Source organism: Myripristis murdjan, chromosome 5 (genome assembly GCF_902150065.1).
Source record: "Myripristis murdjan chromosome 5, fMyrMur1.1, whole genome shotgun sequence".
Lineage (NCBI taxonomy): Eukaryota > Metazoa > Chordata > Actinopteri > Holocentriformes > Holocentridae > Myripristis > Myripristis murdjan.
In genome coordinates, this window is record NC_043984.1 from 28,367,733 (window position 1) to 28,438,409 (window position 70,677).

Here is a 70,677-nt window from a genome sequence, read left to right on the forward strand (position 1 = left end):
TTGAATTTTAATGCAACTTTTGATGCCTAGATATAAGACATAAGATATAAAATGGATTTATTTATTTATTTTTGGAAGGGGGGAGGGGAGGGGGATTCTTGCAGTCACCTTTACACATCAAATCATATTATCCCTCATCATAACTGTATGTCACATAATTGCGTAAGAAGCGGTCGCAGATAATGGCATTAACAGCAATCAAATTACAGTCTCTAAACTCAAATAAATCAGATTACGTGGCTGAGTTGGAATAATCCCGTGGAAACCGAGCCGCATCATTTCTCCGTCCTTCCCCGCAGCCCCTTGAGGTTTAAGTTATGTGCGTGCGGGGCGTGCGTGCACGCGGCACTGCCTCTCGGCCTGGATGTGGCCGCGGCTGTGGCTCTCCCGGCCGGGTTTGTTCTGCGAGGCATTCCTCACATGCTCACAGTATTCAGCAGCGCTCAGGCGGGGGAATGGATGGGGGCGGAGGGAGGAGTCAGCGCTATGAAAACGCAAAGAGGAGCATATGTTGGTGATAGAAACTCCCTGGTGCAACAGCTTTCACTCTGTCGGTGGTGGCAACAGGGGGGAGGTGTGAAGAAGACCCGGATCCCTCATGTAAGCCTCGTTTTCTCTTACCCGTTAGCCAGAGATGCTTTATGGTCACCGGCTGTATGCCTCATAATAAGTTTTCTGTACATGAGTATCGCGCACAGGGAGGCAGATCATGGCCCAGTTTACTGCCGTTTCCTCATTTTGACCACGTTTACAGAAAATGTGCCCGCAGTTGGCGGTGTAACTTTGCATAAAAATGATCCACTATAAATACCATGTGTTATGTTAAAGCTGGCTGCATTGTGAAGCTCTGCATGCCATTTCCCATGGCAGTAATCTATTCAGCGCCTGCAGCCTATTTAGTTGTGCAAACTTGAAAAGTTAGACATGCATGTAATCTCGGTCTCCTCCCTGTGTCTATGTGACCTGAGAAGTTTTGAGTGTTTGATCTACTGAGGCCTCAATTTGAGCATGCAAAGAATGTAATTTGTTGTTATGCAGTCCCCCAAGTCTGTAAAATCTTCAAACATCCTTTCCATTTTCTCTATTTGTTTGGGGGATATCCATCTTAAATGTTCATACTTGTGAGATCAGTAGTAGGCCTGTATTCTTTTTTTTTTTTTTTTTTTTTTGCTGCTAAACACTACTATTCATGTGTATTTACAAAGTGAACCACTTGTGTTTTTGATAAGGTAAGTGCCCTCTCTTCCTCTCTCTCTAAACATGACATTAAAAGCAGTTGTAATAAAGTATACAGGTAGAAGCACAGCTCTGTTTCTGGAGATCTGCTGTAGCTCAACAACAAATGTCTGTTTACATTAGGTCAAAGCCAAACTCAAGGTTGGCTGCGCCCCAATGCCGTGGCTTTTTGCTACGCAGCTCTTAACTCCTCCGCCAGTTGCCATGCAACTCAAAGTTCAAATCAAGAGGAATTACCTCAGCCACCTTTGCTCTTTCACAGTGAAATCATCAATGAGGGGTACAAGAGCTTCCTGCCATGCTCTTTGGTGCTTTCCCACAGAGGAGATACCCCTTGTTTAATATTCTAGATGAGCTTGTTTCTCCCTTTCTGTTCTGTTTTCCCTTTCACCTCTATACAAAATATTCAAGCTGTGTAACAACCTAAGTGGTGAAGCACACACCGTCCTTTGTGTTGGGCTTTTTTTAAAAATGTGTTTTTATTGTAGTTGAGGGCTGGTGAAATTTCCTGTCTGCTTGTGTTGATATGATGTTACGTTGATATGGTGTGGCTGCGTGTGTGTTGGTCCTGGCAGCAGCAGATGCATGATAATGAAAACAGGGGCAGTAGGAGTGTCATATGCTGCATAGTAAGCACCCATCTCATTAGCCCAACACAAAAGGAGTGAGGGTAGTGATGAGAGCTACGGGCCTTGATTTCCATAACCATTTATTTCATGGAAGTGTTTGTGTCATTGCTGCTCAGTTTCTGGTTTATTCGCCACAACACTGTCTGTCAAAAAAATAACAACATATTACATCTTTATACCATGCTGAACTGATGTTAACTGTATCTTGTGTGGTTCTAGGATGTGGCTGACTCTTCTTTATAGTTGCACCGGGGGAGCAGCTGTGCTGTATGCTCTGTACCGGTGGGTGATCCCCTCCATTGTGCAGTATCATGCAGGACTGACGCTGATATGGTATGAGACCATTGTTCAGCGGATGCTGAACACACTGACCCAGTCAACGCAGCCTCAGGTGCGCCTTCAGTATGCACCCACTCACCTCCCCAAAGATCAGACCTGACACAGGCATTATCAGTTTGTGATCCCTGTTTTCCAATGAGAATATTTTGTCTGATGTAGTTTGTAAGTAGAGGAACATGCATTTTGGCAGTGAAGGGGTTAAGGCTGACAAAAGACAATGAATGAATGCATTAAATAAACCACATTTCTTTATAACACTTAATGAAAAAAATGTCTGTAACACTTGCTATGAAATACATGCAAGCACATCTAAAGCATGTAGCACATAATACAATAGAAGTAGCTGTAATAAACTGCTGGTAAACTATCAACAAGTACTCAGATGCTATGTATATGAACTGTTATAAATGTCTAAGGTATAAAACCATTCATAATGTCTTATCAGTGCTTGACTGTAATGATATGAACAAGTAAAAAATGCAGGTTCATTTAAAAAATACAGGGCCAAAAACAATGTAAGCTACTGAGTGTGTGTTCTCAGTTTGTTTAAACAATAATTTTGCTGGCAAATATGAGCTTCCATGCACGTTGCAGCTTGAGTTTTAACCCCTAATCAGATCTGTTTGTATCTGGGATTGTTGAGGGTTATATCAACACATCAGGTGCTGCAGGTAGTCAAGGGCAGTTCAGGAGGGGATTGAGAATGGTCTCAGAGGAGGGCTGAGGTTATTGGTGGGCCAAAACTTACGCACCATCACCCAGTTTGTCACATGACACATTTTGCTGACCTAGAAATCTGAGCCCTCACACACAAGTGGAGCAGGCTCAAGTAAGGCAAGACGCACAGAGCAGTCATTCTCAAACTATTTTTTTGTTTGTTTTGGACCCCCCAAGTTGACTTGGATTAAGCTGTGGACCCACATTCAAGTGAAATAAATCTGTCTTTTGTGAAGTAGTGAATTGTCTAGATGTCATACTTGAACACTGACAAATAGATTCAAAGTGTGACTTAAAAGCATAATGTTAGAATAATCACTCATACATTTTTTTGCATCCCAACAATTTCTAGCGAATTACATTTTTTTTTTTTTTTTTGTGAAATAAAACTATTCTTCCTTTTGCTGAGGATCCCCTGGAAACCCCTCAAGTACCCCTGGGGGCCTTGGGACTCTACTTCAAACAACACTGGCCTAGAGATTAGAGAAGCAGACTGGAAGGTTGCTGGTTTAAATCCCTGGATAAACTGGGAAAACCTGGCCAGTGCAATGACACTTTGTACACAGAGAAACATCCCAAACCGTATTCCACTTTCAAAATGTCACAGTAATGTGTGTCAAATGCCAGTGTTAAAATGAGTGTGAAAATAAAAAAAAAGGATAAAGTAAAATGCTCTTAATTTTTTTTCCGCTCCCCTCAGCGGATTCTGGGTGCAGTACAGAAGAATGCCACTAGAGGAGACCCTCGCAGTGTGGTCAAAGCCATCGACCAGTACTGCAGAAACAAGGAATGGGCCATGAATGTGGGGGATGAGAAAGGTATCGAGTCACTCTGTGTGTTTTTATATCTAAAAGGAATAGGATTACTTTCCTTAAACAGGTTTAATCTGTTCCTGTCCTTACTTCCTTGTTTATTTCTTTTCTTTCTTTCTTTCTTTTTTTTTTTTTTTGAATGTCTGCGCTGTTTTCCACAGGGTGCATTCTGGACTCAGTGGTCTCTGAGGTGAACCCCTCCACTGTCCTGGAGCTGGGAACCTACTGTGGCTACTCCACGGTGCGCATCGCCAGCCTGCTGCCCCCTAATGCCAAGCTCTTCACTCTTGAATTCAACCCCCATAATGCTGTGATTGCTCGCCAAGTCATTGCTTGGGCAGGAGTGGAGGACAAGGTAAAGCCCAGCGTGATCAGATGAACTTTAACAACAGTGAAAATGAATTAAATGTTACATAGGATGAGATATTTTATTGTCCACTTAAGGAAATGTTTCTTCATAATTGTCATCAAAAATCATGCATACATAACAATCCATTCTTACACACTGTACTATTAAAGCACTATTAATAAAGAACCTGAACCAGTACATTGAGCCTGCCCTCAGTTTATATTGTGCAAATCTTACAAAGCCTCAGGTGGTAACAGCACATTTTTTCCCCAGGTGCAACTAATTGAGGGGGCATCAGGGGATTGGATCCCCAAAATGAAGGAGCATTATGGTGTGAAAACCTTTGACTTGGTTTTCCTTGACCACTGGAAGGATCGCTACCTTCCTGACACAAAGCTGCTGGAGGCAAGTCTGACATGCTTATCTCATACTAACCAAACTTTGCACTTTTAAAAGCCAAATACCTTGCATGACACCCACTCTCCTTTTCATCAGGAGTGCGGCCTCCTCAGGAAAGGCAGCGTCCTGCTGGCAGACAACGTCATCTTCCCTGGAGCTCCCGAGTACCTGGAATACATCCGAGGCAACCAGCGCTATGAAAGCTGCTTCTTCAAATCCCACCTGGAGTACACCAAAGCACTGGACGGCTTGGAGAAGTCCGTCTTCTTAGGGTAGTTTAACAGTCGCTGTCTCTTGTGACACTGGTACTGCTCATAGTGGTGAAGCATTGTGTTATCGCTTGATAGCTGATGCCAGATTGCTTGATGTCAGAGGCTAATGTGTATTGGCTAAACCTGTTTTTTTTTTTTTTTTTTTTTTTTTTTTTAGTGTTACATGAACCTGAAATTAAAAATAACATAATAGGAACAAATCATTTGCATTGTGTGCACTTTGTTACTTGGAAACACAAGATGATGGGATTAATTTGCATTACTGTAGAGTACTTTTGCCATGGTGAATCCTGTGAGGCAGATGTGATGAGATTTCTAAACTGGGACAGTAGGCGGCAGTAGTGGTCCTCTTTTCACACTTGTAAAACTGACGGGCGCTGAGCTGCACGCTGGATAACATTTCATAACTATTTGCTTTTCATCGTACTAAATCTACTCTCAGTTAAATACTTCATCATGATGGGTTGTTGAGAAAAGTGCCATTTGTCAGCGAGGAAAGCAATATCACCGGCAATATCACTAGAACCAGAATAGCTGGGTGTTTGGATGTTTGAATAAGTGAACCTAGAGCTGGAAAGAAATGTCCTGTTTTCCCAGAGCAGGGACTAAAATCAATAATGTATCAAAAAAAAGGGAATCCAGCTGCTTTTGCCTGGTGCAGAAACCTATTTTCTGTCCTCCTATTCTGCAACATTAAAAGGTATGAATGTGTGTGTGACAGTGAGCATGTATGTGCATGTGCATGTGAGTGTATGTATGAATCAAATCACTGCTTATCTAATCTCTCAAAGTGACAGAGTTCCATCATACGGAGGGGGAGGGTTCTGCGCTCCGTTCAGCACTATGAAAAAAATATGGGCTAGTCCACCTAGGGCTTTCTTCACAGACGCCCACATGATAATCCCAATCTGTGGCCATTAGTGCGCTGAGAGACAGAGCGAGAAGAGGTTTCAACAGAGAAAGAGAGGCAGAGAGAGAGAGAGTAAGGGAGTGAGGGGGTCAGCAGAGAGAGAGGGAGAGAGAGAGAGGGGTGGGAGTGCCTGTGACAGAGATGCAAACGGGAAAAAAGAATGAGAGAGAGGGGAGAGAGAGAGAGAGAGAGAGAGAGAGAGAGCTTTTAAGGGATTTGGCAGTGATTTGTAGAATCTCACTGGCATAATGTTGTGCTTTTTTCTACTTTTCCCTGATTCTGCCATGATGCTGCACCCTAAAGCCTCGAAAGTCAGCGTTTTCATTTTGTTTTTTTAAATCAAAACTCCTTTTTTTTTATACCGTTGTTTCATTTCCATTCTAGTTATTTTGAGAAAGCACAAAGGCTGTCTGAGATGATAGAGGATTTACCTTTGGTGAGGAGACGAGAGCTTTGCCTCTGGATATAATCAAATATTGGTCCATGGATAAAGGCCTGTTTGGAGGAGCTCGTGTGATGGATGAAATTAAGACTGGTCAATGAGGAATGGGCAGGTAAGAAGTCAGCTCGTACTGCATGTTACCGCTGCGATAGTTGTTTATGTTATGCGGCTTAGATTCACATTTTGAAAAATTTATTCAAATTATTTTCACAAACTCAACTTGACAAGTGTCACAATTTATAAATGTTAGACTGCAGTAGTATTTCTGATGTGTAGCTTCAAAAAAGAAAGTTTAACTTCAGCAGTTGCATCTTCTGAGAGAATTTGTAAATATTCAAGGAAATTTGAATTTATGCATGCAAACCATGTTCATTTAATTCATCTTGTTATTTTATAAAACATGGCCTTAATACCTTTTGATCTCATCCATGAATATTAGCCCGTATTGAACAGGATATTGGGTAGCTCCCAAAATCCTGCTGTGAAACATGAGTGTTTAAGCATATTTATCTCTTTTGCCGAAACCCTCCTGTTTTTGCCGAAACCCTCCTGTCACTGCACCTGCTTTTCTCAGTGGCACAGCTGTGGAGACACTTAGCCCGTACAGGTGCCTGGGCATCATCCGACTTCTGATGCCAACACCGACTCCATCTGCAAAAAGGCCAATCAGAAACTGCTTTTCTTGAGAAAGCTGAGAAATGTTGACAGATCGCTCCTGAAATCATGTTTTATTGAGTCAGTTTAACTTTTTTTGCGATGATTTGTTGGTTTGGCAACTTCAGTATGGTTGACAAAAATAGGCAGGGAGAGATTGTTAAATTTTGCCAAAAGACCATCGGCACCAACTTGAATGATCCTGGCCATGTTTATCAAGTTAGAGCCACTCAGAGGGCAAAGGCCACCCTGGTGGAGCCCCACTTTGTGCAGAGTTTTGACTTTCAAGTTTCGGTGCATTTTTCCAAGGAGAGCCAAATAAAACAGATATCAGGTCATTATTCCCTCAGATATTTGATTTTTACACAAGCTGTAGGCCTAGTTGCTATTGCACGTACACAGTTTAACAAAGGACTGATGGACTGGAGAGTTTTTATAGCTCACTGCAACTTTTATTATGATCACATCTACTGTATGCTTATCATATCTGTTTATGTCTTTTATTTATTTTTATGATGTGTATTGGTTGTGCTGATGACTGTTTGCAAACCAATTTGACCCTCGGGGACAATAAAGCCTACTCAATCCAAATTCAATCCAATCTAATCTCTGATAATTTGATTCGAATTTTCATGGGATCTGGCTGCACTACTTGCACAAGTGATGAGGTTGTGGATGACCTGTTATGCATTGTGGACATAATTAACCTCCTCCAGCTTTGGAGCATGAAATGCGACAGTTCACTGGATGTTTTCTGTTTTGCAAAATTTATAGTGTTTCCATCATGCTCTGTGCTCTCAGATGAAGTCCATAATAAAAGCCTGCAATATTCCCTCTGTCCTATCCTAAATTCTGTCCAAAATATTCTCTTAAGCCACAGCTTGACCATTTTTTATCTTCTATATTCATTTTATGTTCTCAGCTCTGAGCTAATGCACAAAAATAGACCCTAGGTTTTACATGGCTGTGCAAGCTCTACTGAAATTTGTGTTGGCAGTTTAAGAATATTGCAGTGTCCTGTCTACATTTAGAAACTTTCCTCCCTTATAAGGAAATTAGTGTAATAGTAATAGTTTGACACATACTGCAGGCTGTAGATATTGTTTTCTTTGTGGGGAAGACAGAGAACATGATGTTGGAAACATTTCAAAATGGTAAAATGACCTCATCTCACTGCTCAGGTTTTGGCATGAAACTATGATGAGACCAGTAACGCCGCTTCTTGGACTGTCTCCAGGTGCCAAAGGTAGAGGGAGAAGCCTGGTGCAGTAGGTACCTCTGCTGACTATCACCATGACATCACAGGCCCACTCGTCCCAGCCCAGCGCCCCGTCTGGATGCAGGTTAAAGGCATGGCCTCGGCTGCTGTGGGTGCTCCTGGCGGGTCTCGGTCCAGGCGCGTGGGCCCAACAGGGCACCCAGCCTCACTCCATCAGAATCGAGGGCGACATCAAACTGGGTGGGCTGTTCCCGGTGCACTCGCGGGGGCCAGTTGGGGTGCCCTGCGGGGAGATCAAGAAGGAGAAGGGGATCCATCGTATGGAGGCCATGCTGTACGCCCTGGACCAGATCAACAGCGACCCCGACCTGCTACCCAACATCACCCTGGGCGCTCGGATCCTGGACACCTGCTCCAGAGACACCTACGCCCTGGAGCAGTCGCTCACCTTCGTCCAGGCCCTGATCCAGAAGGACACGTCAGATGTGCGCTGCTCCAACGGAGAGCCGCCCATTATCCCCAAACCAGAGAGGGTGGTCGGTGTGATCGGGGCGTCTGGCAGCTCTGTGTCCATCATGGTGGCCAACGTGCTCAGACTGTTTGCGGTGAGAAGTCTGTGAAGTGTTTTCTTTTACCAACATCAGTCATCATGCACAGAATGTAGAAAATAATCCTCACTCCTTTTCATAAAGTACACTGATGAGGTGAATCAAGGTAAAAGCTAATCTCTATTTTTGGTTTCTCTTAATAAATCCATACCAAACATAACAGATGAGGAGTAGGTAAAGAGAGACAGACATGTTAGAGAAAGTTTTTTTTTTTTTTTTTTTTTTCTAACCCTAACCCTAACCCTAAACTTTGAGACAATTGAAACATGGATTGTGTTTACTCAGTATCAGGAAGGGGCATGCTCACACACACACACACACACACACACACACACATACACACACACACAAACACACACACACACACACGTAGTACTGATTTTGAGTTTGGCTGAAATCTTGTTGAACTTATCCGTGCTTGCTCAGTTACCTCACTGAAGAACTAGTTCAGGTACTCAGCATTAATATTTAATTTAATTAATTTATTTATTTAAACTTATTTCACCTCAGAGTCACATTGAAGCAGAATCTCATTATCAGTGGAGCGAAAATGTCTGGCAAGAGTCACACTAACAAAAAGCTGAATACACCATGGTCCACGAACAATAATAATAATAATAATAATAAAAAAGGTAAGTTAGTTTCAAAAACATTAATCAAAAACAGTTTCATTCCATCATGGTAATTTAGAATTGGGTTTTTAAAATGCCCAAGTTAACCAGTACAAATAAAAACAAAACAAAACTGGAGGTTATTACAGATTTGTGGGGTTCAGTATTTGATGCAGTAAAATAAATAATAATAATAATTATTATTATTAATAATAATAATAATTTATGAATATTGTTCATTCATATTGTTCATACATTAAGCCATTTGTTAATATTTTTATTGACCATTCACAAAGCATCAGGAATTTTCATTTATAATAATAATGATAATAATAATAATTTTAATGATAAAAATAATCTAAGTGCTTCAGCTAAAAGATAATGAAAAACAGCTTAAACCTAAAAAAGAGAATTAGAGAGTAGATATAAAAGCTAATCCTGATGCTTAGTCCACTCTGCTGCTAATCTGGAGCAGTGTTCTTGGACACCATTAGAGTTTTAGGGCTTCACAGGTATTTCCATCACTGATTTGTGATGTAATGGGCGCCCGCTGGACAGAGAAATTCAAGTGTGGATTTTATAAACTTTGCTGATTGCATCCACACACAGCCTCATTCAGAAACTTGGGCAGATAATATTGGAAATGACCTTTTTTTTTCTTGCCAGGCGACACTAACATTTTATCCAGAGCATGTTCTTTGTGATATGATTTTTAAGTCATTTTTGGAGCAGTAATATAATATCACAGTTACACTTCAGTGACACTGTGAATCCATCATCAATGGTGGCCTTCACAAGCTAATCCTTGTCATTTGTTGAGTGTCTGCTGAATGTGCAGTCGAGTTTTCTCCCAGATGATTGACCCATGATAATTGATTGCGCTGCTCATTGCAGTGATTGGACACTGAGTCTGTGTAAATCCCACATTATGTCATGTCGTCACCGGCATACTTACTGAGGCCCATAGTCAGCGGGAAACCCAGACATAACTATGTAGGACAAGAAAACGTTTCTGGCTTGGCTCAAATTGGCTATCAAATTGATAATACATCATTCATGATATCAGTGATTTCCATGGATGCTACTTGTTGCAGGATTCTTTATGGTGGAGATATTAGAGCCAAGGAAGCCGCTTGCATACGGGGCAGATGTTAACTACAGAATTATAGATCCCATCCTCCACTAAGCCCCTCTCAGCAGCTCAGGACCATGGGCTGAAAATAGAGCATCAGGCCAGAGGGATGACATCGATTCTAGGATATCAGCAACTTGTGGTCTATCTGGTGTGGAGTAGATTTAACTAAATGGTGGGTTTCCTCCCATCGTCCATATGTGCTTCTCCCCAGACTCTCCGGATGCCTCTAAAGTGATGTTCACGGCACACTGAACATCTCCCGGCTCTTTATGTTATTATCTCTTTATGTCCTGCCACTGTAGAAAAGGTTTCAGTGGCCACCACATATGGGTTGATAAAAACAAACCAAAACAAAACAAATCATCATATTAGTTATTATGACAGATATTGTGATTAAGACATAACTCACTATTTTTGCATCATAATTTTCATTTTCATTGAAAGTATTGAAACTATTAAAATCACAATGTGGTTTCTGCTGGGGTCAGTGCCAAACAAACCTGTTTTCTTATATGTGGAAAATATGATTTAAAGGCCAGGGCATCTCTGTAGCTACTTTATTTTTTAAAGACATTTTGTCACATTTTACTTTTGTCAAAAAAAAAAAAAAAAAAAAAAAGCATCTCCACTGATTTGGATATTGCACTTGGCTGTGCTGCAATTTTCCTATATTTTTATTAATTGTTCAGCCGTACATATAACTATATCATTTGAAGTCATTCTTTGCATTTGGTGTGCACAAAATGCACGCCCAGGTAGTGCAATTGGTTTTAATCAGTAGTCTCATCTCCAATGTAATTTAGGGAGTCTGAATTAATACAGTTTTATGATGTAGTAGTGATGATTCAGCCTCTTTAAAAAGCATTCATGATCATTTCTGGAGAAAACCTAGAAAATTTTTCAGGGTAATGCTTATGACTTAGGGTCAAACAATATTTCAGTATCTGAATCACAGATAAATTTAATTTTCCTAAATCTTAGACATCAGAACTCATGAGTGTATTGAAGAAGGATAATAAGTAATAAGCATTAAAAAAAAAAAAAAAAATTCAATGAAAATTCAGCTTCACAAAACAATTCAAAGTGCACGCACATTTATAATTTCCTTCACAAATAGATTATTGATTTGCGTAATGACGGCAGCAAAATTGCTTTGTAATGAGATACCGGCGCTGCTAATATGGCTCATTGATTTCAGAAAGTAAATGGGAGCAGATGCCTTGAGTAGGGCCTAGTTTGGAGATTATATGTTGTCTCGTTAATTACAAAATTTTATAGCTTTTAATGCAGAGTCTGCGCACCACTGGATGACCATGTGGTCCATAACGTGGTGTACGGCAAGTAAGTTTGTGCTCGACTGGACTGGGTTGACGCAGAGCAGCAAATTTAAGCTGCGCGTGGCCATCAGAATTAAATATATTGTATGGCTTACAGCTGAGAAATGCTAACCTTTTTCTAGTCTCTTGATCTCTGTCTCTCTCCCTCTGTGCTTAACGTAATTTGACTAAAACCCCTATAATCCTTCCAGATAATCTGTGAAATGGTTCTCTCGCTCCTCTCTCCTTCTCCCTTCACAACCCCTTGTGTCTACCTTTCTTTCCTCGTCGCTCCAGAGGACCGAACGTTAAGCCAGCAAGACCAGCATTAGCAGGGTCAGAGTTGAGGCTGTCGACATAAACTGTGTCATTAAGGAAGTAGCACACCAGTAAATTAATCTTCTCATCCATTTTTTTTTTTCAAACAAATGCTTTTACAGCAGTGGCTCCTACCATCTGTATTTCACTATGATGTTGGCTATATCCTCAACACAAACCAGATCTGGGTAGATCACACTGCAAAGTTGCCCCAATCCTGAGGATTACAGAGAACATTGGCTGTACAAGAGATGAACATCTATGATAGTGCAATTTTGGTTCTATTAATGTCTGGCAACTTGTCAACTCAAGGTATTATGTGACAGGCTTACATTCATGGGCTTTTTAGTTTTTTTGCTTAGACAATGGAAAGAGTAAGTGGCGCATCGTCCTCATACATGGTTCAGCGCCTCTTTTCATCTTTTCATCTTCCTTTGTGTTCACTTATTGGCCTAATATTCGCCACCAGTCCTATTTTCCGCTTGACCCGACCCTCTTTTCACAAGCGACCCCTCTGTGTGTCTCAGATCCCCCAGATCAGCTACGCTTCCACGGCTCCGGAGCTGAGCGACAAGAGCCGCTATGAGTTCTTCTCCCGTGTGGTGCCTCCCGACTCCTACCAGGCCCAGGCCATGGTGGACATCGTCAAAGCCATGGGCTGGAACTACGTCTCCACCCTGGCCTCTGAGGGCAACTACGGAGAAAGCGGTGTTGACGCCTTCCTCCAGATATCCAGAGAAGCAGGTTCTGTATCTGAGATGTGCTGAGAGTGCTACAAACCATTACAAATATTTCTGATGATCTTATTGGGAATTGTGGTAATCACTGATGGCATGTAGTAATTTGTGTATTTGGCATGTTTGATGGAGACCAGTGGAACATCTTGTTTTGTGTGGTGGTCACTGGGGTTCTATTGGAAACCATCACAAACCAATAGAAACCATTACAACTCATAATGGAAACCATTATAAATCATTGTAAAACTTTAAATACCATTACAACTTATATTGGACACCAAAGTAAACCATCACAAACCCTTGGAAAACAGAGCCCATAATCAGAACCAACACAAACCAGTAGAAACCATTACGGCTCATTATGGAAACCATTACAAATAATCACAAACCATTAGAAATTCTTACACCTTATAATGGAAACCAGTACAAATCCTCACAAAACAGAAACCATTACAACTCATTAGGGAAACCATTATAAACCATCACAAAACCTCAGAAACAAATACAGCTACAAATACAGAGCCATCATTTGAACCATTTGCATCCAGTATTGGCCATAACAGAAACCATAAGAACCACTTGAGATGCAATGGAAAGCATTAAATCCTGAGAGAACCGAGCGTTTTAAAGCTCAAATGTCATTACCAGAATGTAGAGAATGTAGATTTAACAAAAATCATACCCCTAATTACTTTTGAATGATGTCCAGTTCACTTGACAGGTATCAGTCATGATGCCGACTCAACAGTTAGTGCAGCGGTGCAGCTGTAAATTCCTGGTGAAGAGGGATTTCCTGATGTGTTGACTTCTCTCCTGTGTGTTTTGGTGCAGGGGGGCTGTGTATTGCTCAGTCCATAAAGATTCCCAGAGAGCCCCGACCGGGGGAGTTTGAGAAGATCATCAAGAGGCTGATGGAGACCTCCAACGCTCGCGGGGTCATCATCTTTGCCAATGAAGACGACATCAAGTGAGTCGCACGTTGTTGCTTTTGATATCAGAGAACAGGAATCAGTCAGATGTCAAACACGATGCTTTGTGTTTGATTGTATGGTATTCTAATATCCATGAAATTGTAAGTTGAAGTGGCCCTCAAGGACTGTTCAACAACTTAGAGCTCCCATTTGATAAATATTCTCAGCCATTTACGTTTATATAGAAAAGTGAAATAGAAACTGTTATTGATTGTATGATGTCTTTCTCCAGGCGGGTGTTGGAGGCAGCAAAGAGGGCCAACCTCACCGGCCACTTCCTATTTGTTGGCTCTGACAGCTGGGGGGCCAAAAGCTCCCCTATTCTAGACCAGGAGGATGTGGCCGAGGGCGCCGTCACCATCCTGCCCAAAAGAGCTTCCATTGATGGTATGTCAAGTATTTCAAGAGGAATACTGCGTTTAACTTTCACAAGGCAACAGACGGTATCCACAGACAGTATCGCCTGATTTATGTGTGACTTTTGAATCTGAAACAAATGCGACAACTTTTGAGCAAAATAAATGTTGTTTTGATTTTGCGGTGGTGATTTATTTTTTGAGGTATTAATATAACCCTTATGTACACTGTCCTCTCAAATGTTGGGTATAGTGTGCATGAGAAAATTTTAAAAGTAACTCATGCACATTATTAGAGTAGAGACAATATTTCGGGCCACCGTACTCTGCTTTTGCCTCAACTCAACCTTTTCCTCAATCCTATGCCATTGTGCTGCAATTTAACTTCTTAAACTCTGATTTCCCCTTAAATGTATATATTAAAAATATATCAGTAGGGCCACAGTTCAAAGTGGCTCATAAAATTTCCATGTGATTTGAAGTGACCATCCTTTGAAATGCTGCATCTGTTGCACTGACTCAGGGTTTGACCAGTACTTCACCTCGCGATCTCTGGAAAACAACAGGAGAAACATCTGGTTTGCAGAGTTCTGGGAGGATGATTTCAAGTGTAAATTAACACGTCCTGGTGTCAAGTTTGACTCCAGTAGAAGAAAATGTACAGGTAAGTACAGTTTGACCGAAAAACGATTATTATTATTGCCAGGTTTCTGTGATTATTCTGTGATTTGTTACAATGAAAAGACACTTTTGTCTGCTGCCAGGTGAGGAGAGAATCAGTCGAGAGTCCCACTATGAACAAGAGGGGAAAGTGCAGTTTGTGATTGATGCTGTGTATGCCATGGCCCATGCCTTACACAGCATGCATTTGGACCTGTGTCCTGGCTACATGGGTGTCTGTGACAAGATGGACCCTGTGGAGGGAAGGATGCTCCTCCAGTACATTCACTCTGTCAATTTCAATGGTAAGTGTACAACTTTAAGAGCTTTTTCTGCTTGCCATTCTGCTTTTATTGAAAAATCTGTCATTTATGTAATGCCTGGTGATTTAGATAAAACAAGAGTTTAACAGTAGTGATCACATTGAGAGGCAAAGCCTAAGCAGTGGCAGGCAGAGATTTACATGGAAAAAACACCGTTTTCCCCACTTCTGCTTCACCACAGCGTGGGGTTTAAAGAGAAAAGTGTAGAAGCGAGGTCAGTTTGAAGACGGCACTCTGGATAAGCCTTGAGATTTCTCTGCTAATGTACCAAGCCACAGTACACAGCACATTTCTTCAAAGCACTTCCCCTCCCCAGGGCTGCCTCTCTGCTCTCTTCCATACACAACACTCCTCTTTTCATCCACGTCTTTCATAAAAAAGTCACCGTATGGAATGTTCTCTCCTCTTGCTGGGTGACCTTGGCTTGTATGGGAGCTTTGCTGATTGAACGCCTGCAGGGACCTGGGAGGAACATTCAATCATGTTAAGGCAACAGACCAGAGAGCACTGAAAGACTGTATGCATGGAAGATAGAATTGACTAAAGAGCATCCTGCACTCAGCTTTGACATGATTGCATAAGACCAAAGCAAGCAAGCATAAGCTGTGTTCAATGGTGTGTGGGTGTTTCTCCACCACTAAGATGGAGGCGCACGTTTCCAGCATAGAGCGAATTTGTTTTTTTTATCGCTTTTGACTCACTTTTTTGATGGCAAGACAAGTCTGTGTCTTTATCAAAACAGGAAGCGCAGGAACCGGAGTGATGTTCAACGAGAACGGAGATGCTCCAGGTCGATACGATATCTTCCAGTACCAGCTCTCTAACGTGAGCAACCCTGGCTACAGAGTCATTGGCCAGTGGACAAATCACCTCCGACTCAATGTAAATATTGTTATTTTTGGTCCATTTGATGCACAAACTACACTTCAGGCTAACTTTACATGGTGCAACTTGAATGCAACTTCAATTCGGTGCAGTTTCATTGGCTGGAGAGCCACCCAATGAAAATCCTGAGTTGGTTTTGCATCATCATTTGGAATTATTTGGTTCTTCATGGGGTTGGTGACCTAGCAACAGTAAAGGTTTCATTTGCAAACTGACAACTTATTGAATGAAAGCTGCACTTTGCAAAGCTGCCCTTAAATAAAACTTTGAATTATCTTTTGGCAACCATTTCCCACAGATATGTTGCATTTATGCCTCCTGAGATTGCCTTGATGGGAGGGATCTTAAGATGGTTGGTGTTAAGGTGTAGGTTAGGCATAGGGCTAATGTTGTGCTTGTAGAGGTGAAGGCTATTGTTAGGGGTCAGGAAAGGTCTAATACTGTACTAATACAGTGTGTGTATGTGTGCCCATCCCAGTCGGAGGAAATGCAGTGGTCAGGTGGTGACCGTAGGATCCCTGACTCGGTGTGCAGTTTTCCCTGTGAGCCTGGTGAGAGGAAGAAGATGGTAAAAGGCGTTCCCTGCTGCTGGCACTGCGAGCTCTGTGACGGCTACCAGTACCAGCTGGATGAGTTCAACTGCGACACCTGCCCCTTTGACATGAGACCTTTAAAGAACCGCACGGGCTGCCGGCCCACACCCATCATCAAACTGGAGTGGAGCTCCCCCTGGGCCATCATCCCCGTCTTCTTGGCCATCTTGGGCATCCTGGCCACCACTGGAGTCATCGCCACCTTCATCCGCTTCAACGACACACCCATCGTCCGGGCCTCTGGCAGGGAGCTGAGCTACGTGTTGCTGACGGGCATCTTCCTCATCTACCTCATCACCTTCCTCATGATCGCCGAGCCCAGCGTGGTCGTGTGTGCGTTCCGCAGGCTGCTGCTCGGGCTCGGTATGTGCATCGCCTATGCAGCCATGCTCACCAAGACCAACAGGATCTACCGCATCTTCGAACAGGGCAAGAAATCGGTCACGCCCCCCAAGTTCATCAGCCCCACCTCCCAGCTGATCATCACCTTTATACTCATCTCAGTGCAAGTAAGTGTCTCCAGCATACACTAGCTATATCCACTGTAGGCTCTAACTTTGTCATGCATCAGTCTCATGCTAAATGCTCCTATTTCTGCAGGTATTTGGTGTGTTCATCTGGTTTGGCGTGATGCCCCCACATACCATCATAGACTATGAGGAGCAGAAACCACCCAACCCGGAGTTTGCCCGAGGACTCCTGAAGTGTGACATGTCCGATCTGTCCCTCATCTTGTGTCTGAGCTACAGTCTCGTGCTGATGATCACCTGCACGGTGTACGCTATCAAGAGCAGAGGAGTTCCTGAGACCTTCAATGAGGCCAAGCCCATTGGCTTCGCTATGTACACCACATGTATCATCTGGCTGGCTTTTGTGCCCATCTTCTTCGGCACAGCACAATCTACTGAGAAGGTGGGAAATTAGACGTTTTACAGGAGATTCTGTTTGCCAGTCCAAGTTACGCAATGCATAATAATATACAGTTACAATAACAACGACTAACCTAATGGCTCTGATGCTTGAACTGAAATCTGGGTTTGTTGTCTGTCGCTCTGTATTTGCTGGCTGCTGTACTCACAGTACATCATGTATTCACTGTACTGAATGCCAGAGGTTAATTTGGCTTGTGGGCTATTTCTGCTGTCACAAAGCAATAGGACAATCAGGAGAATTTGAAAAATAGAGATATGCTTGCACTAATAGACTTCTATTAGGAATCAGTCAGGCTGAAACAATTGAACCCCGAGGTGCTTTAAAATTCTTTTCACTTCCTCCAAATGGAAATGAAGTGAATTAAGGAAAGGAGGAGGGAAAGGAGGTCAGATGAGCTCAGGGACGGTAGGGGCCCCTCACAGACCAACTCAGCCATCCCATTCAATTAATCACCACTTAGAAAAGACCTAAATATAGCAACAGTAACTTTCATCTGGCCGATCAAAGTAGAGGTGATTTTTTAACAGACCTGTAACAAAGTTTTACATTTGTAGACTGAAAAAAAAAAAAAAATGTGCCGCATAATTGATGCGAAGAAGACCTAGAATATCAAAAGTGTTCTCTGTCATTTAGGGGACAAGTCAAACTTTTTCTCAGACTCGTATAAGTAAGCAAGAAGTGTTGTTGAGTACATTTCGTTGGCCTGCAGTTGCACAAAGTCGTGCGTAGGATTGGTTTCTTCACAGTTTGTATTCAATGTTTTCTCCAGAGAGGTTACCTGCTGGCCAATAAACGAGATATCCCTCTTTTGATGGACTTCGGCTTTCAGTGGACTCCATTGTGTTTGAATATTGAAAAGCCTATTATTGTTACCGAGCCATATAAACTGTATATTTGCTTGCCTGGGGCCAGGCGCATAAATATGGGCCACTTTGAACATGCTCAGATGGTCACCCATTCATTACTGCAGCCCCTTTCATAAATGGAGAGGTCAGTGAGAAGGACCAATAAAATACCATGACAAAGATGATAAAGGAAAATATACTGTGTGGACATCAGTTTGTGAGCCATTAGGATGTGCAGCTGAGGATATGCACTAGGTAGTGTACAATTTATAGTTTATTTATGGCACATACGCATATCTTAAGTTATTTATGACACATGGGTTGATTTATTCATGACAAATACAGTTTGCTTGAATAATGAGTTCATAATTTATTAGAGGCAGACCTCAGTAGAAGTCAGGTCTCATTATTATTGCTGGATTTACAATAGAGGTAGGACATAGACATAGTCAAAGCCCATAAATAGAGCCCTTTTCCTGAGCACATATACCAAGTCATAAATCATTCATCCCAGGCAAAAAACACTGTCTCCCATGCTTCCAAATGAAAGTTATAAAGGCTGCATTCAGGGAACCTGTGAGATTACATATACTGTATTTTCTTGAACCCGTGCATAATGCAAGCAGAAAGTAGTTGACAGCAGCATGAATGCCAGCATACATCATTTATAGACTTTGCAATGACAGATGCTCTCGAAATCATAAATGATAATCAGAAGTAAATTTGGGAACGTAAACAGGTAAATCATTCCATACATCAGTGACTGTGGTCATAAGTGTGTGTGTGTATGTACAGGTATTTGAGGCTATCTCTGTCCTGCTCTGCCTCTGTTGCAGATGTTCATCCAGACCATGACCCTGACAGTGTCCATGAGCATGAGTGCCACCGTGTCCCTCGGCATGCTCTACATCCCCAAGGTCTACACCATCATCTTCCACCCGGAGCAGAACGTCCAGAAACGCAAGCGCAGCTTCAAAGCCGTGGCGCAGGCTGCCACCGTGTCCACGCACCTCTCTCAGAAGTCCAACGACAAACAGAACGGAGAGTCCAAGATCGAGCCGGACAGATCGCAGTGAAACGGCACAGATCCTATGAGGGCAAGTATTCATCATGTAACCTCACAAGCCCACCATGCGATAGTCGATGATCAAAACAATGACACGGCTTTAGTCATTGTCTTTCTCTCCTGTAACCAAGAAACGTGGATCGAACACAAAGCAAAGACTAAACCGTGCTGTTTAAGATTTGGTTTCCTGGATGGCGTTTCTTCTCACATCCAAATTTTGAATGAAGCACAAAAGAATGTGGAAATGCTCAACTGCTCATCAACTATCCTATATATCATCTAAAAAAAGACAAACTTTTAAATAGACAGCTTCTTAGAACAGCAACACACAGGATGTTGGGCCATCTTGACTGGACCGCAAGGAACATTTATGCTTTTCCTCCCTTTTTGATAATTACATCTTATTATACATCTCAAAATGACAAGGAGGCATTGTTAGTTTTAATTCTCCCTAGGACTTTAGGAAACATTAAAGCTCAAGCGGTAGCCTTTGCCCTACAGGAAGATGTATAGCAGAATCCCTTGGGATGAATGAAGAATGAAGCTTGGTTGTTTACTGGATCTGACAGCACTACATGGACTGTGTTGTTTGTGTACATGAATGTTTTTACTGTACTGTTTGTATGGGGTGTTGTGACGCAGAACTCTTTTCTTCTGATTGCTGTGGAAGGAACTAGCTTTTAAAAATGCACCACCATGTCCTGTTACTATTACTGAGAAAATCCTATGGGAAGGTATGACTCTAATCACTAAATTATAATCACTAAACACAATGCAACCATTAAATACCCAAACACTAAAGCAAGGAAGCATTTTATCTGAATCAAATCCTAGCGGTATGTTATGTGTGTGATTATTATGGTACAAAAATGTATTTATTGTGGAAACAGCAAATCTATCGTTGCAAACAGGATGAGAGACATTTCAGACAGGGTATTTGTGTTCTTCCGGCCACTTTTACTTTGCCAGGATGGGGAAGGACCTTGCAAAACAATGTATGGCATTTCCCCATGTCATTTTAAAGAAATGTCAATAAGGATGCTCCAAGGCTAGTTTGTATGGTGACATAACAAAATCACACGTACTGCTATCCTCATCTGTGGGATCATATTTAGAGCTACACTCCATCGCAGCTGCATTTGATCTGATTTCGTGCCATAAAAGAAAAGGTCCATCTCGATTGCAATAAATACTTATTTTTGTCAAATATATTTCATCTAGAAATATATAATTCATAAACCAAGTATGGTCACACACACGTGTTTTGTGTTAAAAGAAAGGGGGAACTGTTGGGAATTAAAAACAGACACAAATTTGCCAATAAATTATTTGCAGTGTACTTTTTGTTACTTGATCATAATGTACAACTCAGGTTTTGCAGGTGTACTACTGAATAAAATATTTTTTCTTGAAGAGTACCTTCTGTCCTGGCACAGCCTTTTCCATACAAATGTATTCACCAGCTACTGTGTGGTGCATTTTTCATTACAAGGTATGAGGGCTGTGGCGGATTCATCTCTCCAACGTAGAAAACTCTGATTATACTGCCCTCTGCAGGAGAGCAGGTCTCAGTGAAACGTTTGTGAGGAGGGAGCACATTCTGGAGCCCAGTGTGAGTGAAGCAATAAAAAAAAAAATAAAAATATTGTTTATTGGACATGCTTTCAATCTGGCACGACTGTCACAAATACAAATATCTACATTTTATCTACATGCAGGTGACTGTTTCAGGAAAAATATGCTCCAGCATGAATGTTGAAACAGATTCAACAATTGTACAAGTGCAAAAAATAACTGATTATTTCTGGATTAAAAGCTTTTGTTACCTGATGTAGTAATGGAAACAACGGGGGACAGAAAACTGTGCACTGATACCCCATTTGTCAAGAAATAAGTCGGTTTGTCTTGCTCTCACATACACACACTGATAGGTATTACCTCAGCTAGAAGAAATAGTTACAGGCTGAGGGTTTACACTAGAATTTCCATAAAAGCTGACTTATATTCAACACACAAAAACAATCACACATAAGTTTACCTGGTCCTAAACCTAAAGGTTCACTCTCATGGAGGTGGTTAATTCCTGCTTTCAATAAACACTGTAAATGAAATGAAACAGGTTTTGAAAGTCTCGTTGTGTTTGATGTGGCAGACCCGCTGGCAGGCTGGTTTCTCGTGTCACAGCCATACGTACAGCCAACTTCACACAGAGCAGTCCGGCCTTCGACGCAGCCTCTCAGCCTTTTTACTCAAGAAAGCTGTCCAATGTGAGGCAGGTCGCGATCTTGGGAGGAGGCCTCATCACCTTTTTCCTTTTAGCCTTCATCAACGGGCGAATCTCTGCTAATGGAGACTGGAGTAGAAAGTCTGGTTAAGGATTTATACCACCCAGTTTACCCTAAAGTTCCAGTGTCCTTAGGTTCTTCTGATAAAATTTCATGATGTTTTCCATGACTATTTGCATGTGCTCTTTCTTTTGATTTAATTTAATTTTTTGCTAAAAGGCAGGTTTGAATGCCCTCAGGCTTATTTTGGCTACCTACAACAATCACATGGCACTGTAAGTAAAAGTTGTTATAGGACCTCAAAACAATTCACCAGTGCAATACTCCTCTGCGTAAATAGATATACTTTTTTCATATGCTCAGTTTCTTAATTCTGTATTTATTGTTGTAGTGTTTTTCTAGGATTACTGCACATATTTATACATAATGCATATAATGCACACTTTTTTACAGCTAGGATTAACACACTAGTAGGATTAATGCACATATCTTTACATAATGCACACACTTTAAAAGAGAAAAAAATAAAAATTCTGATACATATATTTTTCTATTTCTTATCTTTTTTTCTATTACTTATCACTTAATTCTTTTCTTGAGAATCTGAGCAACTGCAGCTGACTGAATTTCCCCTTAGGGATCAATACAGTATTTCTGATTCAGATGACAAAAATATCTTGATAAGCTTTACATAACATTTTGAAACTTGCTATACTTCATTTGCTTTATGTTTTGTTGCTATGAAAAGACAATTTCATAATCAGACTTTTCCATGAGAGGGGAAGGCCTGTGTGGAGCTGAATTCAGTCAGGTTGGTACCACTGTAACAGCTTTTAAACAGATCTGTTTCCAAGGATGATGAGGAAAGGATACAGGCTGGAAGAATTTGGTCCGTCCTCCTAGTCCATCATAACCCGTTCTCACCTGAAACAAGATACATTTTCTTTCACCAAAACACTGAAAGGACAAATGTCAGAACAAAAGATAAAACCCTCTTTGGAAAAGTGTTTTGGAATAACTGCTGTTTCAGAACGGTCCTCCCAGTGGACACAAAAAACATCCTACAGACTAGACTCATTCATTAATAAAGGGTTATAAAGGGCAGGAGATGGTTGTGTTGTACATACAGCACCAGGTTTACTCCTCTGTGGCTCCAACATGCTGCCAAATGTTTTCTTTCGGAAAAGAAGGGAGTTCTTGAAGAAGGGATCCACGGGTCCGTCTTCATCTCGAACCTGAGGAGCAAAATGAAAGGGGTAGGTGATGTATTTGCCTGATTTAGTAAACTTCTTGAGTGACTTAAAGGTAGAATGAGGAGGATTTTCCTCAAAAAAATTATATACTCGAAAATAATCCCCCTAAATCATCACTTATGAGCCACAAGAAGAGTGTGTTGGTGTGTGTGTGTCTGCAGAGACCCTGCCCTCTGGCTTGATTTTCTTGTTTTGCTGAGCTTGGGACTCTTCTGGGTGTGAAGCTCCCAGTCAATCACAGTCAACAGTGTCAGATCAATAGCACAACATCCAATAGGAAGCTACAAAAACCACGGATCGGGAACCACACAAAAAGGAAATAGAATGAGGTGAAACACCAAGTGGACAAAGCTTGTTCCACAACAAGAGTGAAACTGATGATGGCTTTCACCTGCTGGTGAGCAGAGAGGATGAGGATGAGGATGAGAATGAAGAGGGACGCGGTGTTGGGCCAAACTTTTTCCTTGGACAGCAACGAAATGTTTTACATTTTGGGCAGACATTTCATTCCGTTGCCATCCTAGGAAATGGAAATGGTTGGCTCAGCCAGAGAGGAGGAGCTAACTTTGACTGCTGTGTTTACAAACGACGACCCACAAATCCTACTCATTCTGCCTTTAACAATATTCAAAAACCATGCAATACCTTGCTTCCTGATGAGCCGTGTTCATTGTGTTTGGACACCGATGACCTAAAAATAAATAAATAAATAAATAAAGCTTCACACATTTTTCTGACTATAATTTCAACAGCATTTCTACCTAATTCTCTAGTACATAAAATAACCACATTTGACATAGGTCACCAGATCTGAATTCACAGTCATTCAGGCCACCATGACTTCCCAGCAGTGATAAAAGACTGAGTTACGAGGTAGCAGCACAAAGATTTTCTGAACAAGGCAAATAAAACTCACATGGTAGGCTCCAGACGCATTTTCTTGGATGGAACCTGAGCCTGTCTCTTGGCCTCACCATCTGGCGTGGTGATATCATAAGTCATGTTGAGGTCGATGTCCTCGCTGTCTGCCGGGCGGTGGAGATGAGGCTCTCTCAGCTCCACAGGGGCCGGGCTGACAGGTAAGGAGAGAACTCATCAGTGAATCAGACCTACAAACACAGCTAATCTTTTTAGGACTGAGCAGTCACAGTGTGTGGAGATTTTGTTGCAGGGTCTGGATCTGGGTAAAGCACCTTTCAAAGACTAGCCGACTGAGAGCTTCGTTTGTCCGTGTTGGTGTGCTCAGAGTCTTCTGAAGAAACTCCACTTTCTTCTTCAGACTCTGTGGAAAGGTGTGCATCCAAGAATCACAACCATGGATTTGTTTAAAATTCCACACTAAAACCAAATTTAACATATGTGCCTTACAGAGATCTCTTTATCAGCGTTGGCCAGATCATTCTGCAAAGACTTCATGTCGTCTTTGGTCCGATTCACCTCCGTTGTAGCTTTCTGTAACTACAGTGAACATTTTTTATTCATTTGGTGACAGTGCATGCAGACATCTTCTCTGCCTTAAAGTATTTTTTTCTTCAGTTATGACATATTGTCTTGAAGTTACCTTGTTGTTTGAGGCGAACACTTCCCTCTTTAGCTTCTCACACATGTCATTTGAAGACTTGAGGCTCCCTTTCAGATTATCATACTCTCTGCAAAGGACATTAACAGAGAAATGGATAACATATGACAGCTTTAGTGAGGACTGAGGCTTGGAGTGAGCAACAGAACGTAGTGTTCCTTACTTCTTGAGGGAGATGCAGTAAATGGAAAGCTGCTCCACAGCAGCCTGGCCAACTCCCATGTCTTTGATCATGGACTCCACCTCGTCTCTCTGACCCTGTAACAACACATCCAGGCTGGGGCCGGACCCATAAGATTAGTGGTGCAGTGTATTTACACTCTTTTAAGATGCAGACTGGTACACTATTTTTAAAAAAATGAACTAAGAAATAATCTATGGAGGGGAAAAGCTGCTTATGTTTAGCCTTTACTCTGTTTGAATACAAGAGAGTTTTCCTCTGATGACATCCCACACTAAGTAGAGACAAGCTCCTTTCTGGCCAGCTCAGTTGGTATCTGCAACGTTACACAACCCAGAAGACTGAATGTACATGTGTGTGTGGGCACCTTTCAAATGTTTTCAATTTGACTTTGAGTCTCCGGGCCTCCTCCTTGGCAGCCTGGGTATCATTCTGCTGAGTCTCCAGATATGTCATCTGTTTCTGTAACATATACAAAATAGAGCACCAATAATTAGAAAGACAATGCTTACATCTGAACCAACATTAAACCATGGCTTTCCACAACAGAGCACAGACGGCTTACTCTGAGAGCAGAACAGAACATCTCCTTTTCAACTATCTGCTTCCGCACACAGTCCAGGTCTCTCTTCTGCCTGTCCACAGTGTCCTTCAAACCGTCCACCACCTTCTGCTTCTCTCGAAAGTCTTTTTCTGCAAATTAAATCGAGTAGATAAACATAATCCAAATGTGTTCCCACTTTTAATAATCAAGCTCAAAATAAGGATGCTGTAGATAAGTCTGGGCTCACAATATCCTTACCTTTACTGCTTAAAAGGACTTTCAGTCTATCAAGCTCATTCTGGGAGAAAGAAAACAAAGTCAAATTCAGATTTTATAGTGGCAATAACAGCCTCTATACCTCATGTTTTTCTGGGTTGATGCCATATGTTGGGTGGGGGTGGGAACCACCAGAGGCCCCACAATAAGATATTATCATGATACTTAAGTCACGATATGACAGTATTGCGATTTGAAACATTTTGCAATAACATGCATTCAGATATATTGCGATTTATTAACAGTAACATTTTTTTCTAACTACAAATTATGTCCCCGAGGGGAAAACTTTGCCGACATCTGTTTTATCAAATAAGATAGAGTTTTCATTCTTTTTGACTCACTTCAATCATTTTTATGGCAGCAATTTGGGATTATCAAGCAGACAGACTGACCAACCATGTCATAAAAACGTGTCATAAATGTCGCATCAATTCATGGCTATGCAATATCAACACATCCATGTATTGTTACAATATTGCCACACAAAACACTGCGATAATATGCTGTATTGATTTTTTTCCCCCAATCCCTAATGGTGAATACCTGCAAAGTCCCTGGGTCCACCGATGAGCTGTCCTCTTCTCCTCCAATGTCAAAGAACAGCTTGTTGATAATGTGCCTGGTGCTGACCTACACATGAGGGAGAACAGCATTTAGCTCGCCCTGAAGGGTTTTTGAGCTGGAAATGTCTGGGTTAGGTAGTATTTGGGGATGTACTGCACCTGTTTTCGACACTGTGGACAGCTTTTTGTGGGAGCTGCCTGGAACCACCTGAGAAGACTGAGGGGAAACAGAGAAGCAACACATTTATCATGTAAGAGCATGTGCCATATACATCTGACTGGCTTTTTTGGGGGGATAAAGATATGACCCTCTATGCTTTGCTTGGGCAGGTACCATTCATAGTGGAAGGTGTGTCCGCAGTGGATGGCAGCAACATCCCGACAGTGATCAAAATAATCCGAGCAGATTGTACAATAGGCTCGGATAGGCATTTTAACGATGCGTGGATCACCCTGGAAAGAAAATATAAGAGTTATTTAAGAGGTTTCCTACCAGCTGATATATTCCCCGTCCATGTTTGTATAAGATAACCTTGTAGCATCTCGATGTTAGTCTAAACAGCAAAGTGTGTATGTGTATGTGGCTATATTACAAAACATGAGCGTGTTTCGGCTAATGCTAGCTCCCTTGTTTGTCATCTGTCCCTGATGAATACTCACCAAACGTAAGTGTTACCGCGCAGTTCTCAGTACCATCTCTAATATAACGTACTACATATGTCGTTTCATCCCAGGTGTGGTGATTTTATCGCACAGAACCACGTTATTTTCAAAGGAAACAGAGTATCTCTCCGCTGCTGCCGGGTCGTTAGTTGTGACTCGGTGACGCGGCGCTGCGGTTTCCCCGCTGTACGTTCGAACGTAAGCGCCGCCCCTTTTGGTGCGTTCAAGTGCTCGTCATAAACTCGTTAACTGGTAACCTGAAAAACACCGGCTCCAGTGATTGTAGTGCTTGCAAAGTTGAAACAACAACAACAACAACAACAACAACAACAAAAAAAAAAAAAAAAAAAAAAAAACAGTCATGACTCATAATGACAGTCACAAAAAAAATAAAGCTATAAAAGACATAGAGTATTGTCAGTATTATATTGGTGTTTTATGCAACCATAAAACCTTATTTGAGGTCAAAGATCAGACAGCCTGATCTTTGACCTCTTCCTGTCATAAGAAACTTCATTCTGTATAAAGTAAAAAAGCAGATTAGGTAAAAACGCAGTAAGCATCTCACAAATTACTAGTTGCCCGGGCTACTTGTTCCACAAATGTATCAAAATAACATGCTGCTGGCGATATATATTTTAAAACACAATAGATGTATTTTTCAAAATACAGAAAAATAATTCTTGCAAGTCATGAAATCGGGATGAGTAAAACATGAGCGTGCATAATTTCATTCAAAAGGGGAAACATCAATTTACCAAGCAACAGATATAGTGCTCTCTATCAGTGTCTAGCTAGTTTCCATAAACCCATGGAATTTATACTATACTATTGCACACTTCTTGTTCTTCTTGTTCTTCTTCTTCTTCTTCTTCTTCTTCTTCTTCTTCTTATTTACTAGCAGTGATGTATTATTTCAAATATGTGTGCATGAACATAAAAAAATGGATGAATGAAAAAGGAAAAGGGCTTAAAAAAGAATACTTAATAAATATGGTGCATAAAAGTAATCAAGACAGACACAAACAACCCTTGCAATGCATTATTATATCAAAAGAAAAACAAGAATATTTGCCTTCAGTTGGTAAATCAGTGTTTAATTGTGTAAGTCAGTTTTGCATTTTAAAATACTTAAAACAGAAGAGGCGTTTCTGTAGTTACGGATTTCACCACAGACACCAAGCAGTTCTACATGATTTTCTGATGCATATAGATAATATTATTTCTAGAGATAAGCCTATAAATAACCTGCCAACTCACAACGACTTAAGCAAGTTTGAGATCTTCAGAAGTCCGAGAAGTACGAGTGCAGTGAATGCACCATAACTTATTTCAGGAAGTTGCTAATGTGAACAGCAGCGTCAAGGAACGAAGTCAAGTCTGTTCATTAGTCTACAAATATCTACCAGCCTCACGGATATTTCACAATCATTAATGAAACTAGCGGCTTTCTTTTATTTAAATCACGTGTCACCTTTTGTCACTGGCGTAGTTTCCTGAGAGAGAACTTCATATCCCACAATTCATACTTCCGTAACTTGGATCACGGCAGGAGCGACTAGCAAGACAAAACTCTTTTTCTCTCTTTGCTAGTTAGCACGCTAAGAGAAACCAGCAAGCTGTTGGCCGCAAAAAAGACAAATGGACACATCTCCGAAAGTGAAAGGTAACAATTTTAACGAGCTTTGAAATAGTTTTTTTGGCAAGATGAATCTAGCGAAGTTGAACCAAGCTAAGGTTAGGGTTATTTTGGCAAAGCTAGCGACTCAGAGGAGTGATACAAGTGCTGTATCAGCATATCAGACTCCTCTGTGCTGATGGGTGTCACACACCTACACACCTCTTTATGTTGCTGACATTAAAGAGACATGTGGAAACTGAGGATAAAAGTTGTCCTGTTTCATAAGACACTCTTGATTATGTTTTTAAAGATGTTGCTCCACAGCGATGTCGTGATTTAGGAATGAAACCTACAGTTCAGCTCTCTACAGTGAAATTACTCTCAGTGTTGCTTTAACGTCAGTCCTTAACTCTTGAGCAAACAGCATTATCTGTATCATCATATAAGTGTCAGTAGTTGCTGGGTGCAACATAACCAGCTTATTCTTCAGTCGTTATCTTGCACTGGAAAGCTTTTGACCTTTGGCCACATCTAGTTCCTGTGTTTGTGCCTCCAGGTGTGTAACCCTGCCCGGGGCAGCAGTGATGGATGGAGAGGTCCATAGGGCGGCTGCGTCATGGGAGAATGGCACCTTGGCACCTGTGGATCGGCTTCGCACTGAGAGGGCGGACAGTCCCACACCGGGTCTGGTGGAGGGGACTGAGCCAGGTGAGAGTGGCCCACTTTCACTTATGTTCTTTTTAGCAATTAAGTCTACGTGTCCAAACAGCAGCTGAGGCCAGCAAATGCATTGTCAGGCTTGCAGCTTATCTGAACGTAAATCATGTTCATCCAAACCTCTGTGGAATTGAACCGTGAAGTCTGAAATGTTGGGAACAATAAATAATGTTCATTACACGCTCATTCTTATAAGCTCTCTGTGCTCTGAGTGAATACCTGTAGCTGCATGTTGGAAAAATCCTAACAATTAAGCACTGTCAGTGGCACTGTCACCACCGCTTCCTCTCTCTTAGTGCTTCTTAGACTGTAGATCAGGATAGAAATCTGATGTCTGGATAAATGAAGATGCACTGTGTTGAGTTTAATGTTACAGTTGTGCTCTGAGAACTAACAACATCATCTTGACTTATAACATTTAATTCCTCAGTCGACCTCAGCATTTGACCCATGCTTTTTTTTGAAAATGTCTGTAAAACTGAAACAAGAAATGCTTGCAAAAATACTATGCTTGCAATAATATTGTTTTTCACTGGATTCGTGCGCATAATATACAGTCATAAATGTACAAAAGTTTGTATACATAATATACAAAAGATAGTTTCGATTTGCAACCTCTCATGGGTGAAACGCGTACATGTTGTTGGTTAGGCAACTCTCTCACCACTTCTTGTTCAGAGACACTTTGGCACAAAAAGGAGAATAAAATTAGTTTCATCATGTGATACATTCTCCATGCAGGCTAACCACTTTGACACAGTTATAACCATGAGGCCTTATGAATAGAACTCATACTGAAGGCTGTGTGTGTTTGTGTGTGTGTGTTTGTGCATGCACATATCCATGTTTTTTGTGTAAAGGTGTGCAGAAATGCCCGAACACACGATCACCATGTGTCTCCTCTTATCTGCTTCCTGGTTGTGTGATAGATGGCAGTGTTCCAGTTTTAGTTGTTTCACACTTGCGCTGTAAACAAGTCTGTATCAGTGTCATGCCATAAATCTGAGTATCTGCCTTTGAAGTCATTGGACTATTACTGTAACAACCAACCCCAAATGTAGTAGTTTTTGTATGAAACCGCCGTGGTTTAGCTCAGCTTTTAAAGTTTTAAGGGAGAGATTGCATTGAACGGTGCTGTTGCTTGAAGTGAAGAAAAAATTGAAGTAAGACGTGCAGATTTCTTGAGCCAGGTAGCCTTCAGAATACGTTTGGTGGACATGCAATCTTTCAAAATTAGTGTACAGCGAGAAAGACAACTGGAAGACAGGATTTCAGTCAACTGGAAAAACAGGATTTAAAAAAAATTCATATGAATCTTATTGTTCACACACCCAGCTTCAGTTATGCTGTTCTTATGCTGTCTAATAGTTAGAAGAGCAGGGTGATAAATTCATGTAACTTATTCTGATCGCCTTCTCAGAGTACACTGATCTCGAAGTTGGGCGGCATGGGTACTTTGATGCTCAGTTAGTGCTGGAAACCTATAAGGTTAGGACATATGTGATCTTGTATTGCCTGAAAACCTTATCTGGATACCAATCAGAACTCTCCCAAGATATTTTGCTATGCTCTCTTGGAGACTGTAATAATACAGACATCTCATGACTTAAGTCTTGGACGGGACCGATGAGTGTGTCATGGTGAAAGCATGTCTGCATTAGCATAAGAGCTCAGGTCTGTCCGTTCCAGCTCAAACAAATCCAAGGCAATGGTCCAAACTCTTGAGTGAAAGTTGTTTCAATTTAGATGCTTTAGTAAGACCGGAAATAAACACAACATTTTTGCATTTCTGACTAGCTGGATGACAATCAGACTTTGGCTAGTATTTCCCCGTCTTCCCTTAATGTAAGAAAAGAACACCTTCAGCGTTTATTTTTACACTAAAGGTTACGTAGAGGTGGTAATTTGTGATCAAATTACAACAACAGGCCCAATTATTTATTCCTTACATGTATGTGAAAGCTGAATTTTATTGTGATTGATTTGATGATGGTCTGTCACCTCATTTACACAGGTGCAGGCCAGAAGAGTGCCATGTTTGTCCATGCACAGTCCTTTGAGGACCTGACTGCTGAGACTGAGGAGGCTCGCAAGGAGGCTGAGGGATACTCTGAGCTAGGGAAACCAGCAGATTCTACAGATGGGATTGAGGTGCTGATGGGCAAAGACACCATATCAGAAAAGCAGAACAAGAAGGAAGGTTGGCAAGACAGCAAGAGTAAGGAGGAGGACGTGTCCAGCGAGGCATGGCGCAGCCACAGAAAACATGTGTTTGTGCTGAGCGAGGCAGGGAAGCCCATCTACACTCGCTATGGTACAGAAGAGGCTCTATCCAGCACCATGGGGGTGATGATGGCCCTCGTCTCCTTTGTCGAAGCAGACAAGAACATCATCCGGTCCATCCATGCAGGTCAGAAAATACTGCGGATTCATGATGTGCATCACAAGTAGAATATCTGTGTGTCACCAAATCCAAATGTGATTTAAAAAAAAAAAAAAAAAGAAATATGAAATATGTGAGAAAAAATGTTTTAAATCGATGTTGACTCTGTTAACATTTTTTGTGTCAGATGGATACAAAGTGGTATTTCTCAGCAAGAGCCCGCTGGTCCTGGTGGGTGTATCTCGCACCAGTCAGTCAGACAAGGAGCTGATGCGGGAGCTGCAGTACATCTACTACCAGATCGTCAGCCTGCTCACCCTCACGCAGCTCAACCACATCTTCCAGCACAAGCAGAACTACGATCTGCGACGCTTGCTGGCCGGCTCTGAACACCTCACTGACAACCTTTTGCATCGGCTTGACCGAGACCCCGGGCTCCTCCTCAGTGCTGTCACCTGCCTTCCACTGGCTAGCTCCACCAGGGACGTGGTGTCATCCAGCCTGCAGGCAGCCAAAGCCAAAAGCCTGGTCTTCTCCATTCTGCTGGCAGGGGACTACCTAGTTACCCTGGTGAGGAAAAAGGACCAATTCCTGCACCACATAGACTTGCACCTGGTCTTCAATCTGGTTGGCTCGTCCTCATCCTTCAGAGAGGGTGAAGGCTGGACACCCATCTGTCTGCCAAAGTTCAACACTGCAGGATTTTTCCACGCTCACATCTCCTACCTGGAACCGGCGTCTGACCTCTGTCTCATCCTGGTCTCCACGGACCGCGAGGACTTTTTTAACTTGTCTGAATGCAAGCAACGTTTCCTGGAGAGGCTGAGTAAGCGTAATGCCTACCAGGCATTGAAGGACGCTCTCAAAAGCCCCAGCTACTCTGTGGCCCAGGTCGGCATCCCAGAGCTCAGGCACTTCCTGTACAAGTCAAAGAGCTCAGGGCTGTATACCAGGTGGGCAGGATGTATTTCCGAGCATTGTGGTAGCGTTACTGCTTTTTAAAATTTATGTCATAGGGATGCCATGCTCAGAAGGACGCCAAAGGTTGTACACAGTGTGAAAATACACATTTTTATTGCAAATAGAAGGAGCTTACAAACATTTCAGTATTAAAGCCATTAAATTAGTGCAGAGCGCCGTGAATATGAATGAACTTGAAATACTGCTCATTTTTTCCCACAAACAACAGTTGATGTTCTTTCTCTGTTCTCTCCCGTCAGCCCGGAGTTGCCTGTGGTGTACCAGTCTGAGGAAGAGGAGGAAAGGCTCATGGGGCTGTACCATGACCTTCACAGCCGCTTGCACCACGCAACCAGACCGCTTCGCTCCATCTACCACTGTGGTGAAACTGAGAACCTAATGGCATGGGTAAGCCTGAGGTTGAAGTGTGCCGCTATCTGTTTTGGTGCAAAAGGGCATTGAATCTCTGATTTTTCAATATTGTCCATTCCTTACCCTGCCCTTTGTGCTGTTTTGCCCTTTTCCCAGGTGACAAGTGGTTTCGAGCTCTACCTCTGCTTCAGTCCCCTGGGGACCAAGGCTCTGGCTGTTTCTGCTGTTAACAAGCTGCTGAAATGGATAAGGAAGGAGGAGGACCGCCTCTTCATCCTCAGTCCCCTCACATATTGAACCTAGCTGACTTTCTGGAATCGACGTGTTAAATCATGAGCTGTGGAGGTTGAGAGTCTGCAGGTTTTGGTTCTTACCAAAGACTACACCTGTGATTTTGTTGATGGTTGATTCCCTTGTGGAGACTTTTGTTGGAAGGAAAAGCTGTGGACTCTTGGCCCTTTGTGGCACTGCTGTTGCCAGAACATAAAACATCATCCTAGACATTGGCTGAGCACTAATGACGGCTGTGGATGATGTGGTGCTCGGTGCGGTGTACACATATTAATAACAACTCTATGCATTGCTCACCTCTGGGTTCTTCAAATTTGATGTACAAACTTGTGGTTTGTGATGAAAGTAGATACGGCACTTAGGATAAATTCAAACTATATTTTAGCTGGCTAAGATTTTTATAATTTTTAATTAGGGTTAGTGGCACACGTCCACATGGAAGCAGCGTTGGCAATATCTATCTAGTAGTAACAATAAATATGGTGTTTGTGATGCTGTTGAAATAGTTTCATACATGCTTCTATACTGTAACAGAAAATATTTAAAAAGACCAATATATGTAATGCAGTCTATGCACTCTGCAATGGGACATAATATCAAGATATGGATTATCCATAATCCACCTATCTTTAATATGGTAGCCAATAATACCCAGATTAAATGAACAGTTGTGTCATTTTGATCATTGGTCATCTTGGTTCCATTTTACCTCTATGCACATTCACTGTCAACAATACTACCTTAGAGGACTGTGTTCATTCTGCTAAAATGCAATTACTGTTGTCAAATTTTGTGCCATTGTTATGCAATGTAAAGAAATTTTAAAGTAAGACTACTAACATTTCGATGCATATTTCAGATTTTGCAAGCGTTGTCATCGGCAATCATGGTGTTTCTCTTCTTTAGACATTCATATTGTGTTTTTATCTGTACATTGATAACATGGAAACTGGGGTTTCTGTTTGTTGCTAATCATCATGGTTCATGTTTTGCATAGGATCCATGTTCTTATAACTTGAGGAATTCAATATTCCAACATTTGCCTGCACTGTTCATGCCTTAACTAATACGGCAGATGCCTCAGCTGGAGGTTGTTGCAGTGTTGCTCTATTGATACTGTGTCGCATCCCCCAATTATGATAATACTGCATTAATTATAAATAAACGACTAATATTAAAGCATGCTGCCTGACAGATTCTGTCAGTCATATTGGTTGTGTTTGATGTCCTATAAGAGCTTCTATCCTTTTAGGTGTAAGTCTATAGGCCTACAGTATTCATATGTTCGGTGTTTTACTGTGTGATATTTGAAAAATGTTTCATACTTAAACTGCGATAGGCCTATTTGCAGTATAGGGTATCCTTATGAAATTTACTGTAGAATTACGTTTGCTCTTTTAACTGATAGTCAGTGTACAATTATATTTCTGAGGTAGCTTATAGATATGGTACAGAAAGGCAATAATTATGTGACTCGCTCCCTGTAGTAACCGGTGTGGCAGTACATAAAAAGGTGGATAATTAAATCTGTGGGCCTGTTAGATGGTTATCATACGGAAAACAACATTTTGTATGGGTAGAAAGAAGTTATATGCCCGGAAACCCATTATTTTTCATGTTCTTATTTTGGAGACATTGCGTAGCGTCCGTCGGTTTGGTAAACAATGCGGTGCTATTAATTTATGACATAAAGGGAAAGGCCCGTATGTGCAGTGGCAGCCTTAATGCTGGGTAAACTCTCCTCTGCCAATAACTATGTAGGTTAATTGGGTTTACTGGTAGTATCTGACAGGGTGAGGGGAGGAGCGAGCCGGAGCTCAACACTGAGACATCAGACCGACTCATATTGAAAGTTAGTGACTCCCTCAAGTAACACGGGCTACGTTTGTCAGCGCTTCATGAGGGCAATGAGGCTCTGAGCACCAGAAAAACTTCCGAAATCATTTTTTTCTGTGCAAAATCATTCTCAGTCGACTAAGAAAGTTTAGTCATCTCTGCGCTTTTTGTACGGGCAAAAAAGGACCGACAGCGGCAGAAGACAGACTGTTTTCTGCCTTTGACCTGTACAGGTAAGCAGCATTTATTTCATATTTACTTAAATTATGTGGCATATAGACACCGGTGCGCAAAACAACCCACCCGATAAAGAGCTGTAGTCATGTAACCTGGTAAAACATTTTTGCAAGATACTCTGCGGATATCGCAGCAAAACAAAAGTAATTCTAAGGTAATGTCATAGAAAATGTGTTGGTCGATGAATAACAGTATATTTGAAATATCAGAAACTCCTAAAGTTCCACAGACAAGCTGTGAATGGATACGTCAGTGATTTTGCCCTTATTTCGGGCCCTGGCTCTCAGAGTGGCATACTGAAAGAATAAATCTGAAGTTAATAACTGGACCAAGTATGCGCAACATGTTTAACAGGCAACACTGGCCGTATAAAATACAAAAACTGGGCTGCCTAAATCTCAGTGAGCTGGGTGTTATCTAATCTTTCAGGTTTCGGTCTTGCAATCAAACCACTTTTCACTTTGGTACAACTGCCAGTGTGTATTGGCGCTGCTCTCTTGAATTTAAGGAAGACACAGCAGCGCAGCCTACAATCGACTGGACTGGCAGAAGGATCAATTTTCAGGATTGATTTGGGTTTCATGCGCTGTTGTCATGACTACTCAGATTCATTTGAGACTGTTCCTGAAGAAGAAGTCAAAGAAAGCAGTCCCACATGAAAAACGTACGAGTCAGAATAACGGAAATGCAGATGTTAAATTGCACCACAGTGACAGTTTTGGTGGTTTGTGCAGTAATTTAGGATGCATTTCCTGCCGCTGACTCAATCCATTTGTCCTTGTGGTATAGTATGTTTTGAGAATGGACGTTGTGCCCTGAGGCTTGCCACTTTGAATATCTGTGACGATCTGGGCAGCAATTAATCAAAAAGTAATACTGAAGTTTGCCAATGTGCCTGTGAGCAGCTCCAGCATGTGCTCACTGGCCAACAATATGCCTCCATCCCTCTGAAAGAAGCCCCTCAGGCTTTAAGTTGTAAGTAAATAAATAATAATGACTTACACAAATTGGAAAAAGGGAAAAATGTATTGTTGCTTCAAACACAAACAGAAAATGCAATTGTAGTATCTGCAGTTAGGTTTGAACAATGCTTAGTGTCGTCTTTTTGGTGTGAAGGAAGCAGGACTGTCTAGGCATAGCTGGTTATCCACTCGTCTATTTTATTTTTATTTTATTTGTTTATTTGATAGGGACAGAGGACCTTAATGAACATCATAACGAAAAACACAACACATTTGAAGAGGACGATAAGGACTCCAGCTATATAACAAAATCCTCACTGCAACCAGAAATTATCTCAACCGAATACAGAAGATGAGATGGTGTATACTCACTAAAATCACTTAGTTTCACTCAAAACCATCATATGAGTAGATATCAGATTTAACTTTGTCTTATAGGGAAAAAGTGAATAAAAAAAACTCCCATCACAGTTTTGTCACCACTAAAGAAGTCATCCTGCTGTTATTCCCTCTAGTTTGACTGTATCATCTATTGACTTGCGAAGGCTAGAGAACGACTCTGATGTAGCCTTCAGTAATCTGTAAATAGCACAATAGCACTACAGTATAATGAATGGAAACTCAGTTTCAGGTGTTTGCTTTATTAACCATGGACATGAAGAAAGTCAATCAGTGCCATTAATATGTATACCCATGTCCTAGTTGCTTTGAAACCCTAACTCTCAATAGGTTTCACATGGAGCTGCAAATGTTAAAATGTAACATGTCATAACGGGCATTTGATGAATTATTGATGTAAAAACACAAGACTTTTGACTTTCACAAATGCATGATGACAGTTTTTACCGTTTTCATATAGTCAGTGTGATCAACATAAGGTTTCTGCACTACATAAAAAATCAGAGATGAAATTCTTGAGCACGAACAGACAAGCAGTTCCCTGTTCACCTGTGACTTTAAGAGGCACAGGTTGTATGGCCATCAGTCCGTGCGCATCTTTCCCTCAGAAAGGCACGTAGTGGTTGTGACAGGAATGCAAAGTGGAGAGGCCAGGCAGCTAGAGTACAACCTTACTGTGATGTGTCTGGTTAATGATCCACAACTTCTGCTTAGAGTGAGGACACGGCTCAGGATTTAAGACATGGTGCTGTTAAGTTGGCTCCTGTTATGAAACACATCAGGATGGGTTTGTGAGGAAAACTGAATGGACAAAATGAAAAAAGTTAATTTTTCTATCACAGATAGGTTTTATCTGACAAATGTCCATATGCTGGGTAAACTACTCAGACTTTTATTGCGTAAAAGAACATGACTCACTTGGCACAAGAAACAAATGACCGTCCAGAAATAACAGATTAACAGCCAGAAATGCAATAACATAGCCAGACAGATATGAATGACCTTTGCAGGAAGTCGCAATGAATCTGGTTCCATTCATAGCATGGTTTGCAACAACAACACAGCTCTCTGTCATTATGTAAACTTTCCCCCTCACTGAGTCAGAGGAAGCTTTTATCTTAGGCAGTTTATGACCAAATGTACTTTTATTATCATCTCTACCTTTTGGCTCATTCAAAACAGATGGGACATTTGCCACCCTAGACTCCATAATGTTTTAAGCGTTGAACATAATTAAGTGGGCGGATATTGATTTCAATTCATGCTCAGATGGCATCATATCAGTAAAATTATATTTCCCCCCTGACAATATAATCGCTTTTGATTCATTTTCAGTTTTCAGATGACTTCATTACTTGAAGTGTTATGATAGGTCACTTAATTATGCAGAGGTTTTGATCATATTTGGAGAGTACATAATAACTGCTTGGTAATTCAATGACTTGTCTGCGCTGCCATTTCCCTCTCTTAAGGTATCATCGGCTGGTCTTAAGGATGCTATTGTTCCAGATTCAGACCTGGACGTAACCTAACGTTGTCTGTGCTGTTGCCCCCTTGCGCCTCAGAGCGGAGATGGTCCACTGGACCACACAGTGGTGGACATGTGTCTGGCTCCAGACTTTGCTGGCCTTTGCCTCGACCACCTGTCCCCCAACGGCCTCCAATCCTGTGAACTTCTCAGTGGTTTACACCATGCCCTTCTTCCAGGCCCGCGGCCCCATCCAGAACATTGTGAACAACTCACTGTACCAGGAGGTGTATGTGGCCTCTCAGAATGTGATCGAAGCCGTCAACAGGAGCTTGGAGAAGGTGTGGGAGCTCCGCACCGGACCGGTGGGGAGTCCGGAGTGTAAGATATGCGACTTGTGTGCCATCGACAAGGATCCCAACTTCTTAGAGAACACAGACAATGAGGTCTTATTGTTGGATACTCTCTTTATGTATTTATACTCTTGTGGAAGTTCTCAATATGGTGTGTGCTACTTCCATCAACTTAACGGAAATGGAGAACCGCCTTCTCTTTCTAAATGTTTATTCAGAAAGGAGTCAAACTCAGCTGCCTACTGCCCTGACTGTCTGGCCAGTCCTCTTGGTACGAAAGTCACCATGGTGGAAGAGGGCCAGACTGTCTACTTCTTTGTTGCTGCCACTGTCAATGACAGTGTGACCCAACGTTATGGTAGGAAGTCCATATCAGTTCGCCGCCCGATGGCAACGGAGGACGGTTTCTACAGTGATGTGCGAGGCCTGACGGTTCTCCCTGGATTGCGGAGGACGTACAATATCGAGTATGTCTATAGCTTTTTCACCCAGGAGTTTGTCTACTTCCTCTCTGTCCAGAGAGAGAGCCCTGATCAGGAATCGTCTCCATTTCAGACTCGTCTGGGCCGGCTTCCACGGAATGAGTGGGAGATGAAGAGGTACCGCGAGGTGACTCTGGAGTGTCGCTTTGAGCCAAAACGTCGGAGGAGGAACGTGGTCAGTGAACCCTATAAGGATGTAGTGTACAACGTGGTCCAGGCCGCCCACTTTGGCAAGGCAGGCAGGGAGTTGGCAGAGGAGTTGGGGGCGGAGGAGAGAGATGACATCCTTTACGGGGTTTTTGCAGTTACTGATGATAACGGGGTCACAGAGCACGACTCGGCCCTGTGTGCCTTCCCCATGGACAACGTGAACAAAGCGATTGTTGATGGGGTGGACGACTGCTGCGAGTCTGGACCAGAGCAGCTCTCCAGAGGGCTCTGCCACTTCCAGCCTTGTGAGAACTGTCCCCATGAGGTGAGCCATCCACACTAATTCAAATAGTCATTAACACCGGTCTTCATTTGTATTTTCTTTCTATGTCTTGTATTTTGTTTAGTGAGATGGTGCCAAAATTATGTTCTGTGATATCCTAAGTGAATGAGTCGTGCAGCTGTGGAGTGGCTGCCAGTAGAGTAGGGTGTGATTGATTTATGGAGGCCTAGTAAGAGGGTGGATTCATTCAAACCCAATTTTGGTCAACTCAAGTAAAGCAGGAAATTCTTTTTAAAAATTATTTCTCGGAGTACTATCCATTCATTAGGATTCATTCATTAGACTCAGACTGCACATTTTGTGATAGGGCCTGTTGCATACCATGCGGGTGTGGCATATTGAAGTATGCCACTAAAATATGATGAATGATGTCTTCTGTCTTAACACATGAATAAACATGGCATGGCATGGCAACATATTAAACAAGACAGCCGACTGAAACAAGTGTAGCGGACTGAATGGAGGGTGTAAACTCCAATTTGCTCAGTGTGATATGGACAGGAACACAGTTTAGCAGTAAAAAGTTAAATGTAGTATGAAATATGAATATGAAATGAAATAAGATGGGAACCGTGCCACCCACTATTTTTTAATATGAATATCCAACAAAAATAAAGCAAATCAATATTTAAAGTTCCTTGGGTTGGTCTTTTGGCATGAAATGCAGAATCTCTGATCTGCTGCTGATCCTGGCTGGTTGATGTGAGGGGGTGATGGATGACTTTCCAGCTGAACAGACTCTATGGCTCTTGTCCTGGATCACTATCTTGCTGCACAGCAAACACAGTAAAGCCACGTCTTACTGTGCACATTTGCATTTATATCATAAGGAATCATCTGGGGTTCACATAAAGTTCATGGCTGAAATTACAACTTGATGTATGTCAGTGGGTAAGGTCATAGTCTGGTTGACCAAAAACTGAATCACTGCTTAAATCTGCCCAGTCATCCTAAGGCTCTCAGAGTGAGATTGTCATGTTGTTTTTCACAAATATATGGCGTTTCATCCTTACTCATCTTGTATAACGTCTTCCAGATGACATGCCTATGAAGTGGGAATTCCAATACAGTGTTTATCAAGAGAAATTAGAGCCACTTCATCAATGTTTGGTGTGCCCTCAATGCTGATTCCAGAGGAACAGCCAGTGCATACAAAGTCCTTTTTAGGTGGAAAAACAACATGGAAAAAGCCGGCCTACCCACTTGTCGTTATGCAGAATCAAACAGCTGAATGGATATTGGATGGAGGCCAAGCTAGTTGGGTTTTACGACTTGTTTTCTGACTGAGTGAATTTCTCAGGACAGACAAGAGCAGGGACTTCATTATTGTTGTCTTAATCATGTCAGTCAAATGAAGTTCATCTCATATCTGTAGGAGCATTTTTAATGGCATCTTGTCAAGTTACATGCCTGGCATGATGTGATTTTCAGTATCCTTTTAAGGTCGTATTTCTTAGTTGGCTCTACTTTTAAAAATGTTGGAATGAATTCTTGTGTACACGTACAAGTTTAACTCTGGTTACTTGTGATGCATTAATGTTCTTGGAAAAATTTTAATGAGATAAATGTAATGTATTTTCAGACCCCATGCATATTTCCCATAATAACTTTTTTTGTTTTTTTTTATGTCTGCCGGTGTTGGGTACAGAGTAGATTACATTACTAGGAAAGTATGACACCAAAACACTCCCAGTATTGAGAAATCATTGCTATTGGAATTATAGAACTAAAACTTGAAATATGAATTTTGGATGCGGTCCTTTGAATGTGTGGTTGGGAAATAGATGCATCATTTTCATGTTCAACATTACTATGAAGTGACGTGATGTGCTATGAAGTTTTGTTGATTGTTTAAGGGCGAGAGAAACTTAATAGATCTTTTTGTAATATTATATCTATACCCTAAACATTTAGGCAGACTTGAGACATGCAGTAGTATCTCAATGTCCTAAACACACCACGTATACTCACTCAAACCCCTCAGTGTCACTCAAAACCATTTTGGCCATTGTGTTGTGTTTACAATGCAAGATTGGAGCTGGTTTAAATGAATACTTTTACAGAGTTTGGTGAAACACGCTGTTCAGGATGTTCAGTCCGTATATTTGCCTTAGGAGATACGGTTTCCACCTGGAGTAATGAACTCTGAGATCCCTCTCTGTTGTGTTGCCTTTGGCTGCTGAGCGACCTGCCAGCGGGACTGTCCAAGAAATGAAATCCTGGCTCTTCCGTTTTTCCTCCAGCAGCTCAAAACACAAACGGCGCCAATATTATCATCTGTGCCTCACATATAATATGTTTGTCTTCTCTCTGAGTAAGCCAGCGGTAATTGAACGTTAAGTGCACTGTTGGTCCCAGTGTCCAGTGTTGCTACATTTTCTTTCAGGATGTTTGGAAACTTACAAATTTACGTGATCCGGTCAACTTTTGGACATCAGTGTTATTTGGCAAGTAAAGCGAGAACTCTTGGCTGATCTTTAAAAGTATAGCTAAAGTAAAGTATTTATGAAAAAAAAGTCTCATGGGCACTCAGTGAAACAGTGTATGTACTCTTTACTAAAAAAAATGAAGGATTATTGAAACCTGCATCATCTCATCTTCATTAATATTACCGTTATTATGAAACTCATTTTCAGTTTTAGAGGTGTTACCCTTGGGAGGCTTGCTATTTCATTAAGCTTAAGCGGTATCTTGACCTTTGCACTTAGGTCTGCTATTTTTCTTGTCACCTGAAGATAAATGATAGTCTCTGTCCTTCAGCCTCCCAAATACTCTTTGATTTGTGTTTTAGCTCTTTAGGCCAGGAAATTAAATTAGTACCAAGGCGTTATGCCTCTCTTGGGAGCAGAGGTGAATGACATGAGTCGATAGCAATGTTCCTCGTGTCTTTTACTGAGGCTCTTGGCTTATACTATGGGACTGGAAGGCGGATGGATATTTTACAGCATTTCATTTTCACTTCTTTCTTAATCTGATGAAAGCTGCCTTCCCAGTTTCTCGCTCTCAAAGCTTCTCACAGGAAGACAGCTTTCATGTACGTCTGTGTTAAAAGATGATTCAGTTTATTTTTTGCACAGGCCTTATTTTTTTTTGTAGTTTTTGCCATCATCATGATTGTATTGTGCATTTTTGTGTTTTGTTGTTTTGTAATTATGATTTGCATTGGTGGACTTGCTACTCTGTACTACTCCTTGTATTGACACATGCCAGGTGAGAGATATAGGCCTCCAAAAATTCTTATGCATCCTAACTGTAATCACCACTAAGAGGCTTACCAAACATCGGATCAAAGGCCAACTTACCATTGAGCTCACACTCATTAAAATGGAGTTATAGGTCAAATACCGCAGTATTGATACACAGGTTTCAGGTAATGGATAATGGCACACCGGGTGAAGGAAGGTCCCATTTCCGTGTAATTGTTATTGTGTTGAAATCACAAGGGCTTTTTCAGTTCAGTTGTTGGAGATTGCCCATTGCGTCTGTGTGTGTATTGGACAGCAGCATTCCTGGTTCCCCTGAGCAATTAAAGCTGTACTGAGAGTGGGAAGTGATGAGATTTACAACACAATCAATCATGACGACAGTGCAAACTCGTAAAATAAAGCCAGTTGAAAATTACTGCAATTTATCTTTTAAATTGAACAATAGTACAACATTGAGAAAGCAAATCCAGCGCAGTGCCACTTCTTAATACCTAAATTTAGGTCTCAAAGTCAGACATCGGTGTAAGCAAGTTTCTACATGAAGGCTTCCGTGAAGTAAACGATGCTCCACCCCACTGTGTGTCTCTAAGGTAGTCAGTCTGTCAGCACTGCAGTCATTTGTCAAAGCCCTCTTAAATTATGAAATGATGATATTACTGTAAGTTACACCTTGGGTTTTGGTATGCCAAGAGTTTTGTTTCTTGGGTTGCCCTGGTGATTTGTACAGCTCATTTCATACCAGTTATTCATTTCTCCCTTGTAACCTCATCCTATGTTTTTGCAGCTTCCTCTTTTAGTGACATTTTTTACATTACATTTTACATTACAAATACAACAGCTCAACCTCTAAGCCACTTAGACCTGATACCACCCTTGACTGGACACCTAAGGAAACTGATGGACTAGTCATCCTCCATCTGCAAGGTTCCTCAGCTTTCCATGAAAAGAATAGCTTAGACTTCTGTTCAATTTCACTGACTGATTTTGTTGCACAGATCTGTACCATCTGTGCACAGATGAGTGACTGATCATCTGTCCTTTAAAATGCTTTTCTGTGAGAATTTGGGAATCATCAATAACAATTGCCTAAACTGTTTTGCTAATAAAATTGAATGTAGATTTTGAACAAAGTATGAGATCTGATGCTTAAGTCAGTATGCAGTAGCAGTTAAAAACTGGTTTTAAAGCAGCATAGAGGAAAATACCATACTGTTAATGCAAAAAAATCATTTGCCATGCCAATTTCTACAGACCTTTTTTGGTAACAATGATTTTAGAAACATCTTATAGGTTTCACATTAGAGTAATGGCTCATTATTTTTCAAGTGCATCTATAACTTGACTGTAAGGCTGAACCATTAATGGAAATATTATCGACATCCCTGTATGTGCAAGTGCAACATCCATATTGCAGGAGATTCAGTTTTCAGATAAAGGTAAAATGTGTGACAAAACATTGTTGTTAAAATATTGTGTTGCTAGAGAGATGCCCTGGCCTACAAATTGTATTTTCTGAATATAAGAAAACGTGATTGTTTGGTACAGACCTCAGCAAAAATCACGCTGTCATTATTTTAATAGCTGTCAGAGAAAAAGAACATTATAATACAAAATTTTCTTTTCCTAATTCCTTGTAAAATTGGGAATCATATCAGTATATCTGTAAAATTAATCACATTTTTTTAACATATCGTTTAGCCCTACTTAGTTGCCACATACTCAACAATATGTAGCTGAACAGTGGGCGCTCTATAATCACAAAAACTAATCATATATTGTAATGTTGAGTACCTGCTGTGCCCTTTCTTTAAAATAAAAATAAAATAAAATAAGTCCTAAAAAATTAGTTTAAGGAAGTTTGGATGTGTTTAAATCAACCATTTTAACCCCTCTTTTCTGTTTCCTTCTCATATAATCTGCTGCCTGTGGCCTTGGTGCTAGAGCATGGAGAACAACGCCACCTGCAGGGACCAGCCCACCATGGTGTCCAAGCCCTACTACAGAGTGGACCTGTTCAACAGGCAGATGAGAGACGTGCTGCTCACCTCCCTGCTGGTCACCACCATCGAAAACAAGACTGTGGCTCACATCGGGACCTCCACTGGACGCCTGCTGCAAGTACACAAGATGTCCTCAGAGAAATACATTTAATTTGATCCAAAATACGATGCTTTGTCAGCTGCCGCTTTTTCTTGTTGTCTCTATTTTACTGTTGTGCACAATCCAAGACTAATGATCATCTGTTGTGTGTGTGTGTGTGTGTTTGTGTTTGTGTGTGTGTTGGCAGCTTGTGTTGACAAGATCCAGCCCTATTATCTTTGCCAATTACTCATTGGTAGAGAACCAGAGGGTTTCCTCCATTGCTGCTGTGTACTCATCAGAGTATCTTCTCTTCGTGGTTGGAGACAAGGTAACAGAAGCAGTCCCATTTCACTGAATGACATTCAGTGATCTTTCAGATCAGATTTCTAAAATTTACAAGATATCACGGGGCAGCACAGTAGGTTTGTCACATTATAGCATGTAAACTCTGGCTTCGACACCCGGTCCTTTCTGTGTGGGCTTTGCATTTTCTCTCCATGTTTGTGAAGGTTTCCTCTGGTGCTTTGGTTTCCTCCCAAGTTCTTAAGATAGGTTAGATTGTGAGTGTGATTGTCTTGTCTTTGACATGTGATAGACTGGCAACCTGTTTCCCTGCCTCCTGCCCAGTGCATGCTGGCATTGGCAGTAAGTGGGTGAAGAAAATGAATAAACAGTCTTTTACTTTGTTGTTTGGAGGCATATCCGTTGCCACAGTGATATGAGATACCAGAGGGAACCGGGAGATTTTCGTTCAGGTGGTGATATGGATTATGTTACATGGAAAGTGTCATGTCTTGGTTTCAGATGATTCAGGTGCCCCAGAGAGGGCCAGGCTGTCAACACTTCCTGACCTGTGCCGTGTGTCTGACAGCCCCCAAGTTCATGGGCTGCGGCTGGTGCTCTGGAGAATGCACCTGGGAGAGCGAGTGTCACAGTGGCTGGAGGAATGAGTCCTGCCCCCCTGGCATCACCGGGGTGAGATTTGTTCAGTCATGCTTGGGCCTGCTCTGAGTCTAGGCGTACACACATTATCCCTACTGGTGTAACTACTGTGAACTTTTCATTTTAAAGCGGTACTCCATGTTCATCTTTATTTGCACAGTTCTTCCCACGGACGGCACCCACCGATGGCCAAACAGAGCTAACCGTGTGCGGGTGGGAGTTCCAGTCCCCCTTAAGACCAGCTATCACGTCCCGAACGCACCAGGTCCGACTGGGGATGACAGCCTGTGCCGTGCTGCCGCTCAAGAGCAACAACACACAGTGAGTATAAATGCACAGCTCAAGTACAAACTGCCCATACCATAGTGATTTAAAGAAAGAAATCCTTCTTCAAATATAAGTACACTAGCGTGGCTGACAGTAGGAGAACAGGGAGCTATTTAGTCTGGACAGGGTCTATTAATTTTTTAGTTCGCTCAAAATTTTTGATCGGTTATTATGTTTTTATTTGCCAGTTGAATGCCTGTTGCCCCTCGACCTGCTATTTCATCGGCTACAATCATGATTGTGATTTGTTAGGTTCATAATAGTCATATCCAGCCAAGTTTTGCAGTTTAATGTTTTGGTATATCCACTTTCCCTCAACTTGCATCGCCTCCTTCTACTTCATTTATCAATTTGCCAGAATGTCTTTTGACAACCTTAGAGACGGGGTGTGCACTCTGAGTAAAAGGTTGGTGTGTGGGCAGATAGAGCTTGCCAGCCTGATTTGTTAGCACATGTCTTGTGGCTGTGTTGCATACTGGTCTGTTAGGGCTTTTTCTGCTGTGGATCTTTACCTGTGTGATTTTTTTTTTTAACATTAATGGAAAATAGTGCGAAGACCTTGGCCTTTGATTCTCAGGGTAACCAAAACCTTTCATTTGCCACTGATGTTTTAGATACATGAAAAATGTTCGACTGTCAAACAGCCTTTTTAGCTGAGCTTGAAACACCTTGGCGTAATGTCACAGTGTCTACATTTAGCCAGTCATCTGCAGGAATTAAAAACAAGCAAACTAATACATGAACAAATAACAAAATGAGCTCTGTAAAAAAGAAATCAAATATTTACAGGGTGCATTTTTGCCTTTAATTAACTCAGAGAGGAAGTAATTCTGGTGAGGATGAGCTCTCTGAAAAGCAGTGAGTTGATTCAAAGGATAATAACAGTGATGCTGCATGTTTAGTGTAATAACCACAAAATGTGTTTACTTCATATTCCTGCTAATCTTCTCCTGAAGCAAACAGGCATATTTTTGAACCTCAATATAATTTTTTCTACCTTTTATCCAGCCATTGGATTCCATTCATGCCATAACCATATAAAAACACACTAACAGCAGTATTCTATCCCTGTAATAAAAATTTGTTTTCCTAAATGCATCGATTTTAAACTGGGCAGAGTGAAATGAAGCCTCCACCAGAAAATAGTCCCTGGGTAAACGTTTGCTTTATACAGTGAATTATTAGTTCTGTGGTTTATGTATGTTGATTTTGTAAGCCTCAGAAACAGAAAAAACGCCATATTTTAAAATCACAGGGATTTTGGTAATATGGTGTGAAATCTTTTGTACATCCACGTTATTTGCAAAATGTTTTTTTTTGCAATGGAAAAATGTGGGTCAGTTGTTGTAAATAGTAAAATCATTCAAAATAACTAGTGCTGTCCTTTAACTTCAAAACTGTATTTCAGTAGTTTGTTTGTAATGTTTGACGTTGTTTTTGAAGCTGATGAATGTTTTGTTGTGCTGCTCCGTAGCTTGGTGTGTAAGATTCGCTCTGGGGCCGTTGAGCTGTCCAAGCCAGTCAACGTGACAGTGGAAGTGCATGAGGGCAAGGTGGAGGGACGCTACTCTATTGATGGGAAGGCAGAGATGCCGGGGTTCATGTTTGTGGTAATCTTTGCTATTCTCATCACTTTCTTTCCTCGCTACGTTTGTAACACTGTAAATAATGTACATAATCACAAACCATTTGATCCTCAACTGAGCTTCAGTACACCTGTAGTTAAAGAAGTGAAAAAAATCTGCAAATATGGTGAAATTATTTCTCTTGTTAGCAAATTAATTTCAAGAATTATCTTGCTCTGTATTTGCAATCATCAGCTAAAACCTGCTTTAACATCATAGCCTGATAAACATTCCCGCCAGATTCCCAACATCACAGAGATCCAGCCCAACTACGGGCCTCGAGTCGGCGGTACGCTCATCACTGTGACGGGGCCGCACTTGGATGCTGGAAAGACCAGGAGGGTCACTCTCAATGACCAGCCCTGTCCTATAAAGAGGTGAACCTCTGGAAGACATCCTGTTTGTAGCATAAACATCTCACTGACCTCAGTTCTTGAAAAGTTCAAAATATCTGTGGCGTGATAACTTTTTGTGGTTGAGCTACTTTCACAAGGTTTGAGAAAAAATGCATAAACATTTTTATTTGCATTGCATGTTCCAGCGTGTGTGTAATAGTTTTGGCATGGGAAACTGCACACTAAGGTCTCGGCATCCACAGCCTGCCCTGATTACAGTCTCAGAAATGTACAGTGCTCTCTTAAATAGACATTAAACATTGATAACTCATGCACTTTGTCATATGGCTCAATCTGGATACATTTATAAGTCTAGTGTCCAATTTTATGACTGATTTGCGCTGCACTCATGGTTCTGGTATGAAACTGTATCGAATGAAGCCACTGACGTCCCGCTGTCTCTCTCTGCAGAGTCACAGCCCCTAAAGGCAATGTGTCCTCCATCATCTGTCTGTCCCAGCCCATCTCAGAGGTGAGGGACGTCCCCCTCAGCGTCTTCATCGACAAGTCCCCTGTCCTCACCACCAAGGTGTTTTACTACAAAGAAGACCCAGAGATCACAGCAGTTCTGCCTGACTGCAGCTTCGACAGGTAGGCCTGCTCTGAGGGAAACCAAGAAACCATAATCCACATATATATGTATTGTTTTATTGATTTAATGTGTGAAGCATTTTGTGTTTCATGTATTTGTGTGAAAGTGCTATATAAATAAAGCCTGATTGATTGGTCAATAGTCTGGGTCATGCAGAAACACATGCACACACCTATATGACCAAAACTGATTCCGAGATATATAAAAGTATATATCTATGTATACTATCTATCTATCTATCTATCTATCTATCTATCTATCCATTTATCTATCTATCTATCTATCTATCTATCTATCTATCTATCTATCTATCTATCTATCTATCTATCTATCTAACTGTAGCTGATCATAGCCAATATCGTGCAGATTTTCAGTATCTTTAAATCTGAAGATTACTATGTAAAAAAAATAAACAGGAAAATTATCACTACGATAAATGTCTTTTTTAATGAAATGTTTGAATAAACAAATTGAAGACAGAATTTTGCAAATGCAAAATCAAAAAGCAATACTGTCAAAAAATATTTTGTCCTGTTTATTTAAAGAGAGCTAGAGAATAGCCTCTCTCATACTGGAGAGCTAAGACATGGACACATCAATATCCAATGTTCAGAAAAGCAGATATTGGCCTGTTTTACTGGTAAATCAATATATCATTCTAACACTAACACACATACACACATTTGTCAACAATACAACAATAATGTATATTATTGCTTATTTTATTTAGTTTCGTTCTGCAGAAATTGTGTGTGCAGTACTTTTTGTATTCTCTTATTATACCCTCTTTCCATTTTGCTTTGTATTTTTAAAATGATACTCTGAATCAGGATCTAATCTGGGAAACAAGATGGAGGGAATAAGATAGATATTTTCCTAATTGATTAGCCTGTAAATGAGCCTCATCCTATGCTATTCTCTTAGGAATGGCATCGCACATATTCCACTGTATCTCACATGTATTAGAGCAATGTAACAGTGATTTAGTTTTCCTTTGCTTTCAATCTGCCCCACCATAACATAACTGACTATCCTATTTGTCTTTATCTGTGAACTACAGGGGCTCAAAGATTGTGATCGAAGGGAGGAACCTGGATTCTGTTTATCGGACCATCATCCGCTTTAAACCCAACGAGAGTCACCTGAAGCCTGTTACCAGGGTATAGTGCTCATCTCACTGTGCATAAAATACAATAAGATTACTTACCTGATTTCCCTCTGGTGTTGTACATACCGAATATCACACCTGGACAGTTTCATTTATCTGTAAGTGCATGCGGTTTGCAAGGAGGAGTGATTACACTGTGATTTATTCCAGGAGTGCAAAGGCAAGTCTTTGCCCACGAGGATGGAGTGTATCACTCCCGTGTTTCCGAGAGATGAGACTGAGGAGGGACAGCTCTCCTTTGACATGGACGGAGCCGTCGGACTCTGGAACGGAGAGTTCTCCTACCATCCTTACGGGGAGCCCATACCTTTTGAAACAGAGGGCCACGTGCTAAATTTGTACCCTGGGTTTGATGAAGTGTCACTGCATGTAAGGGCAATTCTATAAGGGTATTTGCATTATGCATTTGAATTCTACATTTTTGTAAAACTAAATGAGATTATCTGAAAGTGGGTTTGTGAATTTTTGCGTTTTTTTTTTTAATAGCTTTTTCAGATTTCCCATGCTACAGTTTTCTTTCTTTGTTCACAGCATCAGAAGCTGAACCTCGTCAGCTCCTGTATGACCATCATCATGACTGTAGCAGGCGTCGACTGCGATGCCAAAGTCCTGGACAATGAGATTACCTGCAGGATCCCCAAAAACATGACCATCCCAAGTGAGGGGCTGCCAGTGAAGGTTAGTCAGGCCGGAGGTTCGGATTAAGATTAACTGACAGACATGCAGAGATCACAACGGACATTTCACAACAGTCAATGTAATAACTTCCCGTCAATGTAATAAACCATTAATGTCATGACAATTTGCACTGTATAATGTAATAATGAATTTCCTGCAAATGTAATAAAAGGTACCATTAACGTAATACATTTTTTCCTGTTAACATGATGACTGTTAGGTTAATGGGAATTATATAGGAGTTACACTGTTGCATAAACATCTGTGAATGGATGAACGTTATTTGTTGCATTTTGACTTGATTAGTTATTAGTTTTGTTACTGGAAATTTCAAGCTTTGTTTTAATCTACTTCATCCCAGTAATGTTCTAATTATCTGATAAGAAGACTTTAAAGAAAAAAAATACTTCAAATGAATGAATGACAGTGCTCAAAAAATACTTTAAAATTTGCTTAAAAAATACTTTAATAAATACTTTAATGCCTACCATTAATGTAATAATTATTACATTAACAGTAAAAAAAATGTATTACTTTATTGGCAGGTACCTTTTATTGTGTTTGCAGGAAATGCATTATTTTAACTGGATTATTAAATTATACAGTGCAAAATTGTTATTACATTAAAGATTTATTACAAGTTATTGCACTGACAGTTGCAGCAGGGCCCCAGGGTATCACATGGACCCCCTGCACTGATAGTAATCAAAAGTCATTGCTGTATGTTGTGCGTCTTCCTTGTCAGGCACACTGGGCCAGTAATGCTTACAGTTTTGCTCGGTGCACAGCTTTTAAAGATAGATAAGATAGAATGCAAATTTGTTTGAGAATATAACATTAAAATTAACTCACAAATTTATTTGCACACAGTGTAATTGCAGTGTGATTCCTAATGGTGAAGTTTTGAGGAAAAGAGTCATATTTGAAATATTGATTGCAGCCGTTGGGAATGATGAACTCTAATCATGTCCTCCAGATCTCGATTAATGGGCAGGTCCACAATGTCGGCACAGTGGTGAGGGTCAGCAGCCACTACATGGTGGGAATCGTCCTGGGCATCCTGGCGGCGCTGGTGGCTGGGGCTGTGCTCGCCTTCGTCGTCATGAAGCACTTGCGGAAACAGAAGAAAGGTGAGCTTCTCTGTGGCGTGGACCTTGACCAAACCTGTTTGTACAACCACAACTTGCAGTGGCTGGGAATTTGGGATGGATTACACAGCTCTTTCAACTAGAACATCCCTGGTGTTGCACGGGATGTGCGTGTCTTCCTATTTGGTGGTTGATTATTAAAAAAAAGGTGTTGTGAAATGTTTTTCAGCCTCCATGGTAGAGGCCCGCTTGGCCCATAGTGCTAACCGCTCTGCCACCAACAATGTGGAGCTGTCGCCTGTTGGGGACTACAGGAGAGGTGACACCCTAACTCATCACATGTAACACATAGCCTATTATAAATATGTATTGCTTTTTTTTAATGATGCACAGAATCCTTAAAATGTTCACACACTAATCTGTCCATATAAACACCCTCATAATAAGCAACCCTCCCTCCTGGCTCTTACTAGTAGTATCCCTGAATCCCCCCACCCCACTGGCCGGGCCGGTGGTGTTTCCCAGCATGGCCTACGCTGCAGGCAGCATGGATCCCACCCTCACTCCCCTGATGCCCCCAGAGAAGATCTCCATATCCAGCTTCAGGCCAGAGCTGCTGGAGGAGGTAAAGGACGTTCTCATTCCAGCTGAGATGCTCGTGGTCCAGCACCACCGGATCATCGGGAAGGGTGAGGAAAGCCCACCATGTGTGTGTGACATAACAGACTTACCATGCAGTCCTGTAATGTTGTTGATTACCTCTAAGGAAAGGAAATGAAAGGGAAAAAAACTTCCTTTCGGTCTCTTGTTGCTCCAGGTCATTTTGGCACAGTCTATCATGGCTACTTCACCGACCACAACAACAGAGAGATCCACTGTGCTGTCAAGTCATTAAACAGTGAGTAACATCTCCTTCCTCACTGATTACTGAAAATGCCTCAGAAAAAAAAACTTCACAGATGTTTACAAGTCTAGATATTACTGGGCTACATATTATGATAGGTACTATAAAGGTGTGCTTCTTTACTGATCCCCACAGTGAAACCATACATCATAGTTTCATTGTCACCATCGTTAGTAACTGGCCTGTTTATATAAGTAGTGATCCTTGAGATCCTTGTATTTTGTAGTTTGATTTTCTATAGGTGGTGTTCTTTCCTTTTGTCTGCTCCGCCATGGAGGCTGTTCCTAATGATGTTAACTACAGATTTCTTTTTCTGTTTGCTCCAAGCAAATTGTTATTCCTGATCCCCAAAATGTAAAACACAGCTTTTCCTATTAACCTCTGTTGAAGGTAAGGTTTGACAAAGTTGCATTGATGTGTAAATAAGTGTTTCATTCAAAGATTCACAAAATCAAAGCATTTAAGGTGCAACATTTAACCATCAATAAATTGTAAGCACGTGAATTTTTAGGCTGTAAACACCAGTTCCTCATTGTGGTTGGTCTGCACACCTGGTTGGTTTTTGTGGGAGATCTACTGGGTTGCTCTATGACATAAAATAGGGACCTTTTTACTTTCATTTTTCTACTTAAATTGCACATGTTGAACTACACACTTCCTCTTCTGTGTACTCTAAGCAAATTCTTATTCCTGCTACCAAAAATGTAAAACGCAGCACTCTCTGTATGTGCCAGAGGATTTATCACAGGGAAGGCCTGCCTGACACAGGGCATTTAGAACAGCAAATGTAAAGGTTTTCATGAACTGACCACAGGTTAAATTGCTGGTGTGTTGAAGTAGTCAGCAATAGAGCTTTGCAAAATGGACATTTATCTATATGAAATGGGCTGTTAGTGAATATGTATTCATCTGTCTCTGTTACTCTCTCTCTCTCTGTCTTTATGTGTGTGTGTCATCCCAGGGATAACAGATGTCGAGGAGGTGGAGCAGTTTCTGAAGGAAGGTATCATAATGAAAGGTTTCCATCACAGCAATGTGCTCTCCCTGCTGGGCATCCTCCTGCCTCAGGAAGGGCTCCCCCTTGTGGTTCTTCCGTACATGAAGCATGGCGACCTGCGGCACTTCATACGCTGTGAGAAGAGGGTGAGACTGCCACATTAAAACAGTGGAAACTGATAATTTGATGATGAATTTATGTAAAACCATCTGCCTAATACCCTTAACTCTATGTAAAAGATGTCCAACGGTTTTAATTCAGCATCTCGGCCATGCTCATGTGTTTTTTTTTGTTTTTTTTTTTAGAACCCCACTGTGAAGGATCTGATTGGCTTTGGGCTACAGGTTGCCAAGGGGATGGAGTATTTGGCTCAGAAGAAGTTTGTGCACAGAGACCTTGCAGCACGCAACTGCATGTGAGAGAGAAATGCACAAAATCATCAACCATCACCAGTTTTATTCACTGCCACTGGGGCTAAATGCATGTTGGATTTAATATGGAGAGATGTTGCAGGGTATTATAAGATTTTACGCTGTAAAATCCGAAAATGTTTTATGTATACAGTACTTAGAATCGCCTCTTGTTGTGTCTCTAGGCTGGATGAGTCGTATACAGTCAAGGTGGCAGACTTTGGCATGGCCAGAGATGTTTTCGATAAGGAGTACTACAGTGTTCAGGACCACAGGAAGGCGAAGCTGCCTGTCAAGTGGATGGCCATTGAGAGTCTGCAGACACAGAAATTCACATCCAAGTCAGATGTGGTGAGCAAAGGAACATCTGCTATGGTGTGATTTAGATTACAGTGGTGGCTGTCTGCATTTTTGGTACAGAGGCACACTTCTGTAATATTTCAAGGGACAACAAATTAAAGGGACAGTGTATTTTTTTGGACAAAGATGCAGTGATGTGGAAATAAGTGTTTGATTCAAAGGTTCACAAAATCTGAATATTTTTAATAATTTGCACATTAATTTTGAGACTGTAAACAAACAAAACCAGTAGCTGACAAGATTGGTAACCTCTCCCTAATTCTAACTGGATTTCTTTATTACACAAAAAGAGAATCGTTTTTACTTTTTTTTTTTTCAATTTTAATTGCCCAGTTTGACCTTCACTTTAGCTTCATCAGAATGCATACTGACCAATCACAAGTTAAAGTTCAAGTTAATTTATCTATACAGCCATTCTTCACAAAACACATATCAGAAGACTTCGCAAAAAATGAGCTTGTATAATGTAGATTTAACTCGTCAACTGTGAGACAGTGATGAAATAAAACACTAGGACACAGAAACAAACACACAGTCACAGGTGTTAGCAGGACATAGAAAGCCTACCTATCCTACATGTCAGCTGCTGAGGAGAAACGCTGTGTGTCCAGGATGGGACGGGCGCCTTAAGGGGCCAGGGGAGCACCGGTGTGCGATCACCAAAGCACTGGTGTGTAGAGAGGGAAAGACGGACATAAAGTCACACACACAGCCATCTTAAACAAGACCCACGTGCTCTAGCAGACACGCTCAGCCATGTGCACATTCAAATGGACAGCAGACAGAGACTGCTATCAAGGAAATTATCAGCTCTTCACCCAAAATGCTCACAAAATGCCTGAGAGGGGGGCAGGGGCAGCAACATCCTCTTTGTCGACAGAAGCAGGTTTATTAGAAATGTGGTCTCAGCTTTAAGAAAAATAAATTGCCACACTCAGGACCTTTCATGTAATGATTTGGGTAAGCTTGTTTGAAGTTGATTTTTTCCTCCACATTTGAGCTCAAAAAGAGCACGGCACACCTGAGCTCGCTGCGGGGCACAACCAGTTCAAAGCCACGGGGAGTATGTTTTATGCATGTGTGTACTTCACTTGTTTTTATCCTTCCTGATGCAGTGGTCCTTTGGTGTGCTGATGTGGGAGATGCTGACCAGAGGAGCCAGCCCTTACCCAGAGGTGGACCCTTACGACATAACACATTACCTGCTGAAGGGCAGGAGGCTTCCCCAGCCACAGTACTGCCCCGACCCGTTGTAAGTAATGGTGACGATAATACTGTGTTGCGCAGTTTGTGCCTTTTATTCTACATTGAATCATTTTTGCTGCTGATTAATTCTCATACATTTATTGTGCCATACACTTCAGAATTCAAGACTGCATTAGTATGAGTATTGCAGATTACTGTTTACTTCTATAAGGCAGAGGAAAAAAAGCAGCGGCACGATATCCTGGCAGTAATAGCAAGGTGTCAGAATGGCTGCACAGTGGTGTTAAAACTGTAAATTGTCCACTAAGTATTGCAATGCGGTTAAACAATGCAATTCAGGAGTTAATGTTTATCGCCACATTTCACCTCAAAGACCACCACTGATTCACACACACACACACACACACACACACACACACACACACACACAATGGTATGAGATTACAAGAAGAGAAAGCTAACATGTTCTTCCTGTTTTTTTTTTTTTTTTAGAAAGATTTTAATGATAAATCTCTTGGTCTGTGAGCTTTTGCCCAGTGCCTCAAAGGGTGTTAAGGAATAAATCAACCATTTAGAGAAGGACGGTACAATGAAAGAACGAGATGTTTCATTTCTTTTTGCTGCGCCGGAACGAGCATGACTCACTACATCTCAGGTTTTGGAGTTTGTTTATTTGCACGTATAAAAATGATCAACCAAAGGAGGCGACACAAGAAAAGCAAGAACACATCATGCAAAGGTGTGAAACCTCGCCGTTTATGTAACATCTCTCCTTTAAAAAAATAAATAAATAAAAAAAAAAGATCCGAAAAGAAACACAATTTAAATTCACTTCTGGATTTATGCACAACCCCAGAAATTTACCTAAAAACACTAATATTTAATATATCACTAAGTTACCATGCTTTGCTTAGACTGGGGCTCTCTCCGTGTTTTCCAGGTATACCATCATGCTCCAGTGCTGGGACCCTGACCCCGAGCTGAGGCCCAGCTTCGCTACACTCGTGTCGGCTGTCCTCACCATCCTGTCGGGCCTGGAGGGAGAGCACTATATCAGTCTGAAGGTCACCTATGTCAACCTGGACCAGCCGCGGCCCTACCCGGCCCTCACCGAGTCTGCAGACGAATACGACTCCACAGACGCTGAAGACTCTGGCTCCGTCTCGTCCTGATCTTCCCTTCCTCCCCGCCGCACTTTAACTGGTATCGGTGCTAACAGCTTTCACCAGCTCTAGTGCAAATAAGAAGCATATAAAAGGGAGAGGGATAGGCGATAGAAAATGGTCGTTGGCACTGAAGAGGGCTTTCCGTTTACGTAAAACACCCTCTGGTGACCATGTTGGAGGTGCTCATCTCTTAAACATACGACATGGAAATAACAGTTGATTTCTCTGTAGTTTTTGACTGGGAACTGATGATTTCACTACTGATACCTTTAGTCCTTTTTGTTCTTACCCAATGTCAGCCTGCTGTAGTTGGCTAGCCATACTATGTGGCTGTAAACACATCTGGTTTGCACACTAGGGAATGTATCTGTAACCCATTGATTGTGACTGTAGTTACAGGCAAATATTAACATCATTTGCTTTGCTAAATTAGCCTGTAGTCTAGTTAACTAGGTAACAGTGCCAAATAAAAAAACAACTGTTTTCATGTTAACTTAAGGGAAGCATTTCTATTGCCATATCAGAACATATTCCTGTAGTAACTAGGACAAAAAAGGGGCTCGGGCTGAAGAAAACACAGTTTCCTGGGTCATAGAAACAGAAAACTAAATCGGGTAACAAATCCACCTGATCAGCTGACTTGACCAGCACCCAGACTACGACAGACATTTTCAAGTCTGTTTTTCCTGCTCAGTTGGTATATTTAGACATAATTTACGCACAGCCAATTCTCAGATGGACCTCCATGATGGCGCTAACCGTGGTTGCTAGGAGATCCATGACGCAACTCGTGGCCAATGAGGAAATGAGTCACAGCAAGCAGATCCGATGCTGAGTTGCCAGCTGCAGTAAACTGGCAGGTTAGGCTTGTTTTACTACCTACAACATAGTGTACTGTTACAATAGCAACCAACCTCTGTATATAAGATTGAGCATGTCATCCTCTCATTTTATTTTAATTTTTATTGCATTGTAGTGATTGTTATGTATATTTTGGATCATCCTACTGCAAGGCAAAATGTTGACCACAATGTTCTGAAAGAAATCTGACATCACCCTGTTGCTTGTATTTGCAGCACACTGTCTTTGAGATAGAGTGTAATAAATTAACATATTTATTTGTTTATAGAATTGTTATTTTGCTGTGGACTTTGAGTAAATATGGGCGTTTATGCAAACTCTGTCATTAGCAGTTCATTTATGTAACAATAGCTTCACAGTCTGGCACTTTCTTCTCAGTCTGGCTGCTGCTAAAATGAACTGAAACAGTCCTTGCTGAAGTTCTCCAGTAGAGGTCAGCATTTTGTTAAAAGTCATCTGTTTTTGGTATTGATCTATTTTGAAAAAAAAAAAAGAAAAAAAAAAACACATTTCCTTGGCAGTATGGGCACAGGATCCCTCGTGTTATATTTTCTGCATTTTCCCAGTGCCATAGCAACATGAATGAACTAGGCTTCTTCCTTTTCTCCATATGTTCTGAGCAAAATTACCAGCCAATTGCCATTGCTAGTTGCCACATGAGATATTCAGTTTTGACAAGAACACTGCAGCAGAGCATGCATCCTCTCTCATTCCCTCTGCCTTGAAATAACGTTTGGCAGCAGCAACTGCCTGCGTTAGTGGTTAAATGAAGGGCAAAAACTTCCAACAAAGACCTCTTGAACAATCTGTCCCCTCACAGGAAACTGAACATCAACAACAACAAAAACTCTGCGCAGTGTTCCCTGTGCAGCTCCCTGTGCCGGAAAGAGAAATCACACTCGACAAACCCACTTCCCCCCCTATGAGAAAAATTCAAGTGAAAGACGACCAGACGGAAATAGGCATCTTGAAGCTTTCTCTTTTTTAATGCTGCCAAGAACAAAAGTCAATTCCCAGATGGCGAGGCCTTTGATATCGATAGAAGAAGTGAGCTCTCTCTCGTCTCTCTCTCTCTCTCCCTTTGTGTGTGTGCGCGTGTGTGTCATTCTGCAGGGCAAAAAAGCAATGATACACTGGAGAGAGGAAGCAAGATGGCCAGCATCCTTTCTCCCTCTCTCTCTGTCTCTCTCTCTCTCTCTCTCTCTCTCTCTCTCTCTGTTTTTCTATCCCAGTTGTACTACCTGGGCCATAAAAGTGCATAACCTGTGAAGACTACTGCTGTCAGCTGTATCACCATCACAACCTGCATGGTTCCTCTCGTGAGAAGGGTTCAGCGCAAGGTCTCGCATAGTATATCTTTTGATGTTCACATGCTGCACATTAATATGAATTCTTTTTTTTTTCTATTGCCTGACAACAATCGAGTGCGATGTTAATGTACAGCAGGCTTTGAACCAAATGCAGAAACCAGATAGTTGCCGCTGGCATTGTGCAGAAACAGTGATACAGTATCGGCCCAGTCGGTGGGAACATGAAAATCCAGCGCTGGAGTGCTGTGTGAAGTTTCCGGGGGAGGGAAAGCGAACAATCTGTGAGACTGGCCGCCTGAACAAGACGTTTTGAAAGTGGTAGGCTAATTATTTTCATTGGTATGAGAGATGGCAGACCCTCACAAAATAAGTGTTGGAGCAGAGCAGAGAGGCGCCGGACTCTCTTCCAGCATGACCTGGCACAAATAAAGCTCTGTGAAAAAGTCCCAAACCAGTGAAGCAAGACTTTAATCTCGTAAGTCATGATACAGCGTACAGCATGGAACTGCTAAAATGAAGAGGAGCGGAGGCTGTTTTTTGTGGACACGTTGAACATTTGCAGTCAAACACGCTTATATCATACCAGTGATATTAACCCCATCCCCTGAAAAACAGCCAGGGTATTAATTCGAGCCGCTTCTTCTGTTCTCTAAATCACTCTGAATTCGTCCATCCTCTGGAGCAATGTGTCAGTGTGACATCTCAGATCAGATACTGAAGCAAACTCTTCCCTCTTGTATCTGGCAAGGAATAAATGTGCATCCTAACACTCCTAATGCGAAACTATCCTCCGATGTCGGTGTAACATTTCCACTCAATTTCAGCGGCTGTCTCTGTTTAACAAGTTGATGAACATGCCATAAAATGAACTTCAAGAGGCTGAAATCCTGTGCTTTTTAAAATATATATACAGTTACACCAAGCAACATGCATTTTGACAGCCCCAAGTGACAGTGTAACATAACTTTGAATTTTTGAAGGACTTCTTTGCCCAGAAGTCATATACTGCATACACTCTGCACAGTCCCTGTTGCTGAATTTCGAGCTGGAAAGCAGGTTTGGCCATTGTTATATTGTTGGCTATTATATCTTTTCTCTTGACAGAGCACTCCTTAATTTTCAATTCATTACCTCCTGTGTGCTGAGTGGATTTCATGCCAGCGTCCACCTAACACCTGAAGTAAAACTGGCTGATTCGGACAAATCTGCAATATCTCAGTTGGACGCTTATCTGCTGCAGCTCCAATTTGTAGTTGTGTTTTTTTTTTTTTTTTTTTTTTTTTTTTTACATTGTAACCTTACCTAATGCTGCTTCAGAATGGTTATTTGTGAGGCATTTTTGCTTTATTAGACAGTGCACAGCGGGAAAAGAAAGGAACAATTTAAGTGAGGGCTCAGGAGTTACATGCACTGTAACTCTTAGCTTAGATTGGTGCCTTGCCATTGTAAATACATCACCGGCACCTAAATCCTCTTAGGCAAATGTCTTCCTACCCTACAACGTTGACCTGTGCCACAACATCCCTGTGTCAGAGACTGAGAGTTGTGATGCTGCCTGTAGCTGCTGACAGTGTTGATATGAGGCATCCTCCAGCAGCCCGGGCCTCCGAGCAGCCACGTCCAGCCCTGCAGACACGAGTCCTGCAAACTGAAGCAGACGAGAGGAATGCAAACTGTTGTTGAGCCGATGTCAGTTCTTCATTGGGAGGAAAAACTTGACTCCCCTGAGAGATCTGACTTGCATCTTTAATATAAACCATTAATAATTTACACATAGTTTTTTTTCTTTCTGTCTTTTTTTTTTTTTTGAGAGAGAGGGGAAAAATCAAACCCTTTTTCTCTCTCCACCCTATGTTGACAGCGGAGAGGAGATGTGCTCTGACAAGCTGATATTGGCCTGGCATCTGGAAAGATGGGCTTTAAATATACTGATGTTAAAAGCTATTGATTTCACCACAACATGCCTGACTCATTTTACTCAGGTGCTGCGAGGTCATGAAATATTGCGGATGGTCTTCATCTGGAGGGACTTTGCATAGATTTGAAGAAAAGGTGAAGGGAAAACTAGTGTGAAAAGTGTGAAAGCCCTTTCCACCTCCAAACACCCCTTATCCATCTCTGTAGTTTTGCTTTTTAAAAACTAGTAAAAGTTAAAGTGAAGGAAGTTCCATCTGACACTCCACACACAAATGATCTGCTACTAGTGGTTGTCCAACAAGAATTTACTTGGTAGAGGTATGTGCACCTTTTTCAAAATGGAGTGGTTTCTGACCCATCTCTCCACCTTCAGCACACACTGAAATAATTAAAAATATGATTAGATTGCCCCTTACCTCTTAATCGTAAAGCACTTGGTCTTGGACTTAAAGCTATGCTCTGATCGAAAACGAAGGAGGGGATTAATGATTTCCTGCTGCTATTAATCCTTATCGAGTGGTGGCAGGACTGCTCAGTTCTCCCTGGATAATAGTAAATTGTAAACTGGAGAGCGCCGGGTCCTCCAGGTCCATTTACACCTCTGTGGTGCTAAGTGTGTTAAATCACTGAAGTGTGAACCCCGTTAAAAGGCCCCGGGGTCCTCCTGGAGTATTTTAGCTTGAAATGACTGATGTGTGCATATAGGCTAGCGTTCATGACAGTCTCTGTGAAAGGGGAATAGCGTTGTGGTCAAACACTGTAAAACTGTCCGTCTTTACCTTTGCGACATGTTTATCATACCAAACCAGTTCAGTAACAGGGTGTGCTGAGTTTGAGGAAAAAAGGTCAACAGCATATACACAAATCTATCTGAGTATAATTGTATATATGTGTAAGTATATGTATATAGATATAGATTCTAAATGCATTCTGCTTTTATTTTAAAATTTATTTTGTTTTTTATCTCGGTGAGCATTCTGTCCATTCAAGGGTTCATGTAATATCAGGGCCTGAAGTTCTCTGGCTCTATTTCTGTTTTCAGGCACAGAGTTGTTTTAGATTCAGAAAATAGTTAATTGAATACAATGTAGGCCTACACATATCCTGGACTGTAATATTGTAGAATAAAGAATTATTCTTTAGAGAAGATATTCTCTTGGGAAAGATTAAAATAGTTGGGAAAATGATCCTTTTTTCTGCATTACCGTTACCATTGTGAAATCCAAAATGGCCAACATGTAGATGGATGATTTCTGTATACACTCCACATCTGTGCAACATGAATCGACAGATGTGACGTTTGCATCAAGCGTGTGCTGCCAAAATATCTGCAAGAATTGTGATGATATCGAGTCATGGTGGACCAAGATACCGAGATCCCTGTGGAACATGTCCAGCACTTTGTGGAACCGATGTCTTGAAGAATTCAGGCTGTTGGAGGGGCTCCTAGCTAGGTTTGTCTAAAAACAAAGTGCATGCAGAGTGTGGAGAGCAGGGCATTTACAGCTCTTGACAGCAATGAACCAAAACCAGAAACTAACAGTTTAATTCACAGTTTGCTTCTCAAGCATTTACCGTGAGAGCTCTAGTGCAGCCGGTCAGTGGCAGATACTGGAGGAGTGTAGGTGAACTGAGCAGTACACTAACATGTGAAACTCAAGTATGAATGTAATACAAGGCACTGCTGAAAAAACAACAAACATCTTCAGCAAATTTTCCCTGAGCAAATAAATGTTGAAAAACTATCCACATAATACATCACAGACTCCACAAAATATTAAATTAATGATGAGTTTTGCCCTAAGAGGAGGACATTTAGAAAAAGATCTGTTCTTAACCAGAGGCTACTGGGAGCATCTCGCTTTTGAGCAAAGGCACATTCACATCATTCCATTTCAGTAAATGCATGGGCATGTTTGGTTGTTTTATGCTAATTACTATTACAAATGCCAGCCAAAGCTCTGATTATCATTGATAAAGGTGGACAACAAAGCATGCTAAGGATAGGGCTCTGAAAACTAAGCCAAAAATGTAATAAATGGATCAACACACTGAAAATGCCAACCTCTAATTCTCTGTGTTCTCTGCCTTGCAGTGTTTACTTCATTACATCCAACTTCAGGGTCAGAAATGTTCAGCCTTTAAAACTCTTTCATTAGTTTGGCCAGTAAGCAACTGTACCCTTTGGTCTGAAGTGCAAATAATAATGTGATACAGGGTCATCTTCAAAACATAGCTGCATCATTATGCCTCTCATGAAATACTTGTTTCATTAATAAAGTTGCTGACAGCAGCGATGCAGCGTTTATGCCAAACTACAAGAGCAATCTGCACATCATCTCAACATCTCACTCTAGTCTGGATTATGCTTTGTATAAAACATTTAGGGCTGGTTTCCTAAATAGGGATTAATTGTAGTCCCCAAAATACCCCTTTTAAACTGGAATAACAATAATTCACTTCCTAGATTGTGAATTTAAATAGTCCAAGATATAGCATAATCTAGATTTAATTGATCAGATCTTAGTCCCACGGCTGGATTACATGAAGGTCTAAATGAACCTTTCAAGGAGGCAGATTTAAACTCATATTATATCTCTGTGTCAGATGAGACGCAGTGTCAATGCCCTGTTTCCGCTCCTCAATTCCACACAATTCTGGGATTTATTTATTTATTTATTTGGGTCTCTACCAGGTGTTGCATACAAATAACTATTAATCTGCAACTTGTTTGTGTAAATAACTTTACATACGATAGTTATTTAGCATATAGGCAGTTCACGAAACCTCTCATATTTGTTGGGTAGCACCGGAAGTGATGCGTTGTATGTTTCCTGTGGCACCAACATCGGCTTGTTTGGAATAAATGAAGTGAAGAAGAAATAAAGAAGTTTGGGTGCAAATCACCAAAGCAATGTTCACTTATCCACAAAGGTACTGCCTAAATCAAGGATTATCGCATTGTCCAAAAGTGACTAATTGGAGGTTAAAATGTGCTATTGAAAGCTGTGTTTTAGGACATGACTATTATTAAGGCCTAGTCCTTCCTTAATTAAAACCGTATGTGGGAAACTGGCCCAGTTTGGCCATCAATATAGGAACCAAATTACCAAGAATAGCTTCTGATTGGACAATATTTTGGGACCAGCGGCCAATAGGAGACCTTTATTGTTAGCAGTCGCTTTGCCAGTCTTTTTCAGATAGTCTCTAGTCTTACTGTGTTTCTTCAGTGTATAGCAAATTTAATTTTAAGTCCATCCATTGACATCTGTGCCACTAGTTTGTGCCTAGGGGTGTGCAGGATGATAACACTGCAATACAATGAGAGGCGAGATAGGACACATTTGGGTAATCTGTATAATTGTCACACTTGCTAATGGAAGTCCTCGGCTATTGTGCCTTTTTTCTTTCTTTGATGGGTTTTTCTTTTCGCTCTACCTCCTCTGTCTTACAGGAAACTGATGTGGTGATAGAGAGCCCAGTTTGCTTCAATATTCACACTATCAGCAGTTTATCAGTGCCAACGGGATGCATGTCTTTATCTATTAAGCTGAGAGACACGGCGGACTCGGCTGTTGTGCGGTGGGCCAGGATTTGTTACACATATTTGTTAAACATAAACCCACATTGCAACACAATAGATCAAACTGTCCTCAGGAAAAACAGCAGATTTAAAATTAAAATCTATGGGGGAGAAGTGATTGCTTTCGGAGGTGTGTGTCTTTGTTTGAGACACGGTTTTGTGACTTTTATTTTCACCGCTTCAGGCCGGCGCCTCAAACATTAAAATATCTCTGGAAATATAAAGCTTGTCTGAGTCGAGTCGAAGTTTTTCGATCTGTAATCAGGGTAATTTTGTGTGTGAGTGCGAGAACTGCATACAGAACCTGCAGGATACAGCTGTATTTCTCTTCCTCTCTTACGCTCCTTTAAACATGGAAACTAGAACTGCGCTTTCCCTCAAACCCCACACCTAGGAACATTTGATAATGAAAACCTGCTTCCTACTCCCACTGCCATATATGTAGGTCTACTAGTATTCAATATTTTAGAGATCACATCTCAGCGAGTTCCCATTTATCATCAGGTATGTACCTTTTTTTCTGCTGAGCTGACTGGTTGATAAGCAGAGGATGGGAGCGACGCAAAATAAACATTAATCATGCAGATGTTCTCTGGGGATCGGGCTGTCTCTTAGCTCACTCGCCATAATCAATGACCTACCCGATGAGCACCACAGCCAGAGACAGCAATCTGAGTGCAACATTTTTTAATGTTTTTTTTTTTTTTTTTGTAAATCAGAGTGTGTTACGGCAGCATCATGCTGAGATTCTCTCTCACTCTGCATCAGCATCCATTTTTAATCATGGTATCTGGCCTCGCTTCTACTCGTCAAGTGCCTCAGCCTCCTGTCAGAGTGTGGGCTTGCAGAGAGGGATAAGAGCTCTTACTGCTGTTATGTGGAAATAGATGTGCTGGTGCAACTGCCTACCTCTCCTGGACCATCTGTGGAGTGGCAGTGCAGGTTGACTATTATATAAGGTATTCAAAACAGGCCTTCTCGTTCCCACATTGTGTTAACAAGTCCATCAAATAATTTGAATCTCTGTCTTAGAAATGTTGTTAACTGCGTCCTGTTTTTCAGAGACCGGTCCTTCCACCTGGAGCTATAGTGGCTGCTTTGGTGGATGTATTTATCGGGGTTTTTTCAAATATACATCTGACATTTTGGCACCTAGTTTCAATGCGCAATGATACGGTGACTGAGTGAGATGAAAAGCTGAATGATGAAAATATTTTAATATTTTTTTTCCTATAATTTGTTTCATGTAGAGAGAAAAGGTCTCTGCGGCACAGCAATAACCTTATTTGGATATTGCAAACTTAGGAAAGGCTTAAAATCGAACTTGTCATTTAAATATCAAGAATTCTGTTAAAGACTTTAAGAAGTTATTAAGAACTTAATACTTTTTAATTTTTGTGACTTTTGATAATTTTGACTGTCAATATAAGAGATGGACGAAATAACAACATATTAATAACCATTTCTAAATAAGAAGAATATGGGCACCACTTGGCATCATAACAACTTCAGTTCTCCTTGTCCTGCTGTTGTGCTGCATCCTGGTGGATTTTGGAGCTTTCCTCAGGTAGGAAAGTCTCTTCCCTAAAGGCTCGGTGATGTTTAGATCAGCTGACTTCGAAAAGAATTTGACTTCATGAAATCATTCTTGAATTTGTTCAGCAGTGTGTGTTCACATCAAGGAATATCCAAACAGTACAAGGGATCAGAGTTTTCACCCTAGGGTGCTCCTGGTCCCAATATGTTCTGGCTGCAGCCTGTAGCACCTCACACCATACCCCCCTTGGCTTGTGGGTTAAGGCTAAGGTTAAGTTTAAGGATAGGGTTAAGTTTAAAGTTAGGGTTTCACTTTCAACGTGCTAAAAGTGTGATTTTAGATACAAACTAATACCTCTGCAGAGACAACATATCATTGTCAAAACAAATCCTCCATGCATCAACCTCTCTTAGTAATCGGTGGATTGGTGCATCACAGGAGCAGCTTTTACAAAATGTTGTGTCACTGCCTGTGATATGTGATGCTAGGTATTCTCTATTTTTGTCTTCCTGTATTCATAGAAAGAAGTTTGGAGTATGCCCAGAAAGCGAAACATGCAAATAATCAACAAAAGCATATAAATCAACAAATACTTAGACACACATGGCTTTCTTTAAATGCTTTAGCCTGAAGCTTGCTTACTCTGACAGTATTCCAAGGAGTCCACTGGGAGAGGAGAGGAGAGCCACAAAACAGAGTGTAATTAAAAAGATTGTCTCTCAACCAAGAGCGCAAGCCAATGCAGAAGGAATACGAGACGGCAACTGATGGATGGAGGTGGACAGCCTGAACTGGAGGATACAGACAGTGACCCTGGTGAGTTTGCACTCCTGCTGCTGGCTCCAAGTGTCTGGCTGATGCCAAACTGGAGAACAGCAACAATTATGTGAAGCTGCTGGCCAAACACTCCCCAAAGGGCCCAAACTGTCAGTTAGACTCATTTGTTTCAGCTCCATTTTCCTAATTGAAAATTAAACTGTTTTGACCTTCACACAGCTGATTGGCGTCACCAAATCTTAGACTTAAAATCGCACAAACTTCAGACACTCGCTTCCCTCTTTCTCTCTCAGCCTTTCAGAAGCAACAATGCCCGCCCACAGCCTTGTGGAAAACATTTGTGATCCATCCATAGTACAGACAATTGTAGATACGCAAGGTCTCCACCCCTTAAAAAAAAAAAAAAAAAAAAACACCCATTCCAACAACTAATGAAAACCTGAAACTCATCAATCCCTACGGTAGCAATTTGCATAATAATTACAACACTGGAATGTCAGTGGGGGAGGACAGCAAAACAAACCCCTGTCAGCCAAATAAGTGTGATTCAACATACAATAAAAATAGCTGTGGGTACCTCCTAGTAGTTCCAGGGCTCTATATCCAAAATAGTAGTGGCGTAATGCTAGATTACTGTATAATTGTCCAGCTTACAGGAAAGCCTAACAGCATCTCTCGCATGATGACCATGAAACTTACTATGGTTAAGTATGATCGCTTTAAATCTTTGACATGGTCACAAGGGCTTGACCCCAAAATCATCACTTGTGGCTATAGTTTTAAACGTAATCCTTTTGCATGCCATCTCAAGGGAAGAAATCACAGGAATCAACAATGCACCTTGTATTTCTGGGTCCATTTTTGTTGTTTGGTGGTGTGTTTTTGTCATTCTTGTGGATAACTGGCCAAATGTAGATGCAGATGTGACAATATGTTCAGAGATCTCCAGCTCTGCTACAGTGATGACAGATAATGCTGCATTTATATAAAACATCAACGGTGAAACCATCAGGTTTTGTTATCCGACCCTCAGAATAAAAAAAAGAAAGAGCTTCTCTCTAGATCCATCATTTTTCACTGCTGTCCAACAACCACCATACACAGTGAAATCCATGATACAAGAGGCAGAGATACCAATTTCTCCACCGAGAGAAGCCCCAATAGAACGCAGTGCAGCCACAAGACACTGCTATTGCTCTCTCCACCTACAAATATAACCCACAGCTGAATACAAGTTCATGCCTGCTCTCTGGGGGTTGTTGAAAAGCATTCTGGAAAACACAAACTGAAGTAGAAGTAGACAAGGCAGGTTGAGGGAAAGTGGATATACCAAAAAAAAGTAAATTGCAACACTTCATCACAAAATAACTCTGGAATGCACTGAACAACACGGACTGATGACAGATAATGACCTAATAGCATCCGAGGGGGGGATTTTTTTTTTTTTTTTCCCCCGCAAAGGGTCAGTCTGCAGGTGTGCTTTCAATGAAAGTCATTATCAACATTGTGAGTCCTACCTCTACCTGTACAGTACACACTCACCCGCTGTTATATCATGAATCACCTCTTTAAAAGAACGAGATAGCCATGAATGATTCAGAAAACCTTGTAGTATTCTATATTTGCATGACTGTTTTCTGGTGGCCCATTCTGGTTTTGAATTATTGTGTTGTGTTTTCTTGCCGTCTTTTGGCTATTTTAAAAACACCATTTGTGCTCTTTTGGTCTCCCATTAGTGACCACCTGCATTCAAACATTTCGCACATAATCAAATTCAAACATTTCAAATGCTACCAACTTTGCTGTCCATCCACGGTGACTCACACATAGCACCAAATGTTTCACTTACACTGGCTGACACAATGTTATTAGCTGTGCACCGTGGCTGTAGGTACTGCAGTTGCATTTTCCCTTGGGCACTGTGTTCGCAGCATTGATAATGAGCCTCTGTCTCCCATATTGGAGTTGAAAGCACCAGCTCTAATGACACTTAGCTTAATGCAATCTCACCTCTTCTCTCCCACTGAAAACCTCCTGTCACTCTTCAAGAGGATAAGGACTGGCCAGATACTTTGCAACCACAGCTCCCTAAAATCCCACGTCATTCTCTCACTCCACATTTCAACTGCTTTCCTTTTTGCACCAGATGATAGCAAAGAGGACAACTGTTGGTAGTTTTTTTTTTTTTTTTTTAATAGCTTTTTTAGCGAGTTTACCCATCACTGATTTCCCAGTAACTGTAGCGGATTTGTCTAAATGTTTTGAATGCTTGATGGCTCTCATTCTGACAAATTGCACAAGGCTTTTCTGACATTTTAAAGGTGCATTATGTCGGATTTTTACTGTTCCATAGCACCAAACGTATCTGCTATGGTGGTTAGAGCTAAAACAGTAAATAAACATTGTTCTAATTATCTGTCTTATTTGTCACTGGCCTGAAAACTTTATTCATGTCAATTACAGGCTACTGAAAGTGAACCTGTTAATGTAGTAATTCCTACAGATTACCATTAGACAAAGATAAACATCATAGATCGGTCATAGATAGAGGCATTTCTGCAATCTTGGACATTATACCAACAATTGAACTACACCTTCCCTGCTAGTGAGAGTGGCAGTTGTAGTCTCCATGCCGGGTACAGTATTGTAGAGAGTGACAAGAAAGACGGGGGAGGAGGGTGTGACATGCATCAAAGTTGATGAGTCAAGCTCAAACCAGTGAGTATCTGCCTTAGCCAGCAGATCTGGTATGAATAAGTCTAGTCTATATTCCTCCACCTAGACATTAATTTTAATTTATCTATTTTGCAGCTGATAATTACCAACTACAGTAAATGCAAGAGCAATTAAACTATGCACATCTAGCTCACCCCGTTGGTCCCACTACTTCTTGCAGAATAATCTATTTTTTTGAAGAATTTTGCAAGGTGCTATAAAAATACGATGGGAAAGATCATGATAATGAAATTCAGACACTATAGGGCTTCAACAATATTAACAGAGTTCAGCACAGGTCAGCTCTTTCTGAATAGATATGTGAAAATGATGAAATAGTGTGGTAATATTCTCTTCTGCTGTAGCTTCTGTACACTTTTTTCCAATAACAACATATTACTGCTGCCTCCTTTTCGGCAATACCAGGCTCCAAAATTTGGAGGAACAAATAAGGGAGAGATGTAATTGACTTAAGTAGCTGGGAGAAGATTTGACCTGAATCACACTGCCATTTTTGTCCCTCTGCATTCTTCACAGCCTTGTGCTAAACTGAAACCATGATGGCTACAGCTGAGAGTGTAATTTATTCAAATGTTGTGCCAGTAAGCTGGGTTGCATGGGTGGCAAAAGAGCTTGAAGGAGCATGTCGCTTTAAGCTGGAGCTCAAAACGCTCAGTAAAAACAGACTAAAAACAGATTTCTGCTGCATTGGATTACAATGAGGATATGTGGCTCATTTTATAAACAATAGTGTTTTTACATTCCTGTTTCACTGGTTATATATAAATATTGAATAATGTACACCTATCTATCTATCTATCTGTCTGAATGCTGAATGATCTAAATGCTGCTGAACTGGCAGCTTACTGTTTGATCTCACACAACGTGCTCGCTATTAATTGTCAAGGTTGTGTATAATATTATTAAATCTCAGCAGCAAGGTCCTGAATGTGTTGCACTGCATTTGAATCTGTGCTGTTCAGCAAAATATACAGTTACTATAAATGTTCATTTGACTGATCAACAAAAGCAGTTTTCGCTCCCTGGGATTCCCAGAGAGTTATGTGAATGAGCCCACTTGATTTTTCATTGAAGGGACATTATCTGAAATAATTAGCGGCAGGACCTCCTAACCTTAAACGTATCAGCTGCAATCAACTTTGTCCCCTCACATGCAGGGACCTGCCGCTGTGTCTGCCACTCACACAGCTGACAGTAACATCGCATCTCATCTTCAGTCCTGCCTTTGCAAACCAAACAACAATTTAACTTTGTCAAGCCAAGATAACAGCATCTAGACCGTTCAGCCTAATGCAAAATGCTTGCAAGGCCACCGTGCAACCTTGGTCTCTAAAATATAATTACAGAAAACAATAGACAAATCTTTAATTATCATCACTGTTCATTCGATTAGAGCTGAAATGCTTTGTTTATGGTTCTCCAATAAGTAGCCAAATTACTTCATATATTCCAGATGACTTTGATTCATGCACCTTGGTGGTTTCTCGCTAAAATCAAACAGCTGCAAACAATTATTGCAGTGAAACCTGCCTAAACTCTTGTTTTGGTGGCAAA

At 41.2% G+C, this 70,677-nt stretch overlaps 5 protein-coding genes across 6 annotated transcripts; 4 read left to right on the plus strand and 1 right to left on the minus strand.

Moving 5' to 3' along the window:
- The first annotated feature begins 482 nt into the window (after window positions 1–482).
- comtb (catechol-O-methyltransferase b) lies at window positions 483–4,947 on the plus strand. Its single transcript, XM_030052669.1, has 6 exons — window positions 483–600; window positions 2,085–2,256; window positions 3,622–3,739; window positions 3,895–4,088; window positions 4,356–4,487; window positions 4,578–4,947. Coding segments are annotated over exons 1-6 (798 nt in total). The 5' UTR covers window positions 483–598; the 3' UTR covers window positions 4,758–4,947.
- Window positions 4,948–5,771: 824 nt separating this feature from the next.
- On the plus strand, window positions 5,772–20,753 carry grm6b (glutamate receptor, metabotropic 6b). Of its 2 annotated transcripts, none has more exons than XM_030051602.1 (11): window positions 5,772–6,217; window positions 7,941–8,583; window positions 12,494–12,710; window positions 13,535–13,670; window positions 13,907–14,061; window positions 14,554–14,694; window positions 14,795–14,995; window positions 15,756–15,895; window positions 16,377–17,000; window positions 17,092–17,403; window positions 19,106–20,753. In XM_030051602.1, exons 2-11 carry the CDS (start codon window positions 8,053–8,055, stop codon window positions 19,343–19,345), a joined length of 2,697 nt encoding a protein of 898 aa, XP_029907462.1. In that variant the 5' UTR covers window positions 5,772–6,217; window positions 7,941–8,052; the 3' UTR covers window positions 19,346–20,753. The 2 variants fall into 2 exon arrangements, with proteins under 2 accessions (XP_029907462.1, XP_029907461.1); XM_030051601.1 differs by having other exon boundaries at window positions 7,997–8,583.
- A 195-nt stretch (window positions 20,754–20,948) lies between these two features.
- Window positions 20,949–26,860, minus strand: traip (TRAF-interacting protein). Its single transcript, XM_030051603.1, has 16 exons — window positions 26,680–26,860; window positions 26,354–26,472; window positions 26,179–26,236; window positions 26,000–26,086; window positions 25,436–25,475; window positions 25,199–25,326; window positions 25,001–25,095; window positions 24,616–24,729; window positions 24,435–24,522; window positions 24,242–24,331; window positions 24,067–24,155; window positions 23,790–23,945; window positions 23,519–23,564; window positions 22,748–22,855; window positions 22,494–22,544; window positions 20,949–21,688 (listed from the first exon to the last, which is right to left on the minus strand). The coding sequence occupies exons 2-16, from the start codon at window positions 26,449–26,451 to the stop codon at window positions 21,581–21,583; spliced, it is 1,356 nt and encodes a 451-aa protein (XP_029907463.1). The 5' UTR covers window positions 26,452–26,472; window positions 26,680–26,860; the 3' UTR covers window positions 20,949–21,580.
- Window positions 26,861–28,018: 1,158 nt separating this feature from the next.
- Window positions 28,019–34,300, plus strand: mon1a (MON1 secretory trafficking family member A). The gene is made up of 6 exons (XM_030052554.1): window positions 28,019–28,348; window positions 28,860–29,011; window positions 31,035–31,430; window positions 31,591–32,356; window positions 32,624–32,771; window positions 32,892–34,300. The coding sequence occupies exons 2-6, from the start codon at window positions 28,888–28,890 to the stop codon at window positions 33,030–33,032; spliced, it is 1,575 nt and encodes a 524-aa protein (XP_029908414.1). The 5' UTR covers window positions 28,019–28,348; window positions 28,860–28,887; the 3' UTR covers window positions 33,033–34,300.
- A 777-nt stretch (window positions 34,301–35,077) lies between these two features.
- mst1rb (macrophage stimulating 1 receptor b) lies at window positions 35,078–56,408 on the plus strand. The gene is made up of 21 exons (XM_030051949.1): window positions 35,078–35,095; window positions 37,933–39,238; window positions 44,404–44,580; window positions 44,750–44,872; window positions 45,349–45,519; window positions 45,647–45,807; window positions 47,288–47,423; window positions 47,679–47,815; window positions 48,245–48,424; window positions 49,486–49,585; window positions 49,744–49,962; window positions 50,125–50,271; window positions 51,248–51,401; window positions 51,589–51,678; window positions 51,833–52,048; window positions 52,177–52,257; window positions 53,225–53,406; window positions 53,566–53,675; window positions 53,856–54,021; window positions 55,146–55,282; window positions 56,177–56,408. The coding sequence occupies exons 2-21, from the start codon at window positions 38,033–38,035 to the stop codon at window positions 56,406–56,408; spliced, it is 4,125 nt and encodes a 1,374-aa protein (XP_029907809.1). The 5' UTR covers window positions 35,078–35,095; window positions 37,933–38,032.
- Window positions 56,409–70,677: the final 14,269 nt, after the last annotated feature.

Bases quoted from the DNA above. Each gene is read 5' to 3' on its own strand.
- traip (XM_030051603.1), bottom strand. From the start codon at position 26,451: ATGCCTATCCGAGCCTATTGTACAATCTGCTCGGATTATTTTGATCAC. The intron at 24,730-25,000 runs GTGCCCACACAC...GTCCGGCCCCAG, and splicing joins AAATTGAAAACATTTGAAAG to CCTGGATGTGTTGTTACAGG. The intron at 24,523-24,615 runs GTAAGGAACACT...TGTCCTTTGCAG, and splicing joins TACTGCATCTCCCTCAAGAA to AGAGTATGATAATCTGAAAG.
- mon1a (XM_030052554.1), top strand. From the start codon at position 28,888: ATGGATGGAGAGGTCCATAGGGCGGCTGCGTCATGGGAGAATGGCACC. The intron at 32,357-32,623 runs GTGGGCAGGATG...CTCTCCCGTCAG, and splicing joins AGCTCAGGGCTGTATACCAG to CCCGGAGTTGCCTGTGGTGT. The intron at 32,772-32,891 runs GTAAGCCTGAGG...CCCTTTTCCCAG, and splicing joins CTGAGAACCTAATGGCATGG to GTGACAAGTGGTTTCGAGCT.
- comtb (XM_030052669.1), top strand. The intron at 2,257-3,621 runs GTGCGCCTTCAG...CGCTCCCCTCAG, and splicing joins CCCAGTCAACGCAGCCTCAG to CGGATTCTGGGTGCAGTACA. The intron at 4,488-4,577 runs GCAAGTCTGACA...CCTTTTCATCAG, and splicing joins CTGACACAAAGCTGCTGGAG to GAGTGCGGCCTCCTCAGGAA.
- mst1rb (XM_030051949.1), top strand. From the start codon at position 38,033: ATGGTCCACTGGACCACACAGTGGTGGACATGTGTCTGGCTCCAGACT. The intron at 39,239-44,403 runs GTGAGCCATCCA...CCTTGGTGCTAG, and splicing joins GTGAGAACTGTCCCCATGAG to AGCATGGAGAACAACGCCAC. The intron at 52,049-52,176 runs GTGAGGAAAGCC...TTGTTGCTCCAG, and splicing joins CCACCGGATCATCGGGAAGG to GTCATTTTGGCACAGTCTAT.
- grm6b (XM_030051602.1), top strand. From the start codon at position 8,053: ATGACATCACAGGCCCACTCGTCCCAGCCCAGCGCCCCGTCTGGATGC. The intron at 14,996-15,755 runs GTAAGTGTACAA...TTATCAAAACAG, and splicing joins TCACTCTGTCAATTTCAATG to GAAGCGCAGGAACCGGAGTG. The intron at 17,404-19,105 runs GTGGGAAATTAG...CCTCTGTTGCAG, and splicing joins CAGCACAATCTACTGAGAAG to ATGTTCATCCAGACCATGAC.